Genomic DNA, 72089 nt, shown 5'->3' on the forward strand with positions numbered 1-72089 from the left:
TCCTTTTCTCTTAAGCTTGGCTTGTGTAGATATGCTTGACGTCAACAAAAAGGTCAAATTTGAGAATTTAGGTTATCCTGTGAGGAGTTGAATAACTCCCCACAAGTTAAGAAGCAAGCAGGGTAAGCGCACGCAAGCAGTGGTCTACCAGTTACAAGTTACGCGGCGAATTCGCCCGTAGTACCGGTAGTGCGGCGAGAGAGAGTGGTGCACTGAGCACCAGACAAGAACAAGGAGAGTCCGAGAGGGACAGCAATACAAGAGAGCGGCGAAGGGCCATGGGCAAAAGGAAGTAATGGGACGGCACCGGACTTTGGACCCTGACATTGGTGCCGTGCGCAGAGGGCGAAAGGTCGAACGGTAAAACCGTGGACTTTGGACCAGGAGGCAAGGGGACGCCGATAATTAGCGGTAAATGGAGGCCTAATTAAACCGGCCGAGCGCAGGAAGCTGGATCAGTCGATTTCTATCAAGTCAACAAGCAACAGTCATCAAGTGAACAAGTAACCAGTGAAACATCGTGAAGGAGCAAGTAAAGCCGTGCGGAGTCATCAAAGAAACAAGATCGCAACGTCGAGACGTTCGGGACTTAGAGCTAAGGTCTCCGAATTGAGACACAGGTAGCTGAGGTCCTTACGGCATCACACGGCTAAGTCCAGGCGCTTTGTCACAACTTCTGTCGCGATTTGAGCTTGGCATACCACCCGGCGTGTCCGGCAGAGTTGAACAAATAGAGTCCTTCGACAAAGAACCGTGGGCTCAGAAGGAAAGTTGTCTAGAACTAGCTGCCTGCCTACAAGGACTGCATTGGCGAACTCCGGCGTATGCCTGATCGTCTTGCAGGAGCTGTACAAGGTCCTGGTGCGACTGGCCCGAAAGGACGCGTGTTTGTTCAGCTGGTGTCTCGAAAGGCGTATGCGTTGAGAGCACAAAGGTCCACCGCTAGAGTCCCAGAACGGCAGCTTACCGAGTCGCCAACAAGGAGCAGAGCTGGTCGAGATACCTGGAGGCAGAACAAGGACAGCGAGGACCCCAGGACGACGAACAACGAGCGTCGAGCGAGCAGCCTATACTTCGAATTCTTAAGCCTGCGGCAGAGAGGGTAGGGAAGCGTTCGTCTAGAACCTGGCGTTTGACCCAGGGACTGCGTTGGCGGCTTCCGGCGTACGCCTGAACCGTCAAGTAGGAACTGAGCCGACGTCCGGTGCGACCGGCCGGGACAGAGCAAGGGACAGGGGGCTGCGGCTGCGAAAGGCGTACGCCTTGAGAGCACAGTGCCTGTTCACCCTAGTCTGGGAACGGTGACGCATCCCTAGTCCCTGTAAACCCGCCGAGCCAAGGGTGGTAGAAGACATCGCAAGCGGAACCGGCGAGGAAGACACCACTTCGCAGCCGGCACGATTGCCATCCGGCAAGGTGGGGGTTAGGAGTGTAGAGTGCTGCCAGAGGTCGGGAAATGGCCCGCGATCCCAGCCGCAGAGAGGCGAGCAGGGGTCGCAAGGTGTTTTCTCTCCAAACTAACTGGCGAATAAATCGCAGAAGAGCAGCAGTTAACCACAATCGACACCGGGGCAACAGCGAGCTTTATAAGCGAGGAGCTGGCGGAAATACTGGCTGCTAATGGAAAGATTACAAGGACGAGAAGGCAAGTTAGGTTGGCAGATGGCAGGTGCAGCGGGATAAACACGCAGCTCGAGGTGGGAATCGAATTCGGCAATAAGCGATTGCCCATGAGCCTGCTGATCCTACCAGGAGTAGTAGACTCGCTGGTGCTAGGATGGAATTTCCTCACGGGAGTCGGCGCCGAAATAAGGTGTGCTGGTGTACGGTGGTGATCCCAGGAAGAAGAAGGCACAACGGGTGGTTAGAGGAAAAATTGTCCGTGGCGGTGGTGCAAACCAACTCTGAGGAATACGACGTTGAAAAATTCCTAGAGCAGGAGCTCGCGGAATTTCGAACAATGAGTGGAACGTCCAACATAGCCGAGCACCGAATCACCATGAAGGACGACAAACCAATCAATCAGAGATACTATCCGAAAAATCCAAAGGTTCAAGGGGAAATCAATGCGAAAGTCGACGAGTTGCTGGAAAAGGGATGCATAGAACACTCGAGAAGCCCGTACAGCTCCCCGATAGTCATGGTGAAGAAAAAGACAGGTCAGTGGAGGCATTGTGTCGACTTTAGACAGATCAATGCCAAATCCATCAAAGATGCTTATCCGATGCCAAGGATAAATTACATATTGGACCAGTTGAGGGAGGCGAGATACATAAGCAGTCTGGATTTGAAAGATGGATACTGGCAAATTCCTCTGGAAGAAAATAGCAGGCCATTCACGGCGTTCACAGTGCCAGGAAAGGGGCTTTTCCAGTGGAAAGTAATGCCATTTGGTTTACACTCCGCCTCGGCGACTTTCCAAAGAGCACTGGACCAGGTTATTGGACCGGAGATGTCACCACACGCGTTTGCATACCAAGACGACATCATCGTGATCGGACGGACACTGGAAGAACACAATAGGAACCTGAGAGAAGTTTTCCGACGCCTTAAACAGGCTAACCTGAGGATAAATCCCGAAAAATGTCATTTCTTCAAAAGCGAACTGCTTTACCTGGGACACCGCGTTACGGACCAAGGAATCGGCACCGATCCCGAAAAAGTAGCAGCCATAGCCGAGCTGGAACCACCAACAACCATCCGGGAATTGCGCCAATACTTGGGCGTAGCATCGTGGTACAGGCGATTCGTGCCCGACTTTGCGCGAATAGTAAAACCACTAAATGATCTATTGCGGAAAGGCACGAAATGGACATGGACTTCAGAGCACCAGCAAGCATTCGAGGAGGTGAAGGCTGGCATGCCCAGATTTCGATAAACCATTCGTTCTGCAGACGGACGCAAGCGATTATGGTATAGGGGCAGTCCTGACGCAGGAAACTGAAAGCGGCGAAAAGGTCATTTCATATTCAAGCCGGACCCTGAATGGCGCGGAAAAGAACTATTCAACCAGCGAAAAGGAATGCCTGGCAATCGTGTGGGCAATCCGGAAGCTCAAACCATACTTGGAAGGATACCACTTCAAGGTGGTGACGGACCATATGGCGCTTAAATGGTTGAACAGCATCGAAAGTCCCTCAGGAAGAATAGCGAGGTTGGCCCTGGAGCTGCAGCAGTATGATTTTGAAATATCATACAGGAAGGGGCAGCTTAACGTGGTCGCTGATGCACTGTCAAGACAGCCTCTACCAGAAGCCTTTAGGCTAGCTAAAGAAACTCCGGAGGACACGCAGGGAATATGCAGCTGGATCAAGGATATGTGTGAGAAGATTAACAAACAGCCACAGAAGTTTCCGGACTACATCATGGAGGGAGGCGCATTATACAGGCATATCCCGCACAGAGCAGGCAGCGAAGACGTGGCAGCATGGAAGCTCTGTGTCCCACGGGGGCTGAGGGAAACAGTCCTGAAGGAGAATCACGACTCACCAGCTGCGGGACACGTGGGAAGTCGGAAAACGATCGCAAGGCTGGCGGCTCGATATTACTGGCCAGGAATGCATAGGGACGCCCGAGCACACGTACGGAAATGCGAGACATGCCTCAGGTACAAGCCCAACCAGATGCAGGCAGCCGGGAAAATGCTGACGCAAATACCCGAAGAACCATGGGCAACGGTATGTGCAGACTTTGTCGGACCATTGCCCAGGTCGAAGCATGGCAACCAGATGCTGCTAGTGCTGATAGATAGGTTTTCAAAGTGGACAGAGTTGGTGCCACTGCGAGCAGCAACGGCAGAAACACTTCAAAAGGCGTTCCGAGAAAGAGTCATCGCTAGGTTCGGAGTCCCGAAGGTGGTAATAACGGACAATGGAGTTCAGTTTGCCAGCCGCGCATTCAAAAAATTCCTCAGCGAAATGGGCATTAAGCAACAATTCACAGCACCATATACACCGCAGGAGAATCCGACGGAAAGAGCAAACCGGACAGTTAAAACCATGATAGCGCAGTTTGCGGGACAGAACCCGGGACGAGAAGTGGCCGGAGATTATGCTAGCGGTAAATTCAAGTACGTCGGAGTCCACAGGGTACTCCCCGTGTTTCCTCACGCAGGCTCGAGAGCCTCGACTGCCCAGCGCCCTGTACGACAGGGAAACCATAGGCACAGGAAAACAGACGGAAACACCTGAAGATAAGGCCAATAAGACGAAGGAGATCTTCGAAATTGTGCGCCGGAACATGGAGAAGGCTGCTCAGGGCCAAGCCAGGCATTACAATCTACGAAGAAGGCAATGGAATCCAACAATAGGGGACACAGTCTGGGCGAAGGAGCACCATTTGTCAAAGGCAGCCGTACACGGTAATAGATTTCGCCTCACCAGTGCATTTGTAAAACCCGACAGAAGGATACACAAAAAGAACGAACCGTCCACGTCAGTGATCTTAAGCAACAAACACAAGAACTCGGTACAGACAAGCAAGGACAACACGAGCATGCAACGACAAAAAGTGCGGACTATAGCGTCGGGCATAAGCCAGAGTCTATATAGACGGCAGGGTAGCACAAGCATGCAACGACAAAAAGCACAGCCTATAGCGTCAGGCATAAGCCAGAGTCTATATAGACCGCAGGAACACACGAGCATTCAACGACAAAAATTGCGGACTATATCGTCGGGCACAAGTACCAGAGTCTATATAGAACGCAGGAAACAGAGAGGCACAGTGACCCAGACAACGAGGCAAACAGATTCTGCGTCGGGCATGAAGCCAGAGTCATCCGTTAATACGCCGCGAAGAATAAGGTGATGCACAGGACAAGAAACCGAAAAGACCGCAGGCCAACAACAATCCGTAGCGTCGGCAGACTCTGTACGAATCGAGGAAGACCACGACCAGATCTTTGTTTCCCGAGGAAAGAAGGGAGACGGTACAGCTCGAGAGCTTTACCGTAGCATGCCAAGCCGGAAAAACACGAAAATAACGCGCACACACACAAGCGGCCACGATTAAAAAAAAAAAAAAAAAAAAGGAAAATACACACACATGAAAGGCACTACGGATGATCCGGCAATCTGAAATGAGAGATATACATGAAAACCGGAGTCGCAGGGAAACAAACCACTTGACAACTAAATGCAGAACGACGCAAGAAAGCGATGAGCCGAGCAGGGTCATTGACCCCGACCCCAAGGGCAGGAAAGGTCAACTCTGCAATCCTGGGCCCAGCTTTGGGGGGAAAAGAAAATAAGTAAACATGAAATAGATAGGAAATTGCGCTTACCAAAGCATTGTGCGAAGTCACTACAAACAAGGGATGGGGGCACTTCGATTCATGGCGGCCGATTGGCAATAGACGATAGTGTCGATCGGTGGGCACAAAATACTGGAAATATCGGCACAAGGAGTCACACCGTGGAACATCGATACATTAAGTGGCAACGCCACGTTGGGTCACGGATCGATAACAACTGGAGACCGATCGATTTGGCGGAGAGTGACCATACAACAGAGAGTCACACGAGAGAATATCGATAACACCGATAACGACTGGAGACCGATCGGCACGACGTAGAGTGACCATCCGACGGAGAAGGCAAATCACGGAGATCGAGAAATCATCGGGGGAAACGTCTGGGCGGGAATTCAAAAGTCTACGGGGAAAACGTCTGGGACGAGAGATTCAAAATCTGGAAGGAGGATCGGCGCTGTGGAACTCAAGAAGGAGCTGTGAGCGTCATGGGAACCGTCTGGAGGAGCAAGTCGACTAGAAGACTACAGGCAAGTACGAGGAGAAGACACGTCGAGGGAAGGATGTCAGAATGTGGAGTATACCAAGGCAGAAGGAACAGCGAGTCTCTTTTTCATTCCCGAAGTAAGGGGAGAATGTGAGGAGTTGAATAACTCCCCACAAGTTAAGAAGCAAGCAGGGTAAGCGCACGCAAGCAGTGGCCTACCAGTTACAAGTTACGCGGCGAATTCGCCCGTAGTAACGGTAGTGCGGCGAGAGAGTATGGTGCACTGAGCACCAGACAAGAACAAGGAGAGTCCGAGAGGGACAGCAATACAAGAGAGCGGCGAAGGGCCGTGGGCAAAAGGAAGTAACGGGACGGCACCGGACTTTGGACCCTGATATTGGTGCCGTGCGCAGAGGGCGAAAGGTGGAACGGTAAAACCGTGGACTTTGGACCAGGAGGCAAGGAGACGCCGATAATTAGCGGTAAATGGAGGCCTATATAAACCGGCCGAGCGCAGGAAGCTGGATCAGTCGATTTCTATCAAGTCAACAAGCAACAGTCATCAAGTGAACAAGTAACCAGTGAAACATCGTGAAGGAGCAAGTAAAGCCGTGCGGAGTCATCAAGGAAACAAGATCGCTACGTCGAGACTTTCGGGACTTAGAGCTAAAGTTTCCGAATGGAGAAACAGGTAGCTGAGGTCTTTACAGCATCACACGGCTAAGTCCAGGCGCTTTCTCACAACTTCTGTCGCGATTTGAAATTGGCATCCCACCCGGCGTTGCGACAGAGTTGCTTAAATAGAGTCCTTCGACAAAGAACCGTGGGCTCAGAAGGAAAGTTGTCTAGAACTAGCTGCCTGCCTACAAGGACTGCATTGGCGAACTCCGGCGTATGCCTGATCGTCTTGCAGGAGCTGTACAAGGTCCTGGTGCGACTGGCCCGGAAGGACGCGTGTTTGTTCAGCTGGTGTCTCGAAAGGCGTATGCGTTGAGAGCACAAAGGTCCACCGCTAGAGTCCCAGAACGGCAGCTTACCGAGTCGCCAACAAGGAGCAGAGCTGGTCGAGATACCTGGAGGCAGAACAAGGACAGCGAGGACCCCAGGACGACGAACAACGAGCGTCGAGCGAGCAGACTATACGTCGAATTCTTAAGCCTGCGGCAGAGAGGGTAGGGTGGAAGCGTTCGTCTAGAACCTGGCGTTTGACCCAGGGACTGCGTTGGCGGCTTCCGGCGTACGCCTGAACCGTCAAGTAGGAACTGAGCCGACGTCCGGTGCGACCGGCCGGGACAGAGCAAGGGACAGGAGGCTGCGGCTGCGAAAGGCGTACGCCTTGAGAGCACAGTGCCTGTTCACCCTAGTCTGGGAACGGTGACGCATCCCTAGTCCCTGTAAACCCGCCGAGTGGTGGTAGAAGACATCGCAAGCGAAACCGGCGAGGAAGACACCACTTCGCAGCCGGCACGATCCATCGAGGCGTTCAACGCGGGAAGGAGACGACGGCAGGACGTAATTCTACATAACCATTACACCACCCCGGCCGAGGGTCAAGTCGGCGAATAAAAGATCACTGCATACTCCCAATCTTTCTGTGTGTTTTCACTGGTCAAAAGGGCGGTCACGTATATATAAATTTGGTGGGACGAACACTTACATCTTCTGAGCTAGCTACACGACATTGGTAGCGAGCAGATAATAAAGAAAATCAGTTCGTTACAATCCTTCAATATCTCCACAAGGTTGGATTCTGGAATCTTATTTCTTAGTTTAAACTGCAAATTGTGCATTGCAGAAATATAATCTTCCAAACTCTCGTCATATCCCTGTCGTCGTTCCATTAGTTCTTTTATGGTGACATAGTCGTTCTCAGATGTCGAAAAGGCTCTGGCCATTGCTCGGGTTAAAGAGTGGTGCCCAAAATAATGGTCGTCTGCTTTGTCTTCGAGCATTTGCCAATACCACTTGCTGGCGGATACAGTGAGTAGACAGTGAAATTCTCGGAATACCTGTTCATCGGTATACCTAAACAGTGCTTTCATGCGATCTACTCGGAAGAGAAAACTTTCTATTAACATCCCTCGGCTGGTCCCATCAAATTTAAGATTCCACTTGTGCTCAGGGCATGATATTTCCCATGCGCTCTTGGTGTTCCGTCTGCCCGAGTTATTAGTTTCAGATTATGCTGGTCTAGAGAATTAAGTCCTGGCGGTGGTGCTGCCCCCGGAACTCCGGTTTCGGTATCAAGTTGACTCTCATTGCGGCTGGAAAGCGGAGTAGTGCTGTTTTGTGCAGGCGTATATCCGGTTGTCTGTGAATTACATGATTGTGATTGTTTTTCTTTGTAAATTGGTTATTTGGGTATTTAATTCCTTAGCTCGATGCCTTGCATGATCAGCGCAGACATCATTCGCTCCAGCCTGCTTTCTGACTCCGAACGCCGCGAGAGTGCCCCTATATTAGGTAACACGCTGGACCTTCCTTGTGGCGGTTTTAAGCAGTAGTTTTCACCCCCTACAGTTCCTGACGACTCCTCCATGGTGGAGCTGTGGTAATCTGCCAGGCTTCCTAAATTATCAAGCTTGCTGCCAAAGCTGACCGAATGTTGTCTTTCTTGTGCCTGTTGATCGCTAGCTGTCACGGATTGCCTTGCTCTCCAGGCCTATCTTGCGGCGAAATTTGAAGCCTTAGCAGTCCTGGTTGGCGGTATTGTTTAAGTTACCTTCATTTTCTCCCTGCCATTTACTGACCTATCTTCTTATTCAAGGTTTTGAATAATTAAATTTAATTAAATACCAATCAACCTTGATAGTGGCACACGCCTGCCACACTTTTTTGTTAAATCAGAAAAATATAAAAATTAAAAATAACTGAGGACACTTGAGCCAAGACGCGACTCAAATAAGCTGGACAAATATTTGTGTGTGTTCGTTCACTTTTTATGCTGCTTGATTCCTTTTGCATACAACAGCAGTTTTATTAGACAATTATATTATGAAAAAAACAATACAGAAATTTTAAATCGAGTGAGCTGGCATTGGAAGTTATTTATGGGTCAAGAAACCGTTCGAAATTAAGCCCCCAAGAAGTTATAAAAAAAGGTCCCTAAACAAGTGAATTCTATGATGGAATTCAACTGGTCTCCACCGAAGACACCAGTTCAATTCATGTCCTTCTGACCTCTTCCCAGGACTACAGTCTCCACCGGAGTGCTGATTCCCCGTAGAAGGAACTGTCTGAACCCCCTCCCTCCCAGTCGTCGGAAAGAGGCAGACTTGCTCACAGACAGACGAAAGAAATTGCTTCTCTGTTTCCTCTCTATCTGGACTCGAACCTGTAGCGTGTAACGTTCGACTAAAGTACAAAGTACTTTAAATGTTTTCAAGGATCTGTATTGGCTGGGCACGCTAAATATTCCGGCTCTAGCTTGTCGGCTTGGGGGTTGGAGGTCTTGCTCGTACAGATCTTGACACTGTCTACGTATTACTATTAATAAAATCAGAATTGAGCGTGCATGCGACAATATCAAAAGCTAGATACTTAACCGGAAGAAAAGATGCATAAATTTAGAAAAGAAGAGTTTTGAGAAATTAATGAAAGGGGACAGTGTAAAAGAAAGAGAGAGAAATTTGTTGTTTGCGACGCCGTAGATGTAATTTGGCTCGCATATTGCCCACCCTACCTATGACCACCTGCCGCTAGAGCATAACTCTGGTGATCCCTTTTATACCCTACGACCGCAGAGACATCAACTGAGTTCAGTTAGTTAGTTTTCTTTAAGCTTTCATTTTTATGTTTAATTCAATTGCAAGTAACATATTTAATCTTTTTTAGATAATTTACGGAAGATGTGTAAATACTGGTCTTCACAAATGTATATAATTATTAATGTAAAGTGCATATGTATAGTAAAAATAGTTAAAAATAAGTATAGGGTATATTAAACAAAATGATTTTTAAAAATAAATAAATAGTTATATGTTCAAGGAAATTCAATAATTTGTTCTTTCAAGATTATTAATACTCATTCTTAATTCATCATTCATCAGTGGTTCGCTAGTTAATTACTTTTAATTTTATTTAAAATTAATTATTTTTTTCAAAGGAAAAAAATTCTTAGTGTAAATTCATTTTTTTTCAATTCTTTTTTTTTATAGTTAATTTTAGAAGTAAGGGCTTTCTTAAATTTTCGGCAGTGATATATATATATATATAATTAAATGTTTGTAACTCCGATTAAATAAAAAAATATAATTTTATTTTATTCAACTGATGGTTTACAGAGTTTAAACTTATTAGTGAAGAACACCGACCTATTACTTTGAGGTCTCAAACTGAACTTAACTTGCTGATCTGATTCTGTTGATGATCAAGCCTCGGTCTCGAGCTTTTCGGGATTTGAGTGAGTTGTGAAATTGTTCTGAGGAACTTTCAGTTTCTTTTGAGTGAAACTTTAATTACTCTTGGATTCAAGTGTCTTGACTCTTGGATACAAGTGCGCTCTTAGATTTTACGACTTTGAAATGTCTTTGGATTGAAATAGGAGTTTATGTGTCTGCGAGCCGAACTTTGATTATCTTTGAACGTGTGAACGTGACAATTGGGGTGAGTTGTTTAGTCTACAGTTTTGGGTGATAACATATTTGGGGATTTTCCGTTGGCCTTCGATTTTGGGATCTTGTTACAAGGGTGAATAATTCTAGGGTAGTATAGGGTATATCGTAGATACGTAAAGTAATGGGTATATTCAGGGTGTTATGGGACTGTGTATGTGTTGCTTAAATATGTGCAGAGTCTCATAGGAATATGGGCATGTCACTCCCCCAACCTTTGAATTTGGCCTGTCCTCAGGGCGATAACGTAGGGTATAACATAATATTTTCTGCTACAATATTTTCCTCAGTAGTTTTTACATTCTTATTTGCTATGATTGGTTGTTCTTAACGTTTAGAATATTTTACAATAAGTTTCTTAGGAATATTTTTAAATTTGTAAATTAAATATAATGTCAAACTTATTATAGTGATTACAAATGTGGTTAGACATATTATCTGAAATGTATTGTAATATTTTATATGTGATTCGACTATTTCTTTAGTATGGATATATGACAATGACATAAATTGATTGTGTATAATCTGCTATATTGTTGGATATTATGAACTCATCTAACTGTATAGTACAATTTTTTATTTTAACAATATTATTACCAACGATCAAAACTTCTGTGCTTATACAGTTTTGATTTATAGTTGATTTTTGTATATTCCATGTTAACAAAATATTTGGTTCAGTGTAATTTATTTGGAAATTTTTATGGGTCTTTACATATTTGCATTTTGCTGGTTCTTGTTTTAGAATTCCAATTATGCATTTGTCGAAAATAATTTGACCTGTGTTTTCATTGAATACTTTATCTTCGTATATGTAATATTTATCAAATGTGTTTTCTGTTAGGATATTGTCAAATTCATCTGGATATGGAATTATTTCATATACAGGAGTTTTCGTTATTTCATTAGGAATTTGGGAAATTATCAGGATTTCGTTCGTGTCTGTTTTGAGCCAAGTTGATGTTTTTACTTTTAACAACTTTTCTGAATTAACCTGTTTTAAATAATCGTGTTTTAATAATTTTGGGTTAAATATACCTAACCTAGTTAGTTGCATTCCTAATTCTATGTCTTCTATGTATTCTGTGAATTGCTGGAGATTAAAAATCAGAACTGCAGCTTGTTCTTGTTTATTTTTAGATTCTTCAAATTTGTTTATTAGGTCAAGTCCGTTATTAACAACGTCAATAATCATATTCAAATCATGATTTTGGATGGAATTATCTGCTAGATTATTAATTTTCATTTCGAGTTCGTCCTTATCTTCTTCATCTAGTGTGCCAAACAAATATTTATAAACTGAACCTACCACGTTTAAAAGCCCGCGTTTACTTCTTCTGACTATTCTTAACCCATTCATTTCACTTTTTAATTTTTCAACTAAATATTGTATTTGGACAATGTGTTGGAATTCTTTGGCTTCGTCCAGTAGGTTGTCAAATGCTATTTCGGTCTTTGTTAAATTTATACTTAAATGGTGGTATTCAAAATTCGTTGGGATTTCCATTGATCCAGTTTTAAATATCAGATATCCGTTTTTTTGCGTTTATTGGACTTATTTCGATACTTTGTGCCTTGGTTGTACTTATAAGCGAGATTAATTTCAGGGATAATATAGGGATGACTTGGTTATGTTTCATCTTCCTCGGCTTGTCTGGAATTATCATATTTACTCTTGTTAATCTTCTTTTGTTTTTTGAATTTTGACTTATAATGTGTGATTTTCCTGCCTCTATTTGTTTCTTCAAAGTGTTTGTTGTCAACCTGTCTTATTAAACCTGTTTTCTTGAAAGGATTGGTAATCTTAGTTTTAACTAATGGTTAACTTCAAAATCGTGTCTATTTTCATTTAGCCTGTCTATTTTATTGATTTTATTTTGTTGAGTGTTAATATCTGGAGTTCCTGCGTATAGGAAAATATCTGCGGGAGTTCTATTAGTCGTGTTGTGTTTAGTTTTATGATTATACACGTATAAGATTACTTCGAATTTTGTACACCGGTCCTCTATATTGTTTTCGTTACTAATAATTCTCAATTTTTCATTTACTGTCTTATGAAATCTTTCTACATCAGATACACCATTTTTGCTAGTTGTTACTGATATATCTACTCCTTCAGATTTTAACCAGTTTTGCAAGGCTATACACATAAATGCTGAATCTTTGTCTGCTTTGATTTCTTGTGGTTTTCCCATGTCGTTAAATACCTTCATTATGGCTCTTTTCGCTTCTAGCCAATCTCTACTTTTCACTTCAATTAAAGTAGCGAATTTCGAATAAATGTCGATACAAGATAAAAATTGTTGGTTACCGACCATTTAGAAATCAATGACATATCGTTCTCTTGCGTTAAGTATTTCTGGAGTTATTTCAAATGATAGTTTTGTATTTCTGTGTTCTGTTTTTGCAATGTTGCAGATTTCACATTCATTAATTATATTTTGTATTAACTTTTGGCTATCTGGATAGTAATGTTCTTCTTTAAACCAGTTGATAGTTTTTTCGATTCCCGGGTGTAGAAGTTCTTTATGCATTTTTAATATCATACTTTTGAATTCGGCATAAGTCAAAATATCTTTTAATATAAGCGTGCATTTTACCAGTTTCGTCAAATTGTTGGGACTTATTATTTGTACGTATGCCCTTTGGAATGTTAAGAAATCATCATCATTATGGAAATAAATTGTGCTTTTCTTAGTGCATACATATTCTTTAATGATGTTTTTAGCAAAGTCATCTGTCATTTCTTTGTAAGTTATTTTGATTTTTAACTTGTGAAAATAATGCTTTACCTCAGTTTCATCGTTATCTCCTTTCTCTAATTCTATTTGTCTAGAGAAATAATTGAATGGTCGTTCGGTGATGGATATATAATTAAGATTATCTTCAGAAGCGCTATGTATGGTTGCATCTACACTATTGGCAACTTCGCCAAGCATTAGTTCTTCTATTTTGGTACGCGATAATGCATCTGCTACATAATTTTCTTTTCCGGGAAGATACTTAATCTTATAATCAAATTCGTTTAATTTAATTTTCCATCTTTGAAGTTTCATATTTGGTTCTTTAATATTATTAAGCCAGACAAGGGGATTATGATCACTAAGTATTTCAAAAGATCTCCCAAATAGGTATGATCTGAAATATTTTGTCGCCCAAACTATAGCTAGAAGTTCTTTCTCTATAGTGGCATAGTTTATTTCATGCTCATTCAATGTCCTACTAGCATAACAAACGGGTTAATGGTTTTGAGACAAGACTGCACCGATGGCAATATTACTAGCGTCAGTAGTTAAGGAAAAAGTTTTATTAAAATCAGGGTAGATTAAAATCGGATCTGATGTAATATGTACTTTTAACCTTTCAAATGCTGCTATGTAATCTTTGTTTTCTGTGTCTATTGTTGCTACTTTTTTCAATTTAATGGTCATGGGTTTAACTATGTTAGCGAAGTTTGGAATGAACTTACGATAGAATCCACACAATCCTAAAAATGATTTTATTTGTTTTGGAGTCTTTGTTAGTGGGAAATTTGTGATAGCATTGGTTTTATTTGGATTGGGTTTGATACCATTAGTGGTTACAACATGACCTGGGAATTCTGTTTCTCTTTTCATAAATTCACATTTATCCAATTGTAATTTTAAGTTTGCATCCCTAAGTTTTCCAAAAACTTTCTTTAGAGATAAGATGTGTTCTTCCAATGAAGTGGAAAAAATTATTATATCGTCTAAATAAACTAAACAATCTTTGTAGATTAAATCTTCCAAAAGGTTGTTCATACATCTTTGAAAAGTTGCGGGGGCATTCTTAAGGCCGAATGGCATTCGAGTGTACTCGTAATGACCATGTTTCGTAGAAAATGCGGTTTTTGCGATTGATTTGCTGTCCATTTGGATTTGATGAAATCCTTTAGCTAAATCTATGGTTGTGAAATACTGGCATTTTCCTAATTTGTCAAGGATCTCGTCCATTCTAGGAATTGGAAATTTATCATTGATAGTGATTTCGTTTAAATTCCTATAATCTACAACCAACCTAAATTTTTTCTTGCCAGACGCGTCTGTCTTTTTTGGAACGACCCAAATAGGTGAACAGTAAGGAGATTTCGACTTACGAATTATTCCCTGCTCTATCATTTCTTTAATTTGCCTATTTACTTCCTCATCAACGCTCTGGGGGTATTTATATGGCTTACGATAAACTGGATCTTCATGCTGAGTTTGGATTGTATGTTTAATAGTACTTGTGAAAGTCAAATTTTCACTTTCTCTGTACTGAATGTCACCATATTCAAATAGAACTTTCTTTAAACTTTCAATCTCCTCGCTATTCAGATGTTCGAGCCTAAATTCATTGTTTTCGCGTAAATCATTATGGATCGCGAAGTTTACCGATTGATCTTCTGTACATGTTACGCTTGGTTTTACTATGATACTTTTATGTATTTTTACCGGACCTCTAATAGTATACACTTTTAAATTTTCTTTTGTCTCTTTTAATTTAGCAAAATTTTTATTCATTATGTTGATTGATGATCCTGTGTCTATCATTCCCTTATAAAATTTATTCTGAAAGGCAATTTTTACATATGGATTGTGTCTTCGGTCTCCGAGGCAGTTTGATGAAAATTTACATCCATCCTATTTTGGCCACTTTGACTTTCCCTCTGTCTTTTTACTGGGGCACCACTAAATCTATTTGTATTAGCCTGATCATTTGAATTTTGATGGTTATTCGGATTTTGTAATCTGGCTTGATTCAAACTGTTTCTAAATGTTTGGTAATTGCCTTGCAAATGTGGGGGAATGGGACGTTGTTGATATTGATTTTGGTTATTCTGGGAAGTTGTTGCATTAGAATTAGAATTTGAATTTGAATTGTAGTACGAACTTAAATTTCTTTGATTATCGTAATATCTTTGATTATTACTCTGATATTTTCCTTTATTCCTATGATTTTTATTGTTGTTTCTATTTTGTGTATATTCTTCCTCTGGATTTGCGTCATAAAATCCTAACTCCATAGATGCTTGTTTTAATTTTGGAATACTGGTTATATCTTTTCTTGCTAGTGACATATACATGCGATCGGGAAGTTTTCGATCAATGGTAATATGAACTGTTCTATCCAACATTCTTGTATAATTGATTTTATCTGATGGATCAGATTCTAATTCTAATTTATCGAACACATTCCTATACTGTTTTTCTAATTCGCTTATAAACTTACTAAGACTCCCTTTGAATTGTGTTTCCGCCAGCTTCTTGATGATTGTTTCGTAAGGCCTATGATCTTTGAAGGCGGTGATTAAAGCTGTCTTCGTTGTTAGCCAGTTATTGGCTCCAGATTGTGCGACGGTTTCTGCTGCTGTGTCGACTATTACTCTTCTTATTGCTCCGAAAATGACATGTGCCTGTCTTGGTTCTTGGGTTGGGTACAGTTGTAACAAATATTCGACTTCGTTGATGAATCCTGAAAGTTTTCCTGGTGTTCCATCGAAGTACTGTAGCTCCTTGATCTGACCCAATAACTGGTTCAGATGGATCTCTGATAATTGTTGGACTGCCATCTTTTATTGAGTTTGTGTTTTGGGCTTCTTAAAATGTTTATATCTGACCGAATTGGATTTTTGGATGTTTTATGACTACTCGTAGGTTTTATGTCACGTAATTTTATTTTCAGAATGTTTTTATTTCTGACCGAATTGGATTTTTTGGATATCTTATGACCACTCGTAGGTTTTACGTCACGTAGATTCTTTTGCGGATCTTTTTTAAGTGCACTTTATTCAATTCGCTGATCAAGATAACTAGTTGTGTAGTATATCTTTTTGTTGATCAGTACCGTATTTAAAAGGACTTTATTTTTAGATCCTACCGGCTGCGCCAATTAAATGTTTGTAACTCCGATTAAATAAAAAAATATAATTTTATTTTATTCAACTGATGGTTTACAGAGTTTAAACTTATTAGTGAAGAACACCGACCTATTACTTTGAGGTCTCAAACTGAATTTAACTTGCTGATCTGATTCTGTTGATGATCAAGCCTCGGTCTCGAGCTTTTCGGGATTTGAGTGAGTTGTGAAATTGTTCTGAGGAACTTTCAGTTTCTTTTGAGTGAAACTTTAATTACTCTTGGATTCAAGTGTCTTGACTCTTGGATACAAGTGCGCTCTTAGATTTTACGACTTTGAAATGTCTTTGGATTGAAATAGGAGTTTATGTGTCTGCGAGCCGAACTTTGATTATCTTTGAACGTGTGAACGTGACAATTGGGGTGAGTTGTTTAGTCTACAGTTTTGGGTGATAACATATTTGGGGATTTTCCGTTCGCCTTCGATTTTGGGATCTTGTTACAAGGGTGAATAATTCTAGGGTAGTATAGGGTATATCGTAGATACGTAAAGTAATGGGTATATTCTGGGTGTTATGGGACTGTGTATGTGTTGCTTAAATATGTGCAGAGTCTCATAGGAATATGGGCATGTCACTATATATATATATATTTTTTTTTTATGAGAATTTAATTGGCACTAATATTTTAATTTTTTAATAATTTGAAATAAAGGTAAAACAACTCACACAGCTGGTTCCTCGGCGGACGATCGATCTTCCGACGCAGGTAGGCTGGAAAAGAAATCAAGGCATTCCTGCTTTGACATGGGTTATAAACTATATAATAATATAATATAATATGATATATACTATATTATGCGTGCACTTTTAAACATTTTCTAATTATTTTTTTTTCTTTTTTGAATTGGAACGTATTTAAGAAAACTTTTGCTGGGAGATAGGAACCGTAAATTAACCGCGCACTAGATGAATCATAACTTAATTTAAATCTTATTAATTTTTTAATTGAATTAAATTTTTTTTTCCATAACAACATTATAGTCACTTCAATATTCAATCGCATTCTCTTAATACATTTTTTTTTTCTTTTATTTACGTTAACACATGGTTAGGAATTTCTCCCAGTGTAGCCTGGTTGACTGATATGCACGTGAACATTCGCAAGCTGCATTTTTTTAGGTTACAAATGAGGTTAAGATCGAGCCCAAGCGTAGATTTTACATTTTCTTTTCTAAATTTGAATTTGGGTTAGGGCCGATCTAATTGGACATTTTTTTTTCCTTGCTTATATGATTATTTGGCCGAGGAAATTCCTCGTTAAATTAAACGAGAGATCACTGTTTCAGCTGCTGCAACTGCTGATCACTGAATAAAAATTTGGGGGTGCTCCCTGCTTCAACTGCTGATCACTGGCAAAGGTGGGTGCTCCTCAGGGCGACTGCAGATCGCCGACAATGGCGTGCTCCTCCGGGCGGATCCGAATCGCGGGGCAGCGTGGGTGCTCCGCGGGACAGATCTAATTGCCGGCGAAGGTGGGTGCTCCTCCGGGCGGATCCGAATCGCGGGGCAGCGTGGGTGCTCCGCGGGACAGATCTAATTGCCGGCGAAGGTGGGTGCTTCCCGAAACGCAAAATTTCAGCCTTTTAAAAGAGATCGAAAATTCAGCACTTGAAAATATTACGCGAGAAAACCCACACAACTCACTTTTTTGCTCTAATTATTACGTTAAAAAAAATCACTTTGAGAACTTCGAAATACCGCGTGTATATATTTTTTTCCCACTTTGCCGATTTGGAACGGATAAAATTGCACACGCCTGACTGCCACGCCGGTTTAATTAAGAAGGAAGTTCAAAAATCAAGCGGCGTCGGTTGCGGCCTTTTCTAGAAATTTCTGACAGCTGAAAAATCCGCCATTTAGGCTTAGGACAAGCTTCTCAGCAACAGCTGATCGTGGAACTATCTGGCATCACCCGCAAAAAAACTAATTAGTATTTTTTTTGCTAAACACTAATTTCCGACACTAAATTTGGCTAGGCATCTGGCTACTCTCCAAAGGTCGCTAAATACAAAAATAATCGCCAGTTTTCAAGCCAAAACAAACAAACGTTCTTCAGGCGCCGCTACAAAGCCCCCCCCGGAAAATCTGGCTAGGGTTACACTAGACAGATACCGACTGAAGACACGTTATTGTCGAATATCTGTTGCATGATAGGTACCTATAATTCGACCCTGTTGTAACGTTGGTTGTATGTATGTTAGACTTTATTTTATAAACACAAGAAAAGAGTGCACTGTAATGTTATAATATATATTGGGCTTTATTATTTCGTCCGTTTAGATCGGGACTCATTTTTAGAATGCTCACTTAAGACTAATGTTGGCTTGGCTTACAATTCATATAGCTGCACGAGCAGCGCCGCGGCCAACGCTTATGTATCTCAATATATATGTTAATGTATACGTAAGTGTATTTAGGCGGCGCAAGCAGCGGCCGCGCATGAGAGAGAGAGTGTTATGCTCACATGGTAACCGAATGGTCGGCCGCGCATGCAGACATGCCGACTCAGCATTTAGGATGTGCATAACATTGTTGTGTGGGTCGAATTGCTTTGCACTTGAAGTGCTGGGAATATTCGGACATAAACAAATGCTACAATGTTACAGTGATATAAGCGGTACAGTGTGTACCCTATATATGAGCATACTACACTGTAAATCTTCTAATTCGTAATAAGAGTTTCCTAACGATCTTCGAACCCTCGCTTTCACAAAGGAAGGACCGAATTTGGCGTTGTAGCCAGTTTGAAAACAGCTTTGTTTAAAATTTCGACGGTAAATCTCTTGCCCTTCTTCAAAAGACACAACTCTAGAGCGAAGATTATATAGCTTCTCGTTTATATCGTGCTTTTCCTGCATTACCTTGCAAGTTTTATCTCGAACTATTTCAAATGAATCCTGACGATTGAATTTCAAAGAACGATCATCTAGTAAATTCAACTTTCTTAACAAAGAATATGTACCACCGGATGTAATCATGTGTTGTCCGAAGACCATGTAGTAAGGAGAGGTTCCCAAACTAGCATGAACGGACGATCTCAACGCGCAACATATTCTGTTGAGATACTCGTCCCAGTCCTTCTGGTCAGGTCGAAGATAAGCTCTAATAGCAGAAATTACAGAGCGGTTAGCGCGCTCGGACGCATTAGCTTGATAACAATAATGCCGTATTGCTGCACTAATTTCTGAAAAGCGTGAGAGCGAAATTGTGAGCCGTTGTCGGACACCACTGTTTCAGGAGTCCCATATGCCATAACTTCCCTTCTAGATATTTTATAACTGCACATGTATCTATTTTCTTTACGGGTTTGAGAAAGACATATTTTGAAAAATGGTCGAGCACGATAAATATACCGATATTTCCACTTCTGGATCTGGGATAAGGTCCAAGGAAATCTATGAACAACCGTTGGAAAAATCGCTGACTTTCTGGCGCTTTTCCTAATGGCGGTCGCAATACACAATTCGGAGCATTAGTGGTTTTGCACACTTCGGAGGCATTTATATAAGCCTTTACATCTGGAACAAGGCCAGGCCAAAAAAAAATCGCCTTACTCTCTCAATCGTCTTGTGTATGCCGCCGTGAGAAGATAAAGAACTATCGTGAGCTCGTGAGAGGATTTCTGGAACCAGTTCTTTAGGTATCCAGAGCTTCCAGGCATACTCATCATGGACTTGCTCTCCCGTTAAATGTTCGGCTTTCCGATAAACATAACCACTGTCAGACTTAAGATCAGGAAAATTTTCTTGGTTGGCTTTTACCTTTTCTACAAGGGAAACATACTCAGCTGATTGGAAATGCTCTGAGTTCATGTCCACTAAAAATCCTTCGCGTAAGTCTATAGCGGCTACCACGTCTTCGTTAACACGGGAAAGTGAGTCGGGAACAATATTTAGAGAACCCTTTCGATGTTCAATTGTGAAATCATATCTTTGTAAAGAAAAAGCCCATCGTCGTGAATTTAGGTCGTGATTGGACATTAGCCACTTCAATGAGGCATGATCTGTTATGATTTTAAATTTATGTCCCTCCACATACGCCCTAAAATTCTTAAGAGCTGCTACCGCCGCTAGACATTCATGCTCGGTGACAGTATAATTACGCTGAGCTTTGTTCAGCTTCTTTGAAAAGAAAGCAACAGGCCGTTCGTCTCCTTCTTCCGACAGCTGTACTAGTACTGCGCCTATCCCTGTTTTACTAGCGTCGCAATGTATCGCGAAAGGCTTTGTAAAGTCGGGGCTGCATAAGACTGGAGCCTTGCTGAGTGAAAGTTTTAAGCCTTCGAAAGCTTTTATGGCCTCGTCGGTTAAACTAAACCTTCGTTTTGTGGTCATTAAGTCTGTTAAAGGAGCTGAGAGTGAAGCGAAATTGGGACCAAACTTACGATACCACCCACACAAACCCATAAATCTCGTAGACTGCGTAAAGTCTTTGGTTACGGAAAATTAGTAATTGCGGCCACCTTTTCTGGGTCGCTGGGTATTCCACCATCGCCGATTATATGACCTAGATATCGCACGCGAAGCATACAGAAGTGACTTTTGCCAATATTGATGGTCAAACCTGCACGCTTTATCTGCAGCGCGATCTCTCTGAGAACTTCAAGATGCCTCTCAAAGCTGGAAGAAACTACCAATAAATCGTCAAGGTAAATGAACACCTCGTTTCTGAGATGTGCTGGCACAACCTTGTCCATTAAACGGGACATTGTACTAGTGGCATTGCACAGCCCAAAAGGCATAACCTTAAACTGGTAAAGCGGTCTACCAGGGACAGTGAAAGCCGTTTTGTCTCGTGATGAAACCTCTAAAGGAACCTGCCAATAGGCGTCCTTAAGGTCAAGGCTGGATATGAATTCCGCCTTAGGCAAACGACTTAAAATTCCCGCTATCTGAAGAAGAGGGTATGCATCCTTTTCCGTGAAACTGTTTACCTTTCGGCAATCTAGACAGATCCTAACTTTTCCGGGTTTCGTCACCATTACAATAGGAGAAGACCACGAACTTTCGGACTTCTCTATCACACCCAATTGTAACATTCTATCAATCTCGGCATACATGGCCTTTTCTACTGCGGGCGAGACAGGAAAGTGTCGTTGTTTTATCGGTTTAGCCGTACCGACGTCGATTGAGTGCGTTATCAAGTTGGTCTTGCCGAGACCTTCTTGAGTGAAAGACGGAAAACAATTGATGACGTTCGTTAATTTGGCTTTGTCAAACTCGGACAAGTTATGCTGATCAGCATTAACCTTACGGTCGGGATCGGATTCTAGTGATGATATATTAATGCATTTCGGAAGCAAATCGTAAAGTTTCCAGAAATCTATGCCTAAATACAAATTTTGCTTCAGCGAAGGTACTACGTAGATTTTTAAAGGTCTTTTAACGTCGTTGTATTCTACAACAACTTTTAAATGACCAACTATCTGCTGAGATGTAGCGCTGCCTTTTATCGACTTAAATTCTTTACTGTTAATTATGTCACTGGCTAGGTTTCTACCGACACAACTTATCGACGCGCCAGAGTCTAACAGTCCGTAAACGGTGCGATCGAACATGTGAATTGATAAAAAAGGTCGAGGATCTTTTGGTCCTGCAGGTAGAGAGTTAATATATTCCAGTCCGGCTTTACACGTTTTGACCTCTTGCCAAAATGATTTCATTCGGACGGAACTTCGCGTTTTTCGCTTTTCTAATTTTTGTCCATTATTTACCTCCGGGATATTAATTTTTTCTGATATTGGAATTTTGCTATGAAGCAAAGGACAGTCTGGGGATATTTGTACGTCAGGGAAGAAAGTAGGTGCAACTATAGTTGCGTGATCTACGGATCGGTCATCGTTGCTTGACTTCGAACGCCACTGGAGGCCTTCTGTTTGGCGGCATCGACCCGCCCGCTCTGGAGTTTTTTGAACACTTGTTACAACTTGTTTTGTATGTGTTGGCAGCTCCGCATCCGTAACAAAAAACTCTTCTTTCGGCTACACAGTCCTGATACCTGTGACCTTCCTTGCGGCAGTTCCAGCACAATAAGGAAAAAGCTTCGATATCGCCTTCTTTATCGGATTCCCATTCTGGAGGCATCTCCTGTTCTGGACTATATTCCGAGACTTCACGTTTGAAAGGGGAAGATCTGAAATAACCCTGACAACGTCTAACATCAGACAAAAACGCTTCACGCCGGCGACAAATCTCCCTCAGTTCTGAAACTGACTGAATGTCGATATTCAAGATTTCATATCTAATTTCGGGACGAAGATTGTTTCGGAGAACCCGAATGAGCTTGTGAGGCATCCAAGGCTGTTCCAATTGGTCGATAAGACTTGAAATGGAGTCATAGAAACTATCAAAAGTTTCGTTTGACTTTTGTTTGGTGTTCCTAATCAACTCCTCAAGATCACAATCATCCCTACTCGGTCGAAACTGTAGACGCAAGGCTGAACAAAAGCTATCCCATCGGACTTCACAATAAGCTTTGTGATATCGCCAATAAAATTCATTAGCTTTCCCTTCGAAAAGAACGCTAGCATTCATACAAAGTACATTGAAATTATTGCCTAACGTCTCCTTAGTTAGTGCTTCAACGCGGTAAATAAAATTGTCTACTGACACTCCTACACCGGAAAATTGTATTTTCCAGCCGTTCAAAATATGAACTACTTTATCTGGTCGATTTAATAAATCTGCATCGGCACTTCGTAGCGACGCAGGAGAACACGGAGCCAAAATCTCTTGCCTAGAATTCACCCCGGTATGTTCTCTTGTATCGATCCTATTGAAACCACTTCCGAACTGTTGAGAATTGAACGGTTGACTCAGCTCGCTTGGGGTTCTATTAGCACCTTGATCGGACATTATCCTTGACATAGCTTCAGAAACGGACTTTTGAATAGAACTGACCATACTTTCGGTAAGTGTAGCTAGTAATCTTCGCTCAATGGCTAGTAAAGTGATGGCGTTTGTAGTAATAGCACTTGGAATAGTATCACCGCTATTAATGGTATTGGAATTGTATCCTGACGAAGAAGCTATATCATCTGATACTTGTTTGTCCGCGTTATCTGCGGGCTGACGGTTCTTCGATTGGCTACGAGTTTGTCGGCTATCCCCACTTTTGGGAGAGTTGGCCTACAGGAAGCTTTGCACAACGGACACAGTGCACTTTTCTTCCAATGCGCTTCTATGCATCGCTTGTGAAATTCATGTTGACATGATGTAAGGCAACCCTCTACTAGGTATACTTCGTCCTTGCATATCGGACAGACGATGTTTGCGCATCTTTCGGCAACCCTTTCCGGAAATCGGTCTATCCCTATCATGTACACGGACGATAAAAAAAATAGTTTTAGCAAATCAACTGTATATAAACGGTAAGATAATATTTTCCTCAAAAATATCAGCGGTACGAGAGTAGTTTCAGTGATAAAATATCAGCGTCACGATAGTAGTTTGAGTTATAAGATATAAGAGATACGATAATAAGTAAACAAAATTTTAAATCTTTGAAACAAACGGAAAAAATCGAAATAGCGTAATAACGTAATAAGGAAATATTAACTGAACTCTTTGCTTGATGCTCTGCGACGAAGAGTATCTATATTTTATAAAATTTCTCAGAAATTACAAAATAAAAGAAAAAGAAAGGAAAGAAGTTTTATACTTTATTTGGACTTGGTCAGCGGATTGTTCTAAAACATACTCGCTTGTATTCCAACTCCGGATTAAAAGAATATAAATCCTCAAGTCACAAGAAGGGAAAAAAATTTGGTCATAACCTCTTTCTGGATATGGCACAGCTCATGAGTGATGCCAGTATTTTCCGTATAGAGAAGTATATGTACTAATTTAATTTCATAAGAGTGATTAGCTCAATGACTCGGCATTTGATTCCGGGACAGAAAATGTACCTAGTTCTGGTTTATGTCTCTGCTTTCCTCAGATCAAGACACCTTGTCCTTTCTGCTATTTAAAGAAAAAAAAAATTTCTCGTTAATTTATAATTTTCGGACAGTCAGAAATACTAATTGTCACTCGAACTGTTTTCCTGGGATAATTAAAAATCTAGGAAAAGAGTTTTGAGAAATTAATGAAAGGGGACAGTGTAAAAGAAAGAGAGAGAAATTTGTTGTTTGCGACGCCGTAGATGTAATTTTGCTCGCATATTGCCCACCCTACCTATGACCACCTGCCGCTAGAGCATAACTCTGGTGATCCCTTTTATACCCTACGACCGCAGAGACATCAGCTGAGTTCAGTTAGTTAGTTTTCTTAAAGCTTTAATTTTTATGTTTAATTCAATTGCAAGTAACATATTTAATTTTTCTTAGATAATTTACGGAAGAGAGAAACAATTTCGGCGAGAATATATAAAATATAATACGCGTTAAACCTCATGGGTAAATACTGGGCTTTACAAGTGTATATAATTATTAATGTAAAGTACATATGTATAGTAAAAATAGTTAAAAATAAGTATAGGGTATATTAAACAAAATGATCTTTAAAAATAAATAAATAGTTATATGTTCAAAGAAATTCAATAATTTGTTCTTTCAAGATTATTAATACTCATTCTTAATTCATCATTCATCAGTGGTTCGCTAGTTAATTACTTTTAATTTTATTTAAAATTATTCATTTTTTTTCAATTCTTTTTTATAGTTAATTTTAGAAGTAAGGGCTTTCTTAAATTTTCGGCAGTGATATCTATATATATATATATTTTTTTTTTGTATATGAGAATTTAATTGGCACTAATATTTTAATTTTTTAATAATTTGAAATAAAGGTAAAACAACTCACACAGCTGGTTCCTCGGCGGACGATCGATCTTCCGACGCAGGTAGGCTGGAAAAGAAATCAAGGCATTCCTGCTTTGACATGGGTTATAAACTATATAATAATATAATATAATATGATATATACTATATTATGCGTGCACTTATAAACATTTTCTAATTATTTTTTTTTCTTTTTGAATTGGAACGAATTTAAGAAAACTTTTGCTGGGAGATAGGAACCGTAAATTAACCGCGCACTAGATGAATCATAACTTAATTTAAATCTTATTAATTATTTAATTGAATTAAATTTTTTTTCCATAATTCTCTTAATACATTTTTTTTTTTTTTTTTATTTACGTTAACACATGGTTAGGAATTTCTCCCAGTGTAGCCTGGTTGACTGATATGCACGTGAACATTTTTTTTTCCTTGCTTATATGATTATTTGGCCGAGGAAATTCCTCGTTAAATTAAACGAGAGATCACTGTTTCAGCTGCTGCAACTGCTGATCACTTAATAAAAATTTGGGGGTGCTCCCTGTGGGTGCTCCACAGGGCAGATCTAATTGCCGGCCGAGGTGGGTGCCCCCGAAACGCAAAATTTCAGCCTTTTAAAAGAAATCGAAAATTCAGCACTTGAAAATATTTAGCGAGAAAACCCACACAACTCACTTTTTTGCTCTAATTATTACGTTAAAAAAAATCACTTTGAGAACTTCGAAATACCGCGTCTATATATATTTTTTTCCCACTTTGCCGATTGGGAACGGATAACATTGCACACGCCTGACTGCCACGCCGGTTTAATTAAGAAGGAAGTTCAAAAATCAAGCGGCGTCGGTTGCGGCCTTTTCTAGAAATTTCTGACAGCTGAAAAATCCGCCATTTAGGCTTAGGACAAGCTTCTCAGCAACAGCTGATCGTGGAACTATCTGGCATCACCCGCAAAAATACTAATTAGTATTTTTTTTGCTAAACACTAATTTCCGACACTAAATTTGGCTAGGCATCTGGCTACTCTCCAAAGGTCGCTAAATACAAAAATAATCGCAAGTTTTCAAGCCAAAACGACTCGAGCAACCTGGTTCATGCCAAGTACAAACGGATAGCGTCGGCCAGAGAGATAGATTCAATCCTCCCGCCCTTGTGTTGGTGGAATCCGTACACACACGAACCTCTCGAGCGACCTGGTTCTTGCCTGGTTCAAACGGATAGCGTCGGCTTGTACGGATCTGGTCTGTTCGCCCCCTCCCCCTTGGTCAATCGGTTTCCTCTGGACTCGAACCTTTTGAGCGACCTGGTCCTTGCCTGATTCAAGCGGATAGCGTCAACCAGAAAAAAACCCAAAAAAAAGTAAAGTTTGTTCCCTAAAAATGCTAAGTCGGTCTTGCACGTGATTTAATAATATTATAAAAGGAATATACAATTTTCAATTAAAACGCATTAAATTTTTTTCTATTAATAAAACAGAAAAAATGCTTTTATGCTTTATTGAAAAGTTCCGATTGAGCGGCCTTCTCAATTCTGACTGTCGCTGATGTTGAGAAGAGGAATTTTAAGTGTCGACACAAACTATTCTTGATCTTTGTTCAGAAAAATTGAATATGATGTCAGGCATGTAATTTTTCAGATATGCCCTACCTCCGGTATTCAGATTTTGAAATCATAACCTTTAATACGTAAAACAAAAACAAAAATCGTCAGATGTTAAAAGTCCTAGTTCTAAAGATGCGAAGAATCCTTCGTTGGGCGCCAATTCTCGTTATGTAGGGGAGGAAGTGCTTTCCAAAAACCCATCCCGTCCGGCCAGCTGAGCTGAACCTACCCAGGACGCAACTCCCTCGGCCTAAGTCCTTTGGACTGGGCACTAATAAACTGACGTAACACTTCCTAATAGTGCCAGGGCTACCGCAACCATTTAATTTCGGAATTAATATTTGGACTGCTTTCGAGTTACCCGTAATTGGGCAACGCCTTGAAGAGCTCGAGCCACTGCAACGAGAGATCGCGCGTGACTTAGATGTACAAAGCTCATAACCCAAATCCGGCCAGTTCATGCGGAGCAACCAGGTGGCTGACCATCGGACGCTTTTACCTCGACCCAAGTCCTTTTAGAGCTAGGGCACTAATATGCCCACGTAACAAACATTTAACAAATGTTTGCATACAATTGCGGTTCAAATAGGTTATAGGTTAATAAATATGTAAATTTATAAATTTATTTTTAAGTGTGTATTGTTTATAGGTGTGTCTGCAATATATTTCTATATAGAAACGTATGTGCCAAGAATTGAAAGCGAGTTTTTTTTTCAGAACAAGACAATTATTATATTTTTTTTACAATTCTAGCTTACAATTATTTGCACAAATACCCCAGGCGTTCGGGTCTTTTAATCCGGATTGCAATAAATTTTACTTGCACTGAATCTTTTGTTTAATGTATGTGTCCCTGTCACTAAAATTACTTCTTGCATGTTAATTTGTTTCTGTTAAGGATATCTAAATATTACTTTTTGTTCATGATTCCTTCATTAAATTCAAGTTCGCCGACACCATCGGCGGACATGCAGAGCCACACCATGACGCCTCCACCACCATGTTTCACAGACATAGCAAGGTTTTCCAAACAGTTTGGCGGCCATCAAATTTAAAAAATTTTGAATTAACTTTCATCGGAGAAGGTGACATTGTTCCAAAAGTCTTTTGGCTTACTCAAATGTTATTTTGCAAAGGCTAAACGCTTCTGCTGGTTGACTTTGGAAATAAGTGGTTTTCTTCTTGCAACGCGGCTTTTGTAGTTAGCTTCGTGCAGTGTCCTCCGAATCGTAATAGGGTGAATATCTTTTCCAAATTCATTTTTAACTGCAGCTGCAATCTTTGTTGAAAAGATTTTTGGGTTCACCTTCACCTTCCTGATGATCCTGGCCCGTTCCCGGTCAGTCAAAGCTTTAGGTCGACCAGAGTGCTTAGCACTCTCCAACGATAAGGATCCTTTAAAACGCTGGACAATGCTTCGAATGGTAAAACGGCTTCTATCCATCATTTCCCCAATCTCAGCATATGATTTGCCTTGATTATGCAAATATAAAATTATTTTACCGTTTAGATTCAGTGGTTTCCTTTTGTTTGACGCTCATTTTGATAAAATTTTATCAATTTTGTTAAAGAATAAGGCACTGCGTGGATTTTAGCTTGAAAATGTATAGCCACACAATTCCGAAAAAAAAGTTAACGGGGCTTTTGAAGAAAAATGTAGACATATCTATGAAATTTCGACAAAATAGTTCACTATTACCTAAGTGTGCCAATAATTTTGTTCAAAGAAAATCAGGTGTTTTTTTATAATTTTAATTTTTATAATTACTAGAAATGTGATACAAGAATGAAGTAAAGTTTGCTTAGTTGTTAATTTATCGATATACATGAACAAATTTTGTTTTAAATTTATATCTTAGATTTTAGTGGAGAAAAGCAATGTTGAAGTCAGATATTTCAACTGTGCCAATAATTAAGTTCGTCACTGTATGTTCAACACTAGCGAATATGTTCATGTTCTCTAACTCGACACAAAAGTTGATTCGTTCCTTTTTGACTGGTAGAAGGCAGGCAGTTGTAACACCAACTGAAAGCTCATTCTTCTTTGTGCTGACAAGGGGAGTCCCACAGGGGTCAGTGATATGTCCTTTGTTGTTTACCATGTATGTTAATGAAATGCCTAATGTTATATGCATACGATGTTCAGATATATGTAACTCGTCCGTTGTGTAAAGTTGATGAATGTGTTTCTGTAATCAATAAAGAGCTAGCTTTGTTAAATAATTGGTCTCAGAAAAATGTTCTCCAACTTAGCCCAAGGAAAACTAAATGCGTTGAAATCCATAAGACCAAAATAGACACTAGGGTTTTGGCACCACTTAAAATAGAGAAAGAAACGATTGAATTTCTGGAAAAAGTAAAAAATTTAGGTATAACTTTTAATAAAAGTTTAAAAATGGAATGACCATATCACTCAGGCTGTAGGGAAAATATATGGATATCGGTTAGTGGTTATTTATACCTAGTACTTCATACCAGAGAAATGCCGTCTTATAATTGCAAAGGCCATAGTCACCCCCGATATTAAGAAAAAGCTAAATGTTGTATTTAATAGTGTTGCTAGATATGTGTTTAATGTAAAAAGGGGGGCATTCCATCTCGCGCTTCTCCCATAAAATATTTGATCTCCACGTGTCCGACTGGATTAAACTTAGGGCATTATAAAATTATACATCCCAAGGAGCCATACTATATGTATGAAGAACTGATTTTTACTTCTTCCCGAAAGACAAATAATGTTATATGTCGCAGATATAGGCTATCAGTTTTTGAAAATCAGTTCTTTGTCAACGCTGTACAAAACAATTAAGAGTGTTCCACAATTTAAACATGTGTTAATGACACACTACCAAAATTAAAAATAAAAATATAAATAAAAAATATATATAAGTTATGGCCACACATGGCCGGGGGGGTACGAAGCTCCCCTACATTACCTTATGGTAGTGTTGATCAGCTGCATCTCACTTGCTCACTCGTTCTTTCGGTCCTTAAGAAATGCAACAACTTTAATTTTTAATTACGTTATAAAGTTTATTTTTTCAGTCTAATATTAGATCCGCACAGTCCTACGGTGGTTACAGAAGTGAGCTCTTAAATACTAGTGGGTTGGCCTTTTAACCAACTCCGATCCTCCGGCGTCAGCATGTCATTGGCAAACGCGGAAGTACCGTAGCCGACGGCAGCGGTTTTGGTTGGTCCGCTTGTTGCGTTCCGGATGTGAGCGCTGCACTTTATCTAGCGCAGTGGTAGGGGTGGCGGCTGTTGAGCTGAGGCAGCTAGCGGGCGGTCAACAGTCTTCCGCTTGCTTGTTGTTGCCGTTGCTCTTCTGCCGCTGACGTTCTGGCGCTGCCGCTGTCGTTCTGGCGCTGCCGCGTCGTTCTGGCGCTGCCGCTGTCGCTCTGTCTCCATCGTCGCGTCGTGCTTTTGCATCTCTGCCGCTGTTAAGCTGCTGCTGCCGCCGTCGCTATTGCTGGTGCTGCCGCTGTAGCTCTTGTGGCCCAGCGCAGCCACTTGAGTTGGTGTCGTCCTCATGTGGCCACTTGAGCGTAATTTTGTCGCTGTGTGGCCACTCGAATTGAATCTGTACGGTGTGGATGGTCGAGGGGTCGAATGAGAAGGGTCGTCGTCGGGTATCGTGGATGAAGTAAAGGGGGCGCTAGCCGGTGTTAACTTATATATTCAAATTTTTTAATGAAACCTAAAAAATGTATAAGGTTAACAGTTCACATAAGAAGTTATAAGTTAAAAGTTATATATTTGTATGCCATTAATTGTGACTAGCTCTAAATATAAGTACTCTCTTGTTGTGCTAGGAAATATAAATTAAAAACAGTGCCTATCCAAATTACATTTCTTAGTCCCACTTATTATTGTATGTACAAAGAAAATTTTAGGACGGCAAATCTGTTGTCTTTAGAGCTCCCGGGTAATTCGGTGTCTCTTTAAACACGGTTTGTTTTTGGTTTGTAACCAACTGCGGTGTTCTGCGGGCTAAGCTTAATTTGGATGTAGCGATCCATGCCGGATTGTTTGGCCAGACCCGATTTTTGAATATTGTTTTGGTTTTGTTTAGTTGTCAAAGTTTTTTTGTCGTTGTATTTTGCGCTGTGGTCGACGACATCGCAGTCAGTTCCGCGATGAGAGCCGATTCTGTCACTGCTGTTAACTTTGTTGCCGTTGCTGTTGCTATTACTTTTGGTGCAATTGCAGACGTTTTACCGCTGCATTTGTTATTTATTTGGCTCGTCGCTCATTAAGCTTTTTTATTAGCGTGACACTATTATAAAATAATTATGCACATGTCTAAAATCATATCACAGATTTTTTGAGTTGATAACTATTTCTGTTATTAACGTCTTTTCGCTTATATTGTAAAACACCAAGTCCGCAAAACAAGTCCGCTTTCGTCAGCTGCACTTCACTTGAACTATGTAGAATAACAACGACTCGAAAAATCAAATGTCTTTCCCATCCTTTTGCACTTTTTGTATGAACTTGTTTAAAGGTTTATAGAACTTTGAAGATCTTGTGTAAACCACGGAGGTTTGTTTTGTCATGCAGGAATACTATCAGGAAAGCATTCATTAAAAACGTTAAAACGCTATAAAATATTTCAGTGGCACATTTCATAAACATGCTATTGTATTAGTATGTCCAGTTGTATTCGGAAGTCAAGTTTACCTTACCTTATTAAAGTAAAACTAACGGAAGCATATCGACTTAAATGAGAAACGGTACCAATGCAGGGCAGGGAAATTGTCAGTTCCCATGTAGATTGGCATCGATCCTCAGGGACAACTGGAGGGTCAATTATTGAAAAAAACGACCTCGGACTGATCCAAAACAAAAACCAGATCTTGCCTATTAAGACAGTTACGGATAAAGCTAATTTGTTGTAATGATTGATCTAAAAGTCAAAAGGGAGATTAAAATCACCCGATTGCTTAAATTGAGATTTAATAGAAGTTAGTTCGGGAAACGCGATGGTTTCTATAGTTATTAAAGTTCTTTGAAAAACTTTAGAAACTGAAATCTCCGGTTTCACCCACGTTTTTATAAAGGCAGGGGAGTCAGAAAACAGCTGACGTAACTTCGTTTAACGTCCTTTAGTATTTCGACACGCTACGTTTAGATAAGTGTTCAGTCGTTGAAACAGACTCAAAAGTCCGAAGCCGAATATTTTCTCTTATTCTTTAATTATTAGTTTACCATCCTGCCAAAAAGAGGCACCCATGCACTCGGTTTTTTACGCAAAGGTTACTCACTTTGCGGTTTTTTCCTACTAAATTGTTTACTTTCCGCTTTGAACTCTTTAGTTAGTTGTTTTAGTACACAACAAATATTTTTAAAAACGTCACGAGTCTGCCTTATAAATCCACTGTCACAATAATATAAAAAAAATAAAACAGAAACACAAGCCAAACTGAACATTCCAAAACAATGGTCTTTTATTTAGAAATCCTACGCCCGCACAACTATTCAAACGCACGCAAAGCAAACGTCAACTGATCACCCTTATTCAAAGATATCGATAGTCGATAGTCATCGCCAAGCCGTAACCCGATAACAAGCTATCGAGGCGGGCTTATCACCATCGCTCGCACTGGTCACACTACTCGGCGCCTATATAAGGGCAGACACAGCACCAGCCCAGACACTTGCGTTCCCACGAAATTCGAGGGCACATCAACAAGGAGGAATGTCCGGGTAAGTGTTTTGGTAGATAGTCTTGTTAGTGGATGTGGATCCGTAAGAGGTCGGTTTGACCCAATTAGGCTCTACGACGCCCGGTGTGGTCTTCGAATACGCATCTAGCTCGGCCATGATCATTGAGCTCGGCCCGGTTTACGTGTTCAGGCCCATCTCATAGAGATCCTCCCAGAAGTCACATTGGCGCCTCCCGACCCGGAAACAATACGACATAAACGGCAAGTCGAAACTAACGATGCCCCACACTCCCACATCCCATCAGAAAACCATGTAGATTGATTCTCCCAACGTAGTTCTGCACTTCCGCAGCGCCGACGCACCCAACCATCGAAATTACAGACTTGCTTTAGTTTTATCCAACCGTAGAAAATATAAGCATACCTTTGTAACGAACTGATTTTCTTGATTGATCGCACGCTACGAATATCGTGCGGCTAGCTCACAAGATGTAAGTGTTCGTCCCACCAAATTTATAGAAACGTGACCACCCTATTAATCAGTGAAAACGCACAGAAAGTTTGGAAGTATACAAGGATCTTTTATTCGCCGACTTGACCCTCGGCACGGGTTTTGTATGGACAGTTTAGAAATATGCTCCGCCGTCGGCTCTTTCCCACGTTGAACGGCTCGCTGGGTTGTGATTGCTACGAAGTGATGTCTCCGTCGCCGGCTATGCTCGCGATGCCTTCTGCTGCATTTAGCTCGGCGGGTTAACAGGGCTTAGGGATGCGTCACCGTGCCCAGACTAGGGTAAAAAGGCACTGTGCTCTCAGCGCAGCCTCCTGTCTCTGGCTCTGTCCCGGCCGGACGCACCGGACCTCGGCTCAGTCTCTACCTGACGGTCCAGGCGTACGCCGGAAGCCGCCAACACAGTCCCTGGGGCAAACGCCAGGTTCTAGACGAACGCTTCCACCCTACCCTCTCTGTCGCAGACTTTAGAATTCGACGTATCTGCTGAGCGCACGGCGCTTGTTGTTCGTCGTCCTTGGTGTCCTCGTTGTCCTTGCTCTGCCTCCGGATATGTCGACTGGCTCCGCTCCTTGTAGGCGTAGCGCTCACGATTTGGTAAGATGCCGTTCTGGGACTGAGGCGGTAAACTGCTGTGCTCTCAACGCATACACCTTTCGAGACACTAGCTGAACAAACGCGCGCCCTTCCGGGCTGGTCGCACCAGGACCTTGTCCAATTTTGCAGGACGATCAGGCATGCGCCGGAGTTCGCCAATGCAGTCCTTGTAGGCAGTCCCGAAAGTCTCGACGTAGCGATCTTGTTTCCTTGATGACTTCGCACGGCTCTACTTACTTTTTCACGTTGTTTCACTGATTACTGGTTTACTTGATGACTGATACTTGTTGACGGGAAGAAAACGACTGATCCAGCTTCCTGCGTTCGTCTCGCTTATATAGGCCTCTGCTTACCCCTAGTTATCGGCGTCTCTTTGCCTCCTGGTCCATAGTCAACGGTTTTACCCTTTGACATCTTGCCCTCTGCGCACGGCACCAATATCAGGGTCTGGTGCTGTCCCGTTACTTCCTTTTGCACACGTCCCTTCGCTGCTCCCTTTCATTGCCGACCTTTTCTGGCTCTCCCTGTCCTTGTCTGGTGTTTGCATGCGTTAATTCTGATTGCATCCAACTCCGCACGGAGTTTGGGGAGTGATTCAACTCCTCACACTTTATAGCGTTCCTTCTCTGGGTCATTTTTGGGGAAAAGGAGGTAAACAGATCTATAGAGGAAATAAGATTCTGTCTCGAGCCCTGGCTACGGCAAGCTATACCGCCTCCACAAAAACCGGGTCGTTAGAGTGGCTCCCGAGCAAATGAAAGACAATTGACAGCTACCTCGAATAAGAACACCAAAGATCGTAAACACTCTTCCTCAACACAGCACAAAATAAACACAATGGCAGACAATTTAACTCCAGGCTGGATAAGCAACACCAATAAAGCCAAACTGGAATTCAAAATCAAACAGGAACCACAGCGAGGGAACTATCAAACGCCTTCTTGAACTTTCACATAAAAACACGCAAGAAGCCCATCACCAATACCGAACGGAATAGGGAACCAACCGAATTCCACTAGCGGGACAATGAGATTCACTACGCTTACAGAAGAAAAAACCGGAGTGGGTCAACCGAAACAAAACGGGAAGTCACACAGAGCGTACACCATCAACAAGGAGGAACATCCGGGTAATTGTTTTGGTAGGTAGTCTTGGTAGTGGTATTGGATCCATAAGAGCTCGTTTTGACCCAATTCGGTGTGGTTTACGAATAAGCATCCAGCTCGGTCATGTTCATTAAGCTCGCCCGGCTTACAAATTCAGGCCCATCTCAGTGAGTTCCTCCCAGAAGCAACGTTTCCGGCTCCCGACCCGGAAACGATACCGGCTAATAGAAAATATAAGTATCCTCAATAGCGTTATTTCTCTGTGTCATTATTGGGGAAATGTCTGTTCTGTCTCGAACCGTGGCCACGGCGAAACAGGGTCGTTACAACATCTTAAGTAACCTTTCCATGCAGGACTCACAGAACCACTCAATCTCTTACTCTTCTAACAAACCATTCGCATTAAGCATGCCTGATTGTGACGCAGAGTTAGTTAAGATAAATATATATTTTGATGTAGATGGCAGCTGGGAACCTTTCTTAGCACAGGGGACAGATTGTAATAAATAAAAATAATGTATAAAAAATAATAAAATACGACATCCAAGTTAACACTGGGATTAAAAACCAAAATGAAAACACAAAGATAAAAGAAGAAGGTGATAACTGTGTAAAATCGAGTATTTGTCGAGCTCAAAACGGAAGCCGCATTTGAGACTACCGCACCACATTAAAAATAAAAAAACAACGCACAAATTAGTAGTCACCGATCGCTGGAAACACGTAAAACTGCTCAAAACCAACGCCCTCCGTAAAAAAACATCACATGTTATCTTCGGTGAAAAAGAGGAAAACCTAGGGAATCTAGGAAAGCGCGTCAACTGAAAATCGGAGTGGAAAGTAGTAAACAAAACTAGAGGTGGGTATCGTCAGCTGATCTGAGCCGGATGAGACACCTAACCCGAGCTTGTAAACTTTAAAAAAAGTAAGGGGAAATGAAATGAAGATAACACAATGGCAGACAATTTAACTCGAGGCTGGATAAGCAACACCAATAAAGCCAAACTGGAATTCAAAATCAAGCAAGACACACTGTGCGAGGACATGCGGAAGCAGATGTCGGAGTTCATAAAGAACAGGAACCACAGCGAAACGCCTTCTTGAACTTTCACAGAAACACGCAAGAAGCCCATCACCAATACCGGACGGAATAGAGAACCAACCGAAAGCCACTAGCGGGACAACGGACCCAAAGCTACACATCAAGGAGGAAAACCAAAAATGTCTGCAAGTACCGAACACAACTGTAGTTTACCCAAGTACCCAAACCCACAAGGACCGACGGGAATAAAGTGGCCACAATGGGAGTAATACGAAGTTGGGTAGAAGAATACGACGGCACTGGCGACCCGGCAGAGTTCAGAAGCAAAATGGAGGAATTATCTGAGGCTTGCGGGGTAGAACTCGATCATGCGGCGGGAGCCATTGTAATACTACTCAGAGGCTGTGCTTTGGACTAATGGCACACCCACCCAACCCCAATGCCATCACGGAATACATTTAGAAAAGAATTCCTGGAGTACTAGTAATGGGACGCATCACACGTAGGCACCAGGGTGAGGATGAGCCAACGAAGCAATATACGCGAGAACTCCTCAAAATCATGAGATTCACTACGCTCACAGAAGAAAAAAACCGGAGTGGGTCAACCGAAACAGACGAATAAATTTCAAACGGTATGCTAAACGTGGAGAATGTCGAGCACTAGCGGAATACCTCAGATTAGCCGAGGAGTTCAAGGTCCTCCTCACAGGAACACACAACACAGCAGAGAACACAGCAAGCGCCGGAAACGTACTGGGGACACCAGCAACCACCTGGAATTTACTGAAGACACAGAGGCATTACAAGATCGTTCCATGGGATCAGAGCAGGCACCCAGGGACCGCACCACACCTGCAACGGTAATAACATTCAATGGTCGACGCTTGCTCGCACAAGTCAATATAGGCAACACAAGAGTTCGCGGTGCCATCGACACTAAAGCCACACGGAGCTTTATCTGCAAAGCCAACAGAATAGCCAGACACAGGAAAAGGAAGCGAGTAACCGAAGTAATTAGACTAGCAGACGGTACAAACCGGACAGTCACATAGGCACTGGAAGTACCTATACAGCTCGGATGACACAGCTAGTCATCGACGAAGTAATCGGAGACCTGCAACTGGGAGTAGATTTCTTAGAACAGCGTAACGCCACGCAGGCACCACAGCAATAATCAAAAAGAACAGGAGAAACCAACGCTGGAATAAAAAGCACAAGAGACATGGCATCGGATCAATAGCAACAGGCGATTTAACAGAGGTAGAGATCCAAGAAACCCTTAAAAGGGAGTTGGAGATGATGAGCCAAATCAAGGGAGTCAGTCACATTGCCAACCACAAAGTCTTTATGAAGCCTGACCGCCCAGCCAAGCAAAGGTATTACCCTCGAAACCCGGCAATGCAATCAATCATATATAAACAAGTGGATGAACTCCTGGCACATGACCTCATAAAACCCTCACTTTCCACTTACAGCTCACCAGTAGTATGGGAACGAAAACACCCATTATCCAAAAGCGGCTATTGGCAGCCAAGCCAGCACCAAAATACGAGGGCCCATTTAAAGTAACAGGCTTCGTGTCTACAGTGAGAGCGTCGATCAAACACATGGTGACAGGGAAGTCACACAGAGCGTACAACCCGTAGTAGATACCGAAGTAGTCCAGAACTAAACAGTCTGAATCAGACTTCTCACTAAACACCAGGTCATTTGTTACAGCATGGACAACAAATTAAAAAACTCACTCGCAAAGTACAGGGAGCGCCTGGAGCGCCTAAACCAGCAGCGGCTTCAGGTAATTATACACGGGGCTGTGGACGTGGCAGGCCCAGCAGGAGTAAGGAGGCCGACCAGGGCAGCACCAGTCGGGAGACAGGCACCAGCCCGAGAAGGCATATCAACAAACACCCCGACGACGACACGGCAGGCACATGGCAACGAAGAAGAACAGCGGAACAAAGAACGACTAGTACAATGAAACAATAGCCCAAACCACCGAAGAAGATCCCCCAGATGGGTGACCCCAAGACGCCTCTCCACACTCGGGCATCCCGGCGTGAAACCGATAATCCTATCGGAGGATACAGTCGAGGAGTGGCAGCCCAAGCAACCAGTCAACGCAGAACACGAGAAGAAGGTGGCGAAAGCCGTAGCCCTCCTCAAGGCCACTTGGCGTCCAGGAAACCGAGGGACGCGAAGGGTAACGTCGGGGGACTTAGGGACCCGAGTCCGAATCGGGCGAGACGGTCACATAAAGGTGACAACCACGAAGACTTTAGGAGATCGAAACGGGAGACGAGTGTGACGGCCCACGTTCACAACAATATAAAAACAAAAAACAGAAATAAAAACAAACAGAACATTCCAAAACAATGGTCTTTTATCGCTCGCAATGGTCACACTACACGGCGCCTATAAAAGCGGAGACGCAGCCCCAGACCAGGCACTTGCGTTCTCACGAGCGTCGAGGGAGCATCAACAAGGAGGAACATCCGGGTAATTGTTTTGGTAGGTAGTCTTGGTTTTGACCCAATTACGTGGTTTACGCATATATGCATCCGGCTCGGTCATGTTCATTAAGCTCGCCCGGCTTACAAATTCAGGCCCATCTCAGTGAGTTCCTCCCAGAAGCAACGTTTCCGGCTCCCGACCCGGAAACGATACCGGCTAATAGAAAATATAAGTATCCTCAATAGCGTTATTTCTCTGTGTCATTACTGGGGAAATGTCTGTTCTGTCTCGAACCGTGGCCACGGCGAAACAGGGTCGTTACAACATCTTAAGTTCCATTTCCATGCAGGACTCACAGAACCACTCAATCTCTAACTCTTCTAACAAACCATTCGCATTAAGCATGCCTGATTGTGACGCAGAGTTAGTTAAGATAAATATATATTTTGATGTAGATGGCAGCTGGGAACCTTTCTTAGCACAGGGGACAGATTGTAATAAATAAAAATAATATATAATAAATAATAAAATACGCCATCCAAGTTAACACTGGGATTAAAAACCAAAATGAAAACACAAAGATAAAAGAAGAAGGTGATAACTGTGTAAAATCGAGTATTTGTCGAGCTCAAAACGGAAGCCGCATTTGAGAATACCGCACCACATTAAAAATAAAAAAACAACGCACAAATTAGTAGTCACCGATCGCTGGAAACACGTAAAACTGCACAAAACCAACGCCCTCCATAAAAAAACATCACATATTTTCTTCGGTGAAAAATCGGAGTGGAAAGTAGTAAACAAAACTAGAGGTGGGTATCGTCTGCTGACCTAAGCCGGATGAGACACCTAATGAAATGAAGATAACTTTTCACTAGTGCCGGGACTTTGCAGAACTTTACAACTTCTATGTTTAAACTGATCGATATAAATTTAAAAAGTAAAAAAAGAACCAATGCAGATGTAGAGAAGATGAAACTAAACCTTAAAGTCGATGTTGGAGCCAATTCGATGCAGGTTAGAGAGCTAGCCAGAGCTGCAATGGAATTTGAAGGTCAGCGATGTGAAGAAGCTAAATTGTTAAATGATGGTCCTAGCGGAATGTGAAACACAAGGAGAAGCCGAAAACTATTTCAATCTGATCCAAAAATCGGAACCAAAAAAATAAATAGAACCAAAAATAGGAGAGGACGCTATAGTCGAGTTTCCCTAATAATATATACCCGTTATTCAGCTAACAAACTTCAAACTTCCCCCTACGAATCAATCGAAAATTAGGTGGTAGTTTTAACGAACTGAATGGCCAAGAAGCTAATTGCGTGCAGCATACCCACTCCCGCTAACACTTATTTCGTTCTGTCTCTCTACTGCCGCTATTACCAGCAGAGCAGTGGCCGATCAGCGGCCGAGCAGAGGAAGAGGGGCGGCAGAGGCGCGTCCAAGCAGCGGAAGAGGACTTCATAAATAAATAAAAGCTAGATTTTATAAATGTTTGTGTCTACCGACAGATATGACACCTACAGTCTAACATGTCTCAGAGTGACAGTACTTACATTCACGATTTGTGGGCGATAGAGTGGGCGTACCTCCGTTTTTAAAAAATTTTGCTACTTAAATCTGCATGCGAAGTCCCAAATCTCTAGCTTTTATAGTTTCCGAGATCTCGACTATCTTACGGACGGCCATGGCTAGATCGACTCGGCTTTTGATCGTGATCAATAATATATTTACTTTATATAACATATATACTTACGCTTACTTTTTACCTGTTACATACTTTTCAACGAATACAATATACCCTTTTTCTCTACGAGTAACTGGTATAATATATATATAAAATATAGTAAGTATTTAGAAAACATAAGAAATTTAAATAACGTAGGAAGATATGCAAGTACAAATGAGGAATCCAGTCAAAGACAGGGGCAGGAGATTAATTTCCTTTCTTATAAAGGCGGACATCCCGACTGCTCACAGGGGGCGTGCAAGAAGAGGAATGAATTAAAAACAGCCTTATAGTCAAAAAATGATTAGTTTTTTATATCTTAAAGGAAACGTTGTTATGAAGCTGAATTCAGTAGGAAATGAAGTCCTGCATTTGCTGTCAGTGCATATTAAGCGTAACCATTGGGAATGAAGTTCGGGAAATCTATATGAGGTATTAAGCCACATAGAATTGTCGGATAAACAGAGTAAATGAATGTATAGATGTTTGTAAGAGAGAACTTGAACGTGTAAATGAGTGGGCCGGCAACAATGGACTTGGGATCAAACCATCAAAATCAAAATGTCTTGTCATAAGTAAAAGAAAGATAATTTTTAACAATTTGCAGCCACCGAGTATGAATAGCACGCCACTTGAGTACGTTGATACATCTGCAAACTTACGTTTTACATTCAACAGAACTCTTACCTGGAATGATCATAATACAAAGTCTGTAGGGAAAACATATGGCATAATAAGGACATTAGCCGTAACTAAAAATTGCCAGTAAGAACAAAATTAAAGTTCTATTTAATTGCATAGCCAGGTATATATTCAACCTACCACATAGAGATCACGTATCCGAATTTTCGCCGAAAATATTCGATATCTCGCTAAATGAATGGATAAAGATGCGAATCTTAATTTTTCTGCAAAAAATTATTTTCAAAAAAGAACCTTCGTATCTTTTCGAAAAACTTCAATGTACATCCTCTAGAAGAGCAAACAATCTTACTTGCATAAGACCTAGATCATTGACATCCTAAAGACAATTTTTAATTAATGCTATTCGATCATGGAATCAGCTCCAAAACCATCTTAAAAATATTAGCAGTGCCACGCAATTCAAGATTAAATTATTCACACACCTTAAAAACACTATTACGTAAATTAAAGTAAAAATAGATGGCGACTTGGGTTAGTTTTTATGAAAATTAGTTTTAAGTATAATGTAATAATTAAATATTTGCAACTCTTAGTGACTAACGCATTAACTTATAAGTTCCAAACTTGTAGCGTTAGGATGAAATTTTATAATAAATACAAATACAAATAATGTAATGATTCTGGGAGACTGAAACGATAGGGAGGGTGAATCCCAACTTCACTGGCTTGACGCACCTAATATCGAGTACTCTAAATGAAGTTCGGAGCGCGAAGAAGCGGTCGGCAAGTAGAAGTACTAATTGAATTATTTATTATACGTTAGTAAATAGAAGGTCGCCTAGCGATCCGTTAGGAGACCACAACTTTATGAGAGGAGAAGCATAAGAAAAGTATATAGAAGCATCGGAAAAGTATAATGTCAAGTAATTTGGAAACACGATCGTTTGAAGAGCTGAGTAGTCTTGACAAAATTGAAAGCTTTCTCATACTCTGCATTACAAAAGCTGCAAATAATCGAAACCGTATTAAGGCCTCAGATCGGAAAAAGGATTGGTATATGAGTCAGTGTGGAGAGGCGCGAAAACACTCCTTTAACCGATTAAGAATTTAGAAATTATCATTATGTTAAAAGAAAGAGAGGCACCTGCTCCCGACAGAATCCCAGCTGAATTCTTAAAGTCCAAACCTCAATTCAGAGTAAGTCTCGTTACTGCGATTAGCAAGTTTATTTTATCTGAGTTTTCATTAAAGTCGCTGCCAACTACAGAGCCATCTCACTTCAGAAAGCGTTAGCAAAAGTCTTCTCCGCATCTCTGCTCGTTCGGTTAAAAAATTGGATAAGATAGTGTGATATTATAATTGAATACCAAGACGATTTTAAGAAAGTGTATTCTACCGTAGACAACATTTTCAGTATGCAACGACCTGATTTCTTAGATATTCTCACTCGCTACGTAAACGGGCGGCTAGCTCAGAGAGGTTGTGGGATCGTTCCACCAAGTTTATATTGGGTTATTGCCGTTATGATTGAATAACGCAAGAGTTCTATTGGAATCGTAAGGGGTTTTATTTGTCTCCTTGTAAATAGCCTCGCTGCTCCTCGTCGCTACTGCTGCTCCTCGTCGCTGTCTTCTGCGGCGTCGCTCCTCGTCGTCGACTGCTTGCTGGTATCCGACGGTCTCCGTTCCGTCCTCCTCCTCGATCACTTTAAATAAATTGAATAAATATTTCTCTTCCCAATTTAAAACAATACTTAATGAATTATGCACAAAGTACATGGACTTATTCGGAATAGAAACCGATCAATATCAACAAATAATTTTTAAAAACAAAAAATTAGATTGATAGATGATAAACCAGTTTATATTAAAAATTGCAGAATTCCTCACAATCAAAAAAAAGAAGTAATCAAAGATAAAATCAAAGATAAAATCATAGAACCTTCCAAAACGACGGATTTGTTGTGACTGCCCCTTCTTGCTTTGCGGTTTCAACTCGCTTATGTGTGTTTTCTTTTCCTTGCCCGTGCTTTCGTGCCGCAGGTTGCAAATAACCGGAGAGTCGAAATTAATTATTTTAAACGGCCCTTCGTATCTGGGGCCAGTTTCGCCGCGAATCCTTCTGCTGCCCTTGATAGATGGTGCTCCTTGGCCCATACCGTGTCTCCGATCTGCGGTCTCCAAAGGCGCCTCCGCCTTCTCCATGTTCCATCTGACCAGCTCGAAGATTTCGTTTAGTTTTTTCGCGTTTTTCCGACACGGTTTGAGTTTCCCTTCCTGTGCCGTTGGTTTATTCATAAATTAACGTGCTCGGCAACCTGGGCTTTCTACCCTGCGTGACGAAGGCCGGGGAATACCCCGTAGACTCTGCCACACTAGTGTTCAAGGCCAACTGCAAGTCCGGACATTTCTCATCCCACGTTCGCTGGTCTTGTCCGGCAAACTGGGCGATCATTGTTTTTTACCGTTCTAGTTGCCCTCTCCGTCGGATTTTCTTGTGGCGTGTACGGGTCTGTGAACTGGTGCCGCACTCCCAACTCTGTCAATAACCACTTGAAAGCCCGGCTTTGGACCCCGTTATCGGTGATCAAGACCTTCGGCACGCCGTACCTTGGGATAATCCTTTCCCGGATTGCCTTCTCCAGCGCCTCAGTGGTAGCCCTAGGCATCAACACTATTTCCGTCCACTTCGAGAACCGATCTACGAGCACTAGTAGCATCGAGTTCCCGTGCTTCGACCGAGGAAGCGGCCCAACAAAATCGGCGCATACTGTGGCCCAGGTCTTCTTCGGGATCTGGGCAGCTTTCACAGTTCCGCGCATACTTCCTAATGTCGCGGAGCATGCCCGGTCAATGATACCTCGCTGCCACCCTCGCGATTGTCTTCCGGCTGCCCATGTGTCCGGCCGTTGGCATATTCTCATTCTCAGCCATGACTCGCTGCCTTAATCCGATTGGTACGCATAGCTTCCATGCGATCACATCCTCGTTGCGCTCTGTGAGGAATCGGCCTCCACTAAATAGTCCGGATATTTTTGGGGGTTTTGTGCTGTCTTGCCCCTCATGTCCATTATCCAGCTACATAGGGCTTGTTTTGCCGGTTAACCTGGTGGCTTCGTCTTTATTCTTCAGCAGGTTTCGAGCAAGGACTGCCGCGACAGTGCGTCTGCCACAATATTCAGCTGGCCTTTCCTGTATGCGATTTCGAAGTTGTATTGTTGGAGCTCCTGTGCCCATCGTGCGATTTTTCCGGTTGGGCTCTCGATGCTATTCAACCACTTCAGGGCCATGTGAGTTGTTATCTCTTTGAAGTGGTATCCCACCAGATATGGAATTAATTTCCTTATGGCCCACACGATTGCTTAACATTCTTTTTCAGTGGCCGAGAAAAATTTTTTCCGACCCGTTCAAGGTCCGGCTGGAATAGGAGATCACCCGCTCGCCCTGGTCGAAATTTTGAGTGATAATGGCATAATCGCTGGCATCGGTCTGCAGCAAAAACGGTTTTGTGAAACCCGGGCATGCCAAAATTGGGTAGGCGACCAACCTCGCCTTGAGAGCTTTAAAGGCCTGCTGGTGTTCGTCGGTCCATTCCCATTTGACACTCTTTCGGAGAAGAGCGTTCAGCGGATGCTGGCACGAAACGCCTGTACCACGACGCCACTCCCAAACCAAAAGTCATTACTTTCCATTGATACAGGTCTTTCCCTGGCACTGTGAATGCGGTGTACTGCCTGCTGGCTGCCTCCAACGGTATCTGCCAGTACCCGTCCTTTAAGTCGAGGGAGATAATGTACTTAGCTTCTCGAAGTTGGTCCAGGACATAGTTGATCATCGGCATTGGATATGCATCCTTCAGGGACTTTGCGTTAATCTGCCTGCCGGTCTTCTTCCTCAACATGACTATTGGTGAGCTGTACGGCTGTTCTTGACGGTTCGATGCAGCCCTTTTCAAGTAGCTCGACTACTTTGGCGTTGATATCGCCCTGCATTTTTGGATTTTTCGGATAGTACCGCTGTTTGACCGGCTGATCGTCCTTCACGGTGATACTGCCACGTTTGACGTGCCTTGCAGATTTTCCAGGCTCTCCAACTCGGTCTTTTTAAAACTGGTCCACATCCTTTTCCGAAAATCCCTTCGAGGCTTCCACGACAGCTACCGACAGTTTTTCCTCCAGCCAGCCTCGGTGTCAGTCCCTCGCCGGTATCACAACGCTAAGACATGCGCATTTCACCTTGGCTCCGATTTTGGTAAGGAAGTTCCATCCTAGCACCAGTGCGTCGATCAATCCTGGTAGGATCAGCAGCTCCATTGACACTGTTCTTGTGCCAAGTCCGATTTGAATTTCTAGCTGCGATTTTACGGCTCCGCATCTACCGTCCGCTATCCGTACTTGCCTCCGCCAGCTCTTTGCTAGTGAAGCTCGCTGTGGCGCCGGTGTCCACCGTGGCCTTTACATTTTCGTCACCTATGAGCAATGTGGCGGACAGTTGCATTTCTTCCGCCTTCAGGTCGCCCATTATTTTTGAGAGGCAGCACCTTACGATCCCTGGGCGCCCCGTTGCCGGATACCTATTTCCCCGCATCACCAGCAGAATGTGAGTCGCCGATTTCGGCACTCCTTCGTCCAATGGTCTGCGCACGCGCATCTGCGACAAGCGTTGGCTGTATTCTGGATAATTCCACTCCGATCGGCTGGTGGTCCGTGTTCCTGTGGCGTATGCCTCCGTGGCGCATCCGTGTCCTCCTGACACCGCCTACACACCGCACCCTGCTCTGCCCTTGGCCCTAGTTCTGGGCGGTTCTGTATTCTTTGGGAGTGGTTTTCCAGCTCAAACTTCTCCCGTTGCTCGTCCAGCTCCTCGAACTCAACTGCCAGCGCATCAGGGTGTCCAGGTGCCGACACTCGTACGGCCGGATAAACATTCGGAGGGCCGGCGTGCTGTTCTCCTTGATCCTGTTCAGGACTCCTTTGGCAGACATACCCAAGTAATCCTTAAATTTTTCCCCGTATGTCTGCCTCCGCTGCCTGGCCTGGTCCGCTAGCTTCTCCATGTAGCCTCGAGGGAGGAAATAGCATTGGAAGCTGAATATGAAGTCCCCCCAGTTTTCCCACTGCCGGTTGTTGGCTATGAACCACTTTAGGACTCTGCCCTATAGCAGCTCCGGCATTGCTCGTGGGATCTGGCTTATATCCAGACCATATGTCACGGCTGACCACTCAACCAGTGGCTTATCGTTGCCGTCATACCGAAAGTTCCACTCTCGGACTTGCTTGAACCTTGGCGTAGTCCTGCGGATGTGGCCGTACGCTTTCTCTCGCCTCTCGGCTGCCTTCCGTCGCTTGCCATGCTCTGAATATCCAGGCTTGAAATCAGGCTTTCAGCATTCGCGGTGGTTAATTTAAATGTTGGGACCGGCAGCTTCCGGAATTTGATCTCCAGACCTGCCACCAACTCTGCCACGACCCACGACCGGGTCTTCTGCTATACGGTAAATCGTCTCTGCCAGGGTTTTCATCATCGCCTCTACTGAGCTCCGAGTTCTATTCCCAAAACATTGCTCACCTCGGCGAAATCCTCCTTCCTGAGATTATAAATCCAGAACTTTCCCATCTTGGATCTTTTGTTTTCTCGGTCAGGGCAATCACTCATGGGCGCCAGATGTAACAACCTGATTTCTTAGATATTCTCGACTCCTTCGCTGTTGCTAGGTAGCTCTCCTACATCAGGATTTGTGGGGAGTTTAAAGACTCCTCAAAAGTCTTACTAGTATAGCTAGGACATATATTGACAGTGGAAAAATGTTATGGAAGAACCCTTATGTACAAGCTTTTAGTAATAACAACGAAATTTGTAACTAGTCCGCAATGCCTTTTTACGGACAACCTATCGACGGTGTGGGATGGTGAGGAAAGAGTGGCTTACCACTGAATCTGGAGTAAAGCAAGGATGTCTTTTAATGGCTGTCTTTTCTCTTTTTCTAAATGATATCACAGCTTATCTTTCGTGTGGTATTGAGGTATGCGAAAACGCCATAGAGGCGTAATTACACGCGGACGACATCGTGATTCTCGCTAATTTAGGGTCAAACGAGCTAGAGATTGTCAAAACAAACAAGTAATATCTGGATATTCCATAACGGCCTGTTAAGCTACCACCTCAAGATAAAACTCAAAGACGCAAAATTGACTATAAATTGTACATTGCAAAAGCGGTTGGGCGTTCCAATTAGTAGCAAATACAAGCTCTTTATGCAGCTATGCGGTCAATCCTATCGTATGGAGCACAGGTATGGGTAGTTAACATCTGATTCTTTTTGTTAATAATCGTTTTATACACATCATTGTAATTCCTTGATTATTGCACATAATTGTATTGTATCAACGTCGCGAAATTTAAACTCATGGCCAAAACTGCAGCTGCTCAAATGCATTTGTATTGGTAAAGATCAATCATTATTTTCGATCCCTATTACCCTTTTGCTTCTTCGTTCAGTAAAAAAATTACCGACCGCGTGCACAGACACAAATTGCAACTTATTATAGTTAAAATCCCCCTTAGTCAAAACCGCTAGTTAAAATCACTCTTAGCTCACACCGCTATTGAAACGCTGCTCTTGGATAAAACCTCTAGTTCAATCTTAGTTAACACCGCTAGTGGTTAAAATCTGTTGTAAGTGAAGAATTACCAAATACTCCAGACATCAAGCCTAACACCCAGCCTGTATATCCCAAGATACCCATTACTTCATTTGTCAAACATAACACCCAGCCATTAATTCATTTGTCAAACATAACATAACATTACCAATTAAACTCCACTGTATATTAAAATAAAAATCGCTTTTAATATATCGCAAAGTGAAAAATCTAATTGGCGCAGCCGGTAGGGTAAAAGTAATATCCTCACTTCGTGAAAATAAATTTCTTTGTATCCGCAAAACGAACTTACTTAAAATTATTGTGAAAATATAACAACAAAATTAGTCAAATCACGAATGAGGATTTCTAGTGTCTAAATTCAGCGATAATAATCTAATAACTGATATATTTCGTGTAAACAAAAATTTTTAAAAAATTAAAAAAAATTGTATTAAAGTGTAAAAATGGAAATGCCATCAACATCAGCCGCAGCCACAGCCGCAAAAGCAACACAAAATCTTACAGACGTGGCCATGAACCATTTTCTTCTGCAACTTAAGCAGATAAACAAATTTAATGGAGACCCAATCTACTTGGCTCTCTTCATAAAGGAAGTTGACGAATTAGTTTACCATTATCCGACAACATCAGAAGCCCAACATCAAGTTATACAAGCAGCCATCCGAAACCTTCTAATAGGACAAGCCCGAACATTGTTGATGAGAAATATACCACAGGACTGGAAGGAATTAAGGACTTTACTTATCAGCGAATACAACAGCTCAACAAATTAGTATTACACTTATCACTTCAAATAACGGTTATTTACTTCTGAACACAGGGATTGTAAAAACACCTTTAAGTTATGAACATCATATGATACAGATTAATCAAACAAAAATATTAGAAACATACCATGACTTTATGAAATACGAAAACAAGTTTAATTACGTACCAGATATTGCCTTAGCACTAAAACAACTAAAACATGATATCAAGGGAATTATTTCTACACAAAGACAAAAACGAGGATTAATTAATATTGTAGGAACTGCTTATAAATACTTATTTGGGACATTAACAGAAGACGATAAAAAAGAGCTAGAAGATAAATTAGAAAATTTACAAGATCAAGTAATTGAAAATAAAGATTTTAATGAAATAGTTAAAGTAATAAATAAACAATCCGAAGACATAAAAATACTTATGAAAGATGAAGAAGAAATGGATGCATTACACATTTTTAGATATTCATTAAACATTTTCCTTGAGTATATTGAAGATTTACAAATGGGATTACAATTAACAAGAATAGAAATATTCAATCCTAAAATATTGAAACATCAAGAGTTGGATGATATAGACGAAGAAAAACTTTTATCAATCAAAACTTCAGCTTGGATAAGTAGCCAGACTAAAGACACTTTTATTTTAGTTCATATACCAACTTCATTTAAGGAAACCCAAAACTATAGAATTATAAAATACCCAGATAATATAGGCCGAAAAATTGACATAAATGATAACTTTGAATATTTTGTAACTGGTAAAAACACTGTTTTTTATTTAGAAAATACACCAAGTTTAGACCAAAAATTTATAATCACTGATCAATGTATCTCTCAAATTCTTACTAATCAACTAGCGAATTGTCAAAACACGTTTATATCAGAAAATGAATCTATAAATTATATTGAACGGAACATCGTTATAACCTATAATTTAAGCAAAACACAAATTAAACAAGATTGTAAAATATTCAACAAAAAGATACAGGGAAACAACATAATACAATTAAGTCAATGCACTTTAGAAATAAGAAACATAAAATTTACTACTTCAAAGATTATAAACGAATATAAAATTATATTATCTAGCACGAATGTAACATTATATGAACCAATTCCATTGTTAAAAATTAAGAAATCAATTAGTTATCAAGAAAAGCAAGAAACAGTTTACAAGTGTATTGTATTCACAATTTTAATAATTATAGTTTTAACTATCACTACTTACATCATATTTACCTACAGGCGCCTAGCCAACAAAAAAGAAATTTTTGTTAGATTCAACAAGGATGTTGAATGTTCTAAAGGAGGGGCGAGTGACGTATTACCAAATACTCCAGAAATCAAGCCTAACACCCAGCCTGTATATCCCGAGACTCCCATTACTTCATTTGTCAAACATAACACCCAGCCTGTATATCCCGAGATACCCATTAATTCATTTGTCAAACATAACATTTCAGAGCCTACTATAGGAGTATTTCAAATTAATCAGACATAAACATTTCCCGTTAGACATAAACATTTCCCACGCCTGTTATCAACAGTCCCCTTATTATAAACAGTCCCCTTATTATAAACATTTCATACGCCTTTACCGACGACAGCAGACATAAACTTTTAAACAAAGGGTCCAGCATGAGAACCCATTCATCAGCATAAAAGCTTTGACAACCCACCCATCAGGCCATCAATTCAACCAATCGAAATCTTCTGATCGAAGTCCACTTTCGCTGCTAGCATCGCTGTCACCGGTAAAAGTCATAGGTTTAAGAATAATGCAATTGTAAAGACAGTTCAATTTTGGGAAGTTAACGATAAAGACATTACCAATAAAACTCCACTGTATATTAAAATAAAAATCTCTTTTTTTAATATATCGCAAAGTGAAAAATCTAATTTGTACATATTTGTAATCAAAGAAAATCGGTCGCAAATACAGTCTACTCTTATTGTTTGCACAACAACAATAAACTTTCAAATTGCAAGATATTTAATTACCTCAAATCTTACTCATGACTCGCTGCCTTGATCCGATTGGTACGCATAGCTTCCATGCGATCACATCCTCGTTGCGCTCTGTGAGGAATGTGCCGGTACAGCCGGTCGGCCTCCACTAAATAGTCCGGATATTTTTGGGGGTTTTGTGCTGTCCTGCCCCTCATGTCCATTATCCAGCTACATAGGGCTTGTTTCGCCGGTTAACCTGGTGGCTTCGTCTTCATTCTTCAGCAGGTTTCAGGCAAGGGCTGCCGCTGGCTGGCCTTTCCTGTATGCGATTTCGAAGTCGTATTGTTGGAGCTCCAGTGCCCATCGTGCGATTCTTCCGGTTGGGCTCTCGATGCTATTCAACCACTTCAGGGCCATGTGATTTGTTATCTCTTTGAAGTGGTATCCCTCCAGATATGGATTTAATTTCCTTATGGCCCACACGATTGCTTAACATTCTTTTTCAGTGGCCGAGAAATTCTTTTCCGACCCGTTCAAGGTCCGGCTGGAATAGGAGATCAGCCTTTCGCCCTGGTCGGTTTTGTTAAATCCGGGCATGCCAAATTTGGGTAGGCGACCAACCTCGCCTTGAGAGCTTCAAAGGCCTGCTGGTGTTCGTCGGTCCATTCCCATTTGACACTCTTTTGGAGAAGAGCGTTCAGCGGATGCAATAGCGTGACAACATCTGGCACGAAACGCCTGTACCAAGACGCCACTCCCAAACCAAAAGTCATAACTTTCGAAAAGAAAGCGTGATTTTTACCAATACTAATTCATCTTTGCAGCTGTGTATAAAACTAAACTAAATTTCAGTTCAAACGATTTTTAATAAAAATCTATTCCAAAAAAAACAATCAAGGGAGATTGGTTTCCCAACATACCGGCCCCCTTGAACGACGGTTCAGTCCAATGGGTCGTCATGGATCGTTTGTAGATTTCTTTGACGGTTTTAACAGTGATGACTCGAATACTGTGGTCCTCGCCACGATGAACTTCCGTAATCCGTCTCAACAGCCACTTGCTCGGCGGTTGATTTGGCTTCTTCAGCACAACTAGAGTGTCCAAAGCAAGATTCTCAGATTCTTTCATGCGAGGTTTAAAGGTCGCAAGGTATTCCAGGTTCCAGCATTTCCAGAATCCTTGAACTTTGGCTTGCATCTGTCTCCAACGCTGCTGTCTGCTTATATAGACATCCAGAAAATCGTGTTGAATCGTAAGAATATGAGTGGGGTGAGGGCGGAGTGAATTGCCAATTAATTTCGTGGCTCGAAAAAAAAATCGAAATGTCTTTGTCTTGACTTTGCGATACTGCTATCTGTTGCATTTACGTTATGGAACGCCGAGACCAAATAGTCTGGAGGCAGCTAGAAATGCTGATGTTGTCAAATCGCTGACCAGTTCAGTAAGGATCGCCTTGGTTCGCCCTGTGGATGTCTTGATTGTAAGCCATGAGTGGCGTACTTGCATTTTTGCGCTGCAGAAAACAAACTGTTTCGAACAATTTTTCGAGCTCCTAAGATCAAGTATTTCTGGCGTAGACTATGAAATGTAAATTCCAGTCTAGCATGGATCGTTGTAAGGTGTTGATGTCTGGCTAGCAAAAGAGCAACCGAAGATTCTTTGGGCAGAATAATTGGGTGGTTCGCATCAAAATATGGCACTCATTTTTTTTATGCGTCCACCAACGCGAAATAGCTGCTCGTCGTCTATGAAGGGCGTGTATCGGATCAGCTTGGATTTCGTTGACAGTAGTTGACCCAAAAGCAACAGTTTATAGTCCGCTGTGAAGAACATGTTTGAATATAATAGAGCGTGCATAATCAGCTCCCATGGCGACAGGAACGGTGTCAATAGGCAAAGCGGTGCAGTACCTGAGCGTGCGAAGTAAATGAGACCATGCTGAAGTCCTACTGATCATACAAGAAAGAATATTTCCCTCATTGGAAACGCGCAGAGTAACGTTCAGCTGGAATTTAACTTCTTTGCACTCATCCTCTTTCGGCGACACCGAAAACTTAGCTTCTACAGGTGGCCAAGTTGAGCGTGACTGGGATAGCCAAGATGGTCCATTTCACCAGAGTTCATGATTGACGAGGTCCTTTGGCAGCATTCCTCTTGATACGCAGTCTGCAGGATTATCGCCGCTGTGAATATGTTTCCAGCAGCTGCAGAAACTTCCAGAATCTCAGCGGTGCCTTTGCAAACATATGTGTTCCAAGTCCGAGGAGTGGGTGATAACCAATGCAGAACAATTTCATAGTCGGGACAACACGAAATTTTGGAAATAGGAACAGTAAGTGAGTGATTGAGTAGTGCAATCAATTTATATAGCAGACGGGTTGCATTCAACTCGAGGCATGGAAATGGTCTTGATTGGTGCAACGCGTGTTTTAGAAATTATCAGTCAAACAGCATTTCCATTGTTGAGTTCTATGCGACTGCCGCGTATGCGTGGGGTGCATATCATATCAGCAACGAACTGCGGCCGACGTGCACATAGTTGCTGTGGTAATGGTTGGTTATCTTAAAAAAATAGGAAGGAATACCGTTTTCGGGTCGATTAAGCCCAGTGGATCGTATATTTTGGCAAGTTCAGACAACAAAATGCGCTTGGTAAGCGTATTGGTGACTTCAGAAGTCTCTAATTTAAAAAAAAGATATGAAGATATAAATATCGAGGAGAACAATTAAAACTTGCGGTGTCCTCAGCAAGCGTAGCAGCAGGAGTTTTCTCCATATGTTGTCCTTCTAAATAATTCTCCAAAAAATTTAAAGATTTGTTCCAGCGAAACGATGCAGTTCATAGCTCGTGGCCAGGTTGACCTGATTGGCGGCACAGAGTCCTTGAATGGTTATTGAACAATGTATACCCCGACCTCTCGACGAACGTACGTGGTAACAAAATGTTGCTCAGCTCACTAGCGTCAATTGTAAGTTTGCTCGATTTACTCGCTCCATGTCCATATATGATCGAACGAGAGCACCCAGATCCTCATGAGCATGATGGACTAGTGCATGCGTAGAGGTTTCTCTGAAGTCATTGTAGCTACCTGTAAGCCGAACTAAAATTAGTATGTCATGCAATAGAATATTTAGCATTAGTTCCATAGTTGGTCAGTGCCTAAGATAACGTTGATTTTTCACGGTTCGCCAAATGTCGGGTCCGCTATAGGTAGACTGCAAATCGTTTTCTAAAAAGGAACGTTGGACTTGACCTTCTTCATGGAAGTCAACGAACTCATAATTAATTCCGATACCTACAGAGTTCCAGTTGTGATTCGGGAATGCAAGATATAAAAGGCACGACCTTTGCTAACACCTGCTGGGCTTGCGCTTAAAGCCACTCGTTCCACACCATCCCACACCGTCGATAGGTTGTCCGTATAAAGGCATTGCGGACTACTTACAAATTCCGTTGTCATTACTAAAAGCTTGTACATGAGGGTTCTTCTATAACTTGTTTCCACTGTCAATATATGACCTAGCTATACTAGCGAGACTTGTGAGGAGTCTTTAAACTCCCCACAAATCCCGATGCAGGAGAGCTACCTAGCAACAGCGAAGGAGTCGAGGATGCGGAAGTAGTCAAGGGCAACAAGTTCAAACGGTAAATAACGGACCTTGGACTCCGGCAAAGCGGAGACACCGTGAATTAACGGTACCGCGCTGGACATTGGATCCTCACACGGCAAGGGCAACAAGGTCGAACGGTAAATCGGCGGACTTCGGGCCTGCACAAAGAGGACGCACCGTGAAATAACGGTGCGGCAGTGGACCTTGTACTCGATCACGCGAGCTTGAGAAGAGGAATAACGGGACCATCACAGGCTATAAAAGGGCGGCGCAAGCGCAGCTCACCCCGAAGTAATAGGGAGTCCTTGCGTGGAGTCTGCGATAAAGTTGGCTGGGCGAAGAGGTCGAGCCTAGTTCTACCTGCTAGGCAATACACCTTGCCGACACAATCCAAATTAAACTTAGGGAGCCTGCGATAAAAGTGGCTGGGCGAAGAGGCAGAACCTAGTTCTACCTGCTAGGCGAAACACCTTGCCGGTCCCGACAGTGAGGTTCGCATAACATCCAGAGTCTCGAAGGATCCGTCACGAGTCAGATACCAGCAAGCAGTCGAGGCGAGGAGCGACGCCGCGAGGCTATTTGTAAGGAGACAAATAAAAACCTTTACGATCCCAACAGAACTCTTGCGTTATTCTTTGGTCAAAGGCAATCCCCCAATATAAATTTGGTGGAACGATCCACAACCTCTCTGTTTACATAGCGAGCGAGAATATCTAAGAAATCAGGTCGTTACATCTGGCGCCCATGAGTGATTGTCCTGACCGAGAAAACAAAAGATCCAAGTTGGGAAAGTCCTGGATTTATAATCTCAGGAAGGAGGATTTCGCCGAGGTGAGCAATGTTTTGGGAATAGCACTCGAGGGTTCAGTAGAGGCGATGAGGAAAACCCTCGCAGAGACGATTTACCGTATAGCAGAAGACCCGGTCGTGGGTCGTGGCAGAGTTGGTGGCAGGTCTGGAGATCAAATTCCGGAAGCTGCCGGTCCCAACATTTAAATTAACCACCGCGAATGCTGAAAGTCTGATATCAAGCCTGGATATTCAGAGCATGGCAAGCGACGGAAGGCAGCCGAGAGGCGAGAGAAAGCGTACGGCCACATCCGCAGGACTACGCCAAGGTTGTCAAGCAAGTCCGAGAGTGGAACTTTCGGTATGACGGCAACGATAAGCCACTGGAATTCCTGGAGCAGGTGGAGTGGTCTGCCGTGACATATGGTCTGGATATAAACCAGATCCCACGAGCAATGCCGGAGCTGCTATAGGGCAGAGTCCTAAAGTGGTTCATAGCCAACAACCGGCAGTGGGACAACTGGGGGACTTCATATTCAGCTTCCAAGGCTATTTCCTCCCTCGAGGCTACATGGAGAAGCTAGCGGACCAGGTCAGGCAGCGGAGGCAGACATACGGGGAAAAATTTAAGGATTACTTGGGTATGTCTGCCAAAGGAGTCCTGAACAGGATCAAGGAGAACAGCACGCCGGCCCTCCGAAGGTTTATCCGGCCGTACGAGTGTCGGCACCTGGACACCCTGATGCGCTGGCAGATGAGTTCGAGGAGCTGGACGAGCAACCGGAGAAGTTTGAGCTGGAAAACCACTCCCAAAGAATACAGAACCGCCCAGAGCTAGGGCCAAGGGCAGAGCAGGGAGCGGTGTGTAGGCGGTGTCAGGAGGACACGAATGTGCCACGGAGGCATACGCCACAGGAACACGGACCACCAGCCGATCGGAGGGGATTTATTCAGAATCCAGCCAACGCTTGTCGCAGATGCGCGTGCGCAGACCATTGGACGAAGGAGTGCCGAAATCGGCGACTCACGTTCTGCTGGCGATGCGGAAAAATAGGTATCCGGGAACGGGGCGGCCAGGGATCGTAAGGTGATGCCTCTCAAAAATAATGGGCGACCTGTGGGCGGAAGAAATGCAACTGTCCGCCACATTGCTCATAGGTGTCGCAAATGTTAAGGCCACGGTGGACACCGGTGCCACAGCGAGCTTCACCAGCAAAGAGCTGGCGGACAGGCTGAAGGCGGTAGGAAAGGTTGGACCCACAAAGAGGCAAGTACGGATGGCGGACGGTAGATGCGGAGACGTAAAATCGCAGTTAGAAATTCAAATCGGACTTGGCACAAGAACAGTGTCAATGGATCTGCTGATCCTACCAGGATTGATCGACGCACTGGTGCTAGGATGGAACTTCCTCACCAAAATCGGAGCCGAGGTGGAAATGCGCAGGTCACAGCGTTGTGATACCGGCGGGGGACTGACACCGAGGCTGGCTGGAGGAAAAACTGGCGGTAGCAGTCGTGGAAGTCTCGAATGGATTTTCGGAAAAGGATGTGGACCAGTTTTAAAAAGACCGAGTTGGAGAGCCTGGAAAATCTGCAAGGCACGTCAAACGTGGCAGTACACAGGATCACCGTGAAGGACGATCAGCCGGTCAAACAGCGGTACTATCCGAAAAATCCAAAAATGCAGGGCGAGATCAACGCCAAAGTAGACGAGCTACTTGAAAAGGGCTGCATCGAACTGTCAAGAAGTCCGTACAGCTCACCAATAACATTTCACCTTAACATTTGCGACACCTATGATCAATGTGGCGGACAGTTGCATTTCTTCCGCCTACAGGTCGCCCATTATTTTTGAGAGGCAGCAACTTATGATCCCTGGGCGCCCGTTGCCGGATACCTATTTTCCCGCATCGCCAGCAGAACGTGAGTCGCCGATTTCGGCACTCCTTCGTCCAATGGTCTGCGCACGAGTTACCGCTGATGTCTTCCCGAAACCGCTGACCTAGGAGATTTCGCAAACTCTACATATGTACCCCACCCGCAAACGAAGCTCTCGATTGTACTTGAAACCAAAATAAAAGTCTGTCTTAGATCGACACTTGAAAGCATAAGTCTTTTATTCGAAGCCTTCTCAAAACTCCACCAGGATCTTCCCGAAGCCTCCTTAACTCTACCAGCACAGTCAACACCAGCCAGATCCGGCCACAGACGATAATTGGCGCAGCCGGTTTTTAAAAAAAACCAAAGATGAAATTCACCGAAATCATCATAGTAGTTACTATGTAATAATTCGGGTAAGCCAAGAGGCAAAGTAAAATAAAATAAACCAGTGGAAATGAAAGTGCAAGCATTTTTGTGTGCCCACAAAGAAATGTGGATAATAAAGAAAATATATATATTTAAACAAAAAAATTTTTTAAATAAATCCAATCAACGATCTGAGTCAACAAGTTAGTGACGGTTAACAAAAAAAAATATTTATAACAAATACCCATTTGGTGTTTATCAATTGTTGACCAGCAGAGTATGCACTGTACATTAAATGTGGTTATCTCAATCTATCTAAATGTGGTTATCTAAATCAAATTATGTATCTATACGAAATGTGACCATCAATCGCTGATCGGCACAAAATGCATCGCGCATTATTATAGATATATAGAACGACATGTTAAAAAAAATATAAATAAAAAAAAATTACACACTACAAATTTTTATTATATATCTATATCAATTGTGACCATCAATCGCTGATCGGCACAAAATGCATCGCGCATTATTATAGAAATTAATGAATTGTGTTCTTTAAATTTTTATATTTCCTTTATTTCCATACACCCGTTAGGGCATAGGTTAATTATTCGGATTTATAACGAAGCTTAAGCGCCGGAGTACAATTTTAGACTAACTTATAAATTACCGCGGCTGCAACTCCAGGCCTCCCTTGGGCGACGGCGCAGTCGCGTTAGTGCAGGGTCAGCACTTTGTGTCTGCCCAGCAATGATCAGGAGTTGGTGGAGTTGGGCAGGCAGCGTTAGCCCCGGAATGCGCTGTCAGCTAATTTGGCCTTGCGCGTGTGGGCTATTGTATCCGGTGCGCAATTCGGCAGATTTTCTGCATTTCGGTTGCGCGTGCTAACTCCTTTCTCTCAGAGCGCCGATGTGGTGGAGATTTGTTAGGCTCAGCTCATGGAGTAACGGAAGACTGAGTCGATTTTGGTGGGCCGTAATGTTTACCAAGGTCATGGCTGAGACAGCGGGTTTCTTTCTTGAGCTTCCCAGTTGGTTAGTGTACCAAGTTCCATTTATTGATACGCTGTTAGAGTAGGTTACAAGGTACGAAACGGATATTTCTTGTTTAAGCCCAAGGTCGTCGACTATAGTCACTTTGGCATCGTTGATGATAAGGGTACCATGATCTATTGTGGTAACCGGATCTAAATGCCCGGTAGGGTGGAGCACTGTGCAGTGACCCCAGAAACCATTTGCTGTGCGCAGGTGTCGCCTTGCAGTTCCTTGCAGAAAGTAGCGCCTACTGTGGCCATACAGCTTCCGATGTTGACGATTCGTGTTGCGCATTCGGCGACCAAGTCCCCGTTTTCGAAGTTCAGAATTTTGTTGTTGTGCTGAACTGGGTAGACTGTAATTTTTCTACATACTAACTTAGAGTTAGGAAATTTAATAAGGAAATGGATTATTTCAGAATTTTGAAAAACGCTTATGCTAGATACTTCTAAAATTTCTACTAAACTGATGTTAGTGGGCTGTTTGTTCTTGAATTCGCTAATGTCGCTGTTATCTAGGATGGCTGGGCTTACAATGTTAAGCTTTGCTAGGGTTAGGCCCATCAAAACATTTTCTAGGTCTGTTATAACTATTCTGTTTTTTGCCAAGATGATTTCTAAAAGATGTGCTTCTTCGTCTCTGTCTACGTTTTGAATTTGGTTAATGGAATTGATGAGTGCAATTAATCTTTCTTGAAATTTAATATTTAATTCAGTTTGCCCTTCCTCGGCGTTAAATAATTGCTCCTGATTGAATTTAATTTTTTCCCAGTCATCAAAGTCGGGGGTTCCCGCAATAACCTTGAGTGCTGTTCCGACAAGGTTAATGCTTAGGTCCGTAATTATTACCTGCGTCCAATGGTCGTCCTTAAGTGTTTCTGTCATTGTCTCTGTTTGGTCCGCATAGTCTTCGTAGGATGTCAAGTTTGTAGCGTATTGTAGGTATCCTTAACTGTCCCAGATTACAATGTCACCGTCTACTATTGGAATGTAGTCCGCGTTTGTGTAGTTGTTGAGTTTAACCGTCGCGTTTGTCGTTACAGCCGTTAGTGTAAGTAGTAAGAAATATTTCGTAAACCTAAAGGAAAATTTGAAAGTGATAAACTTAATTTAGATTGTTAGCGCAAATTGTCCTTATGGACCACCCTCCCTTTAATAAGGACCGTGGTCCCCAGGTCCGCTTCGATGGTCTCTTGACAATTTATTTCCTTAGCGTTTGTTTGCTTTTAGGAACACCTTGTCCCCGACTTTTATTTTTTATGGGTTCTATTCTTGTTAACGTACTCGAGGGACCTTTCCTGTGCCTCCTGGATTTTTTCGTTAGTTTTTTTCTCGACTTCCGTGGGTGTCGAATGTACTATTTCTATTGGTTTTTTGTCTGTTACTGAGTGAATTGTTCTATTGTATTTACTAGTTGCTAGTAAAATTGTTTCTGTCGTGTCGTTAAGTTTATTTTCAAGTTTCAGGCATCTCGCTATTTCTGCAAGAGTGCTGTGAAACCTTTCTACCTGGCCATTTGAAGTGCTGTGTAAGGGGGGTGCGTTTTGAATGGAAATGTCAAAATTGTTAAGCAGTATTGATTTAATTGTTTCGGAATTAAGTGACTTCTTGTTGTCACAATAAATAGTTTTTGTTTTAGGGAAAAAATTTATTATATTAAGTATTGGAGCTTTGACATCTACGATGGCCCTAGAAGTAATTTTTTGAACTATGGCGAATTTAGAAAACTTATCAATGCAGGTGAGAAACAAGTTTCCATCTGTTGAAAAAATGTCAATGTGAAGTACTTCCCCTACTTAAGAGGGAACTAGTGTTTGTCCGACCGTCTGCTTTGTGGGGTGGCGATTGTATTTTGCCATAGAGCAGGTTTTACAATTTGAAGTTACTTCTGTTGATAACCTGAGCATTTTCGGGAAGAAATAGTCTCGTAGGATTTGTTTTACATTTTCTTGAGCAGCGCGATGTGCTCTATTGTGCTCAGCAATTATGATTTCTTTCTGTTCTGTTTTGTCCTGTACGAAAGTTTTTGAATATTTGAAAGTAGTGCTCGGGAATCGTTCGATTAACGGATGTTGAATAAAAGCTAAGATTGGGAGGGAACAATGTATTGCATTAACTATCTCGGAATTTACTGCATCCCCTACTGTGTTTATTAAATCACTGCGGTCAGAGAATTTTATTACGTGTCTAGTTTTACTTTTGAATTGGATGAAATGGTCAACCGACGAACTGTTTCCTTCTTCGATAATTATCTGGTTTCTGAAACAGTTGACCGGGTTGTCTGTCGTGTCGATGGTATATGTTAATGACTGCTCGCTATGTATGGTTGCGGCGTCAGATTCTGGGATATCTTCTAAAGCATTTATATTTTGCCGTGTCAACGCGACCGCTACAAAATGTTCCCTTCCTGGTTTATAAATGACCTGTGCTCCATGGTCATCAATAATTCCTTTCCAACGTTTAAGTTTCGCGTTAGGATTTTTATCCGAGACGGCAAACGTTAATGGTTGGTGGTCTGTATAAATGCGTAAACCTTTTACTCCATATAAATAATAACGGAGGTTTTTAAGTGACCAGACAATGGCAAGTAGTTCTCTCTCGTTTGTTGCGAAGTTTTTTTCAGGATCGCGTAACGTTTGGAAAGCCTCTTTTTGTTCTTTATTTAGATCAATATCAATTTTTCTTGATTGATATTTGCTCACTTTTCCATTTTCCCCTTTTAGGATTCCCGTAAGGAGCCCTGCGATAGATGCAAAACCTTTAATAAAGCATCTATAGTAACTCGCTAACCCCAGAAAAGATGTGAGGTCGAAGAGGGTTTTTGGTTGTGGGAATACTTTGATAGCCCTGACCTTTTCGGGTGAGGTTCGTAGACCCCCTTCTGACACTATGAATCCCAAGTATTCAACGCTTTTTTTAAAAAACTTTGACTTTTCTTGGGATACCCTCATGCCTGCTTCTAGAAGTTCCTCGAGAACCCAGTGAATGTCTCTCACGTGGTCCTCTTTTGTTTTTGAAAAAATAATGACGTCATCGATATAAACGTAGCACGTCTTTGAAATTTGTTCCCTTAGGACGTCGTCGATGGCCCTCTGAAAAATGCTTGGAGCGTTTTTCAAGCCGAACGGCAGTCTACAAAACTCGTATTTACCGTTATTTATGGAGAAGGCCGTTTTCTCTCTGTCCTTCTCCGCTAATTCTATCTGGTGGAAGCCTGATTTCAGATCAAGAGTTGTGAAAAATTTTGACTTGCCCATATTGGACAGTATGGTTGATATTGTCGGAATGGGGTATCTGTCATCCACCGTTTGCTGATTTAATTTTCTAAAATCGATAACTAATCGTTTTTTTTTTAAACCATTTTGGTCGGTTCCTTTTTTGTCTACGACCCAGGTTGGATTATTATAGGGTGATCTAGATGGCCTTATGATGCCGTCCTCTAGAAGTTGTTTAACCTCTGAGTTTACGAATTCTGTCACACCCATGGGATGTGGGTACGATTTTGAGTACACCGGCTGCCCATCTGTTTTTATTGTTGCAATAGTATTTATGTTGTAGGGTAAAGCCTCGTCTGGATCAGCGAAAGCTTTACAGTCTTTTTTAATCATATTATCAAAAGCGTTTTTTATTGCAGGTGGAACACTTTCGTCATCAATTTTGATGAAATTTACATTTTCAGATTTGGTAAACTGAAGTTTTTCTGACGTGCTACTAGTTTGCAACATATTTTTAGTAAAGTCGAGTTTCGCATTCACTTGTTTAAGCAAGTCGAGCCCGATAATACCGTCAAAACCCTTAAGAGCGTTAAGGATAAAAAATTTGATTTTGTTTGAAATATTGAAATCAAACATTTTTTTGTAATTTGTGTGTGGCCATGAATTGACCTTACATTGAACGGGTTGTCCACTTCCACGATGCCTTTAAGCGTCGGGAGATGCGCAATATAATTTTTTGATTGTTCTGTATCGATTAATAATTTTATTTTTTGCCCTGCTAACCTACAAGTAATATAAGGGAGCAGGGATTTTATTCTAAAAAATTGCAGATATCATCTGCGTCTAAATCATCTTCATTCTCTGTTGCATACGCTTCGGCAACAGAATCGTATTCTTCTTCAGACGGTTTTTCTTCTGGCATGAAGTTTATTTTTTGTTGGCTTCGTGCCGACTGGTTCTTTCGCCAGTTTCTATTCTGTCTAAATTTAGAGAAAGTATCTACCTCCATGGGCTCCGGTTTTGGCCGGGCCTGAGTGTTTTCTACGTAAGGACGAGTGTTTTGTTTGGACGAGGGCGTTTGATTATTTCCCCAGTTTTTACCTCTGGTAAAGTAAGGGTTTTTTTTAATTGCCCCTGTGTTTTGGTTCGGCTCATAGATAGGTGAGCTTGACTGTTGTGGTGGGTTTTTCCAAGAGGTTGGTCGGTAATTACTGGCCTTATTTATTTTTTCTTCGCTATGCCGAGCGAAGCTGGCCGCGAATATGCTCCTTTCATTGCTTGATTCTGCCTCCTGTGCAAGAGCTAGTGCCGTTGGTAGGTCCCGTGGTTGCGCCAGGAAAACGGCCATTTTTAATGACTTCTTTAAGCCAGAAACGAACGCATGAAGTGCGTCTTCTCTAAATTTGTTATTAAGTACGGCTGCAGCGTCGTGCGTCATTACTATCTTATTTGTCAGAAGTGTTAACCTTTTTTCGACTTCATCATAATATTTAAGTAGCGGTAAATCTCCTTGCCTTGAAAGGCTTAACTCCTGTTGAATTACATGAGCTGGAGTTTTGTCCGCATATGTAAAATCGAGGCGGGCTAATATAGCGTGAAAGTTAAGTACTGTATTAAATGAAGCTAATACGGCCGCTGCCGGGCCTCTAACTTAATTTCTAAGGATGGCCACGGCTTGATAGTGCCGACTGCTGCCCAAGTAAGGCTCAAAGACCTTATAAGCTGCGATGGCGGCCTGTCTCCAGGATACGTAATTTTCCTGTTTCCCATCAAATTCGGGGACTGATTTTATAATGTCTAGGGGCTCGTTGCACTCGGCTCCTGGTATAATACTTATTTCTTTAAAGATTTCTATTTTTGGGGTCTCTTTTTTTAATATGTTTAGTTCCCCCATGATTACACTTAATTTTTCGTCAAACAGCCTTTGCTGTCCTTCTAGGGCCTCACTTATGGCCGCTTCCATGCTTGCGATTTGTTCGGGCTGCATGGTTTTTGGTTCTTGTGAGGGGGTATTTAATGGATTAAAATTTCAAAAGTACTTTTCCTTAGGGATATATTGGCCCTACTGGATGAGGGCTCACAGTCCTCACTTTCGCTATTTTCTGCTTGTATTCCCCCACTTTTTTGTGCTAAAAGTTGCTTATATTCCTCTATGAGTTCATCGCCCGATGAGTCTGTGTCGTTGTTTCTGAACATTAGCTTTTTTATGAGCGAGCGAGAATTTTTTTTCATAAAGATGGAATATATTTATTTTATTCCATTTATTTATTTTAAACTTTCATTTATAATTTTTATTAATATGCTTAAGTTGAATTCTTAAAAGCACTTACAAAAGATTTTTGGGGAAAAAAAACCTTTCGTAATTTTTAATTATTATATAGAAAAAGAATACAAAAAATATTCTCTCAGTGTAGGCGGGCACGAAGTGCGAACTGAATTTTTCTTTGTATAAAAATATATTTGTTGCAATATGCAGAATTGTTCTACAGCCACTTTATTGAAATTTAATTTATTTTTCGTTGCGAACAAGAACAAAAACAAAAACAAGAAGCCCACTTACATGTTTATTTTATTGGCTGCTTCTTCGGTGACGTTTCTGTTCTTCGTGCGGGCCGCGGGGCTGGTCGGTGGCAACGGCTTCCGTTGACGGTTGTCGTACCCTCGAGCGGGGCGAGGGGTTTGGTTGATGAAGGCGGCTACTGCTGGCGGTTGTCGTACCCTCGAACGGGGCGAGGGATTTGGTTGATGAAGGCGGCTACTGCTGGCGGTTGTCGTACCCTCGAGCGGGGCGAGGGGTTTGGTTGGCAGCGGCGCCTAGTCAGTGGTTTTTAAACAAACAAAAAAATTTTTTCCAGTAGCAGCAGTATGACTTGTAACTACTTTTTACTTCTCACGGTTGCTCCGTTTTCTAATTGTGTGTTTTTTATTTTTTACTCTTGCAGTGTGATTTGTGAGTTTAAATTCTGGCGTTTGCCAGTTGTTTTGCTTCACTTTTTTGGGTGTGATTTTTGTTGTTCACTTTATTACTTTTTTGTTTGTTGGGTTCTTTAGTTTAGCTGGGCGCCAATTAATGAATTGTGTTCTTTATATTTTTATATTTCCTTTATTTCCATACACTCGTTAGGGCATAGGTTAATTATACGGATTTATAACGAAGCTTAAGCCCCGGAGTACAATTTTAGACTAACTTATAATTTACCGCGGCTGCAACTCCAGGCCTCCCTTGGGCGACGGCGCAGTCGCGTTAGTGCAGGGTCAGCACTTTGTGTCTGCCCAGCAATGATCACTCGTCGCTGGCGTGCTAGAGTTGGGCAGGCAGCGTTATCCCCGGAATGCGCTGTCAGCTAATTTGGCCTTGCCAATTCGGCAGATTTTCTGCATTTCGGTAGCGCGTGTTAACTTAGATATATAAAAACGACATGTTTAAAAAAAATATAAATAAAAAAAATTTATATATCTATATCAATTTTGACCATCAATCGCTGATCGGCACAAAATGCATCGCGCATTATTATAGATATATAAAAACTACATGTATAAAAAAATATAAATAAAAAAAATGTTATACACTACAAATTTTTATTATATATCTATATCAATTGTGACCATCAATTGCTGATCGGCACAAAATGAATCGCGCATTTTTATAGATATGTACAACCTAAAACACTCCAAATACAACGTACACTGAAAATTTTATTTTCGCACCCACATCAATTTCGACCATCTATGTCTGAATCACATCGACAATTGTTACACACTTTAAATTGTCTTCGAACCTCCACATACGCACAATTAAAACATACAACCATACAAAAATATTATTCATGGCTAAGCACTCTAAATAGAGGAAGGGAGGGTGGCACCACTCGCGTAGTCTGTGTTCCAGGCCTTTTGTTCTTTTGTATATTTATATAAATGAGAGCGTAAGACCGGGAACCAACGACGACTCGCTCTTTCTTCCTCCCCTATTCCCTTGTTCTTGCCATGAAACCGGATACAATTGAGCCCCACACATAAAAAAACAAAAAAATAAATAAATAAACAGCTACAATGCTGCAGAAAAGAATACAAACTCGTCGATGAAAACGTTGAAAAAAAAAAAAAAAAAACCTCTAAACTATTTACATTGTTGCCATTTCAACTATAATTTAAGAGTAAAATCAAATAGCAATTTGCGAAAGAAGCACACAGAAATCTTAGTAATCATTACCTCACCAACTGTTTGAATAATTGCTTTGCCCCATGGTCACCACACTAAAAGAACACACACACACGCTAATTATGTCGGTTTTACAGATTCTCAGCGTAATACAACGACACAAATTTTAGTAACTATTAGCATAGACTAAGCCATATACCCATATCCGATATATTAGCCTTTGTCAAGCAATTGCCTACTTTCGAAGGGACCGCAGGTACCCTCCAGAAATTTATTGTAAGCGTTGAGGAAATTATTATGTTAATAAGGGGAACGGACCAGACCCCGTACGGACAATTACTACTATGATAAGAACCTTGAGAAACAAAATTAAAGGAAAAGCGGACGAGACTCTGAATATCTTGGACACCAAGCTAGAATGGGACAGTATCAGGGAAAATTTGAAGCGTATGTATGCCTGCAAAAAGGCAGAACCGATACTCTTCGCCGAAATTCAGAACCTTCCCGCTAGTTTGTCCCTGGGTAGATTATTTTTCGAAATCACAAGACTCCGTAGCGAACTTTTGTCACTCCCCGCAGACCCAGACCACGGTGTAAGTGCAGCATCAAAAAGAGCTCTTTATTATGGAATTTGCCTTAACGCCTTCCTCGTCAGGCTACGGGACCCACTCAGAACGGTCATCCGAGCCCGGAATCCGACAACGATCGAGGCGGCTTACGAGTGGTGCCAAGCTGAGCAGAACTTCATTTATCAAAAACAAAACAAACTACAAAACAATAGATTCAACTCAGACCGCAATAGACCCTATCAGAGGGGTTCGTACCAGAACAACTCTGTTGGTGGAAATAACTACTCTTCCAATAATTACGGGCAAGATTATCGTGGAAATTCCTACTCCTCGGGAAACCCGTTCCGTGGCGACAGCTCAAATTTTCAACAAGAAGCCTCGACCGACAAGTCCGATACATAAACAAGAAAACGCATGGTCTATTTCTTCCCTATATAGTTGTCATCCTATCCTATTCCCCAAAACCACTAAAATTCCTCGTCGACACCGGTTCCGCTTATTCTTTTGTAGACCCAAGCCTTATTCCGCAAGGTACCATACAAAAATGAGAAAATTATGTCCGAATCACAACAGTCCTGGAAAGTTATTCGCTGACCTTAAGGGCTGTACTACCCATACCAATAGAATTTAAAGAACATGGAGAAATTCAGTTACTACTTTTCAAATTCCACCCATACTTTGATGTTCTTCTTGGAATTGATTTCCTAACAGACCGAAAAGTAAAGATTAATATTGAGGAACTTAAAATCGAAACCCCATTCACCACAATCAACATTATTACAGAAGTTAATAGAGGAACAGATGAACTTTTTATCCAGCCCCAAAGTTAAACCATTATCAAACTACCAGTAAATCTAATGGAAGGTGACTTTCCCTGTAATTCACTACAGGTAGACAGCCATTTTTCTGTTTCCGGGGGACTTTACACAGCCTCAGACGGCCATAGCTTCTTTGAAATAACTAACAATTCCGGGACTGGACAGATCCTATGCCTCGACCAACCATTGAAAGGAACAACCATAAAACAAAGAATGTTACGACCAAATAAACGGGGTAACACTCAATCCAAGCTACCAACAAATAAGGGACAATCTTAGCGAACAAATTTTGATGGACCATCTAACGGACGAGGAAAAACAAGGGCTGGTTAAAATTTGCAAAAAATTTCAAAATCTTTTCTATGACGACGTGACACCCCTCACATTTTCCAACACAGTCAAGCACCCTATCCCGACTACCGACAACATACCAATACATGTCAAAACGTACAGATATACATATATACATAAGGAGGAGGTCCGAAAACAAATATCCAAAATGCTTGAACAAAATATTATAAAAAAACAGCCACTCCCCTTGGGGCGCCGCCGTGTGCGTAGTTCCAAAAAATCCGACTCCCCCGAACAAAAGAAGTGGAGATTGGTAATAGATTTCAGGAAACTGAACGAAAAAACCATCTCCGACAGGTACCCGATCCCCAATATTATCGACATTCTTGACAACATCGGGCCAAATATTTTTCCACTTTAGATTTGGCCAGCGGGTTTCATCAAATCCAGATGGACCCCAGAGACATGGCCAAAACAGCCTTCTCGGTGGAAAACGGACATTACGAATTCACGAGAATGCCCTTCGGACTGAAAAACGCCCCAGCTACCTTCCAAAGGGTAATGGATAATGTACTAGGCGAATTAATAGGAGACATTTGCTTAGTCTATCTTGACGACATCATTATATTCTCTGCATCCCTCCAAAAACACTTAATGGACGTAAACTCTGTATTTCAGAGATTACGCCAAGCAAATCTAAAAATTCAAACCACCAAGTCGAATTTCTTGAGAAAGGAAATCGATTTTTGGGACACGTAATAACACAGGATGGTATCAAACCAAACCCAGACAAAATAGCAGCGGTGAAAAATTTCCCTTGCCCAAAAACTACTAAACAAATAAAATCCTTTTTAGGATTATTGGGTTGTTATAGGAAGTTTATAAAAGACTTTGCTAGAATAACGAAACCCATTTCTCGCCAGCTTAAGGGTGGCAAATCCGTCATTATAGATGCAGAATTTATAGAGGCGTTTGAAATTTGTAAAACTCTTCTAACAAACAACCCGATCTTGCAACACCCAAACTTCCAAAAACCATTTTCTCTCACCACGGACGCAAGTAACTTCGCCATTGGTGCCGTTCTCTCCCAGGGCCCTGACGGGTCCGACATATCAATTTGTTTCGCGAGTAGAACCTTGAATGAAGCGGAAACCCGGTATTCAACTATAGAGAAAGAAATGTTAGCAATAATCTGGACAGTTAAGTACTTTCGCCCATATTTGTATGGCAACAAATTCAAAATCATTACAGATCACAAACCCTTAGTATGGTTATAAAACTTTAAGGGCCAAAACCCGAAGCTCCTTCGCTGGAAACTAACCCTCTCTGAGTACGATTACGATATTGTCTACAAAAAAGGTTCACAAAACGTCATTGCCGATGCTTTGAGTAGAATTGAGCCAAACATAGTTGCCAACGACGGCGACAGTACCGTTTCACCGAAGCTCCCGAAGCTCCTTCGCTGGAAACTAACCCTCTCTGAGTACGATTACGATATTGTCTACAAAAAAGGTTCACAAAACGTCATTGCCGATGCTTTGAGTAGAATTGAGCCAAACATACTTGCCAACGACGGCGACAGTACCGTTTCACCTAGTATCCCATTAGCCCAAAAGGCACTTAACACATTCAACACACAAGTTATATTCGAAATCGGCCAGACCCCCTCATTTGTAAAGAGCAATCCATCTAAGAATAAAACACGGACACGTATAACGGAACCATCTTCTACCTTAGAAGGAATCACAGATATTTTAAAACCAATTTTAACACCAAACAAGACCTTGGCAGTTCACTCACCCGACGAAGTTTTCAATATAATTCCAAAAAGCTTACACCAAATATTTCGCAGACTCCGGTTTGTATAAGATTTACAGATGTCTCATTCTTTTACACGAGCCTATCGACCCGAATAAATTAACTGCCTAATAAAAACTCATCATTCTAACAACAATCATAGAGGGGTGGAAGAGATGTACCAGCATCTAAAAAGGGAAATTTACATACCCCAACTTAAATCTCTAATCTCACAAGTAATCCGGGATTGCGAAACCTGCCTTACACTTAAGTACGATAGGTGTCCACAAAAACCACCATTTGTATTACCAGAAATACCGAACAGGCCCCTAGAAATATTACAAAAGGACATATATACTATCAATAATAATTATAACTTAACAATTATTGATAAATTCTCCAAATTCGCTCAAGCCTACCAGTTAACCAACAGAAACTCAATTCTGGTTATCAAAGCCTTTAAAACCTTCTTTTGCCAGTTTGGAATACCCAAAAAAATAATACTTGACCAGGGGGCCGAGTTCTCTGGTGCTATTTTCAAAGACTTCCTGGCACAATACGAAATAGAACTTCATATTACTTCCTTTCAACAGTCCAGTAGTAACTCTGTAGTAGAACGTTTACATTCCACTCTAGCAGATATCTATAGAATCATTTTGAGTAAGAGAAAAAAATTAAAATTAACCATTGAACACGATGAGATACTTTCCGAAACCATAATAACCTACAACAATGCGATCCACTCTAGTACAAATTTAACTCCATTCAAACTTTTTAGTGGCCGCACTCACATTTTTTAAAAAAACAGTCAAATTCGACAATGAACACGATTACTTACAAAAACTTAACGAATTTCAAACTGAGCTATACCCGACGTTAAAGAAACACATGACGGACACAACGAAAAGACGAATAGATCGCTTAAACGAGAACAGGACAACCCCCCCGACTTACCGGTTGGAACTTCTATTTTTCGCAAGGAAAATAGGAGAAATAAAATCAAAAATAAATACTGGATAGCGGAGTAACATTACGAACAATAAGGAAACAAAAACTACACAAGCAAAAAGTTAGGAGAGCTGTAATACAGACAAATGACACATAAGCATACTTGCGAAACTTGCTTAATTATACTCCCAATGTAATTTTACAGATTGACCTTGGGAACAACTCAACGGCTCGTTGGCGAAATATTGGATAAAGATACACCCCTTTTAAAAATCAACCTGGGTACAGCGAGAGTGGTAAAATCATTTAAAATATTTAAACATGTAATTCATCTGAACAATTATGAGGAATCGGCAGCTAAAACACAGGAGGTGATAGGAAACTTACCTGACGAACAGGGTTTTGAAGATTTGAAACTCACCTTACATCAAAAATTATCTCAAGTTCAACAAAGACTAAATTCCTTGCTTTCCAACAATGGGGGTAATAGGCCAGGGAGAGGATTAATTAATGGATTAGGCCACATAGTTAAAATAGTTTCAGGGAATATGGACGCCTATGACGAGGCAAAAACAAACAAAGATTTGAGGAAATAACTAACCACATTAACAGGGAGCAAGATCGGAGCTTATATGCAATTTTGTAAATTAATACCAGAATAAAATCTTTAAAGAAATAGATGACGAACAGAAAAACATTCAACTTATCCAATATATAGACAGGATTAATTTCAACATAGATTTACTTTACAATCACTTAAATAAATAAATAAATATAGCGGAAAGCCTACTATTTGCCAAATTAAAAATAGTCCCGAAATACTTATTAAATTCTAGGGAAATGGAAAAATTAAAAACTTTACTAGCAGATCAGAAAGTAGAAGTTCAGATGGAACACGAATTATATAATGTGCTTTCATTAGAATCCACTACTATTAATAAAACACTCATATTTAACATTAAAGTTCCAATTCTGTTCCAACAATCTTACAATTTATACCGACTCATAGCACTACCACTTAACAAAACAATGTATGTAAACGTACCGAATATTATTATTAAGAATGATGTAGAAATTAAGATTATTGATACACCTTGTATAAAAGTGGGTAGTACACATGTTTGCGAAACTCCTTCGACTCCGAATAACACAGAATGCCTCTTCAACCTTCTGGACGACAGGGAAGCGACCTGCAACACAATAAAAAGGGATCATCAACCACAATTCCCATAAAGGGATTGATGGTTATCCTCAGTGTGGAGAACTTGAACATCACCTCCAACTGCATCTCCAGTAAGATCTTCAGCGGCTCTATGCTCATAAAATACGATAACTGTTCTATCTCCGCCAACGGGACCAAATACGTCGAGGCCGCCACTACAATAATTGACGACATCGAAATTAGCCTCCCTCACATCCAACACTTAACAACAATTCCCGAGGTCGAACCCTTAAACTTTCAAGTATTACATCTGCACAACCTGGAAAATGGATTGGCAGTTTCCAAAATAGAAGAACGTGCCACTACTCACCTGTCAATCATATACATACTCGTGGCATCGTCAATCCTGATTACAACTGTGGCTTGGACCTTTAAAAAAATAATTTTTTTCCCTACCCCGGTGGACCCCATTGTCACTCCCGCCATACCTTCATTATGGCCATCGTTCCAAGCTAAGGGAGGAGGAGTTACCGCTGATGTCTTCCCGATGACCCCCTCGGGCATTGTCCTACTAACGGCGAAAATTACCGACCGCGTGCACAGACACAAATTGCAACTTATTATAGTTAAAATCCCCCTTAATCAAAACCGCTAGTTAAAACCACTCTTAGCTTACACCGCTATTGAAACGCTGCTCTTAGATAAAACCTCTAGTTCAATCTTAGTTAACACCGCTGGTGGTTAAAACCTCTTGTACATATTTGTAATCAAAGAAAATCGCCCGCAAATACAGTCTACTCTTGTTGTTTGCACAACAACAATAAACTTTCTAGTTGCAAGATATTTATTTACCACAAATCTTACTATTGCCGTAACTGACAACAATTACAAAGGCGCATGGGAAAAGCTTCAGAAGCGCTTTAACAAAAAATCGTTTATTGTTATCGCTGCCTTCTGAAAATAGTTTAAACATCGCTTATTTACGTAGAGTAGTGGTTTACAAGTGAATACGAACCTAGAGGCGCTGAATTGTAACGACCGCGATGCATGGTTAATTTACATATTGCTTTCAAAATTAAACCCTGAATTAAAACAAGCCTGGGCTATTTCCAGTGATTCAGATAAAGAACCTGTTAAATTAATTGATTCATTTGAACTTGTCTTCACCCGTTGTGATACCTTGGAATCTTGCCAGGACCTTGGCTATTGCCAGGGACAGCACAATATTTACGCATTTAGCCTAATAAACACCCTGTAAGCCCTAGATCGTCGCCCATTTGCAAAGGATTGTAAATTATGCTTTAATTGCCTCAGCCGATCACAACGGGTCCGGGACTACAAATCGCCATATTGTTGCAGGAGCAAACCCAAAAATCATACCTTGCTCCATCCAGACGAAATACGAGCCGCCCCAGTAGTGTCCGCACAGATCACATCTGGTAACATCACTACGACTCCACCGATTGATTATACTGATACAGCTGCTGTCAGCCATTACACTTTGGAGAGGTATTTTGTGGCCAATAGAAAACCCTACGCGAAAGATTCCAGCCAAAAAAGTCGCATATGCGCAAGAAGGCAACATGCAGAATGTTGCTTGATACTGGATTTACAGTATCGAAAGTCGCAGAATCGTTTAACCAAAGGATCGGAATACAGCGTAA

This window comes from Drosophila gunungcola, unplaced genomic scaffold, assembly GCF_025200985.1.
Source record: "Drosophila gunungcola strain Sukarami unplaced genomic scaffold, Dgunungcola_SK_2 000065F, whole genome shotgun sequence".
Taxonomy (NCBI): domain Eukaryota; kingdom Metazoa; phylum Arthropoda; class Insecta; order Diptera; family Drosophilidae; genus Drosophila; species Drosophila gunungcola.